The sequence below is a fragment of the Bacillus rossius genome, chromosome 1, assembly GCF_032445375.1.
Source record: "Bacillus rossius redtenbacheri isolate Brsri chromosome 1, Brsri_v3, whole genome shotgun sequence".
Taxonomy (NCBI): Eukaryota; Metazoa; Arthropoda; class Insecta; order Phasmatodea; family Bacillidae; genus Bacillus; species Bacillus rossius.
The window spans coordinates 103508117-103569064 of NC_086330.1; the positions used below are offsets into that span (position 1 = coordinate 103508117).

The 60948-nt window shown below is 38.7% G+C and overlaps 1 protein-coding gene across 3 annotated transcripts; it reads left to right on the forward strand.

Annotated features, from left to right (window-relative positions):
- The first annotated feature begins 6641 nt into the window (after positions 1-6641).
- On the forward strand, positions 6642-60370 carry LOC134541178 (cyclic nucleotide-gated cation channel beta-1-like). 3 transcript variants are annotated; one of them, XM_063384413.1, is made up of 15 exons: positions 6642-6710; positions 13320-13397; positions 16608-16692; positions 35330-35481; positions 35768-35842; positions 42675-42928; positions 44234-44323; positions 46426-46655; positions 50866-51007; positions 53432-53591; positions 54846-55027; positions 55622-55776; positions 56535-56636; positions 57370-57436; positions 58263-60370. In XM_063384413.1, the coding sequence occupies exons 1-15, from the start codon at positions 6659-6661 to the stop codon at positions 58353-58355; spliced, it is 1917 nt and encodes a 638-aa protein (XP_063240483.1). In that variant the 5' UTR covers positions 6642-6658; the 3' UTR covers positions 58356-60370. The 3 variants fall into 3 exon arrangements, with proteins under 3 accessions (XP_063240483.1, XP_063240491.1, XP_063240500.1); XM_063384421.1 differs by having other exon boundaries at positions 46426-46613; XM_063384430.1 differs by having other exon boundaries at positions 46426-46613; positions 55670-55776.
- Positions 60371-60948: the final 578 nt, after the last annotated feature.

The window sequence follows — 60948 nt, forward strand, 5'->3', positions numbered from 1 at the left end:
ATTCGGACTTGTAATTTTTTTAAAATTTGAAGTTCGAGACAGAGCCACCAATTTGTATTAACACGTACCTGTTGCAATTATCGTTACGGTCGCCATCTTGAAAATCTGTAATTTTTATGCTATAAATTCCGAAAAAATTCCTAAAATTTAAAAAAATTAAAAATGACCTACTTCAAATGTTTAGTTATTTAAACAATTTCGGTCCTCGGTTCAATTTCCGGCGAGAGTAAACCAGTAATTTATTAATATATTAAAAAATTCTCAATAAAAAGTAATAAAAACGTCTTACACCAGACCCAACATTTTGAATTATGTCACCACTGTATCAATTATCGTTACGAACGCAATCTTGGAAATCTTTATTTGTTATACGATTTTAATGAAAAAAGTTAATAATTAATCAAAAAAATAACTTATTAGAATACTAATTGATTAGATCGATTCCCGTTCTTGGTTCGAAACCGGTAAGAGCAAAAGATAAAAAACAACATATCCTTCCTCCAAGGAAGCTACCTAGACTGACCTCACACCACCAATACCAAGGTATATATATCGTCAACTGGTATGACGTCATGTCCGCCACCTTATCTTCGTCTGCTGGAGGCCGCCATCTTGTTTTCTTCTGCTAGTGTGCTAGCACAATGTTAGTATAATTTTCTGTTCACCATACCTATGTCCTCAACTGTTGGCATTGAACTTTGACCTTGACTTTGAACATTGACCTTGACCTTGAAATTTGACCTTGATCTTAAAATTTGACCATGACATTGAAGTTTGATCATGACCTTGAAATTTGACCTTGACCTTGAAATTTGACTTTGACCTTGACGACCATCATGGATCCGACTTTTTGTGATCAGTACATGCTACCAGGAGCTACCACCTGCTAGAGTACATTGCCACCAATTTGTTTTCGTCTGCTGGAGGACACCATCTTGTGTGTGTACTCGTATTATAGAGTACATTACCATCATGCTAGTTATTTTCTATTCTAACCTGCTTGAGTGCAGTAAACATTTATTATTACTGTGACACCCGCCATCTTATCATTTGGGCACCATATTGGAATCGTGTAATTATTAAGCTAGAAATTCGGGAAAAATTACAAAATTCATTAAATAAATTTACAATCAATATACTGATTGATTAGATCGATTCCTGTCCATAATTCGATCCCTGGTCGATGCAAAACGTTTTATAAAAAAATAATAAATTCAATAAATCATTATCAAAATCCTAAAACAGGCTTACAATCAACTACTACCATCATTCTATAAGCCATTACGACTGCCATTTGGATATTTGTATTTATTGACTTATAAATTCGGGAAAAATTCCAAAATTCACCAAAAAAATAACTCATTAATTAACATATTGAATCGATGGATTCCTGTCGTCGGTTCGATACATGAACAGTGACAAGTGTAACTAAATATTAAATAAATTTGATATTTTTTTTCCATTACCTTTCATGGAGTTTATAAATCATTCTCTCTTCAAAAATAATATTCAAGACAATGTACGACAATGTTCGACGAATTAAATACGTTGCCGATAAACCTAACATGAAAGTCTAGCTTTTCGATACTTAGAATAGCCTCTAAACCGTTCATGTACAAAGCCATACATACATATAGACCAAACGTCTTCGGACCGCGAGACCGGGTCCTAAACAATGTCAGATGTATAGACCAGTTATTTCCGAACCTCGCGACCTTCTTCATCGACAGCTAATTATATTCAATTAAACCAACGTAACATATTTTTATGCTTACAAGAGGACAAAGAATCCCATCAAAAAGGCAGCACATTTTGGAAGCACCATCAACAAAAAGGAAGCACCATCAACCAAAAGATAGCACATTTGGAAGCACAATCAAAAAGGCAGCGCGTTTTGGAAGCACAATAAAAAAGGAAGCACATTTTGGAAGCACAATCAAAAAGGCTGCACATTTTGGAAGCACCATCATCAAAAAGGTAGCACATTTTGGAAGCACAATCAAAAAAGGAAGCACATTTTGGAAGCACCATCAAATAGGCAGCATATTTTGGAAGAACCATCATACAAAATGCAGCACATTTGGAAGCATAATAAAAAAGCCAGCACATTTTGGAAGCACAATCAACAAAAAGGAAGCACATTATGGACGCACCGTCAATCATAAGGAAGTACATTCTACTAAACGAAAGCTCATTTAACGAAAAGGAGGTACATTCTCACGTACATACAACTCGGTAGGATGCGATCGTCAATGTTAAGTTAGCATATAATGCCTCCATCAGTCTATGAATCCATCAGTTTTTAGTTCCATAAGTCATTGGCTCCTCCATCAGTCATTGACTCCAACAGTCTTTTGGCTCGAAAAGTCATTGGCTCCAACAGTCATTGGCTCCAACTGCCTTTTGCTTCAACAGCTCCAATTATATTTGACTAGAATGCTACCAGTCTAAGAGACTATGAGGCTACAAGGCTACGAGTCTACAAGGATCTAGCTGGTTACGAGTTATACATGGCTGCGAGACTGCATGGCTAAAAGGCTGCGTGGCTACGAATCTACATGTCTTTGAAGCTACAAGGATACAAGTCTACTCGGCTCCAAATGACTGCAAGGCTACATGGCTACAACACCACTTGGATACAAAGCTTCAATCCTACGAGTCTACAAGCCCTCTCCAACTGCCTACGAGTCTACAAAGCTCCATCTACTCCAGCAGCATTATGTTATAAGATTACAAGACTACTTGTTTAAGTAGTTACATCTCTACGAGGCTACTTGGCTACATAGTTACAAGTCTACGAGGCTCCAAGAAATCATAACTACGCGACTACGAGCCATGAGGTTACGAGACTACGTGACTACGAGTCTTTAAGTTTACGAGACTGCAAGGCTACAGAGCTACGAAGCTTCTAGAACACAAGTTAACAGACTGCGAGGATACAGGACTACAAGTCTACATGAGTACTTGACTACGAAGCTACAAGTTTACAAGGCTCCAATTGCTGCATCTGTCTTCGGCTGAATTTTCTCTTTGGCTTCAACTGCTCCAGCTGCATTATTTTATAATATTACAAGGCTACATGGTTACGTAGCTACAAGTCTACAAGGCTCCAATTGCCGCATCTGTCTTTGACAGAATTTTCTCTTTTGCTCCAACTGCTCCAACAGCATTATGTTATAAGATTTTGCCGGAAATTAGGAATTTCAACACGTTTTTTTTTTAATTTGTTATTATAATTTTAAATTATTTTTAGAAATTTAATTTTTATTATAATCTGGTTACTAAAGGGGTGATTTACACTTTGTAAGGCTGGTGTACTCTACATAGTTAAACTTTGTACCAGTGGGCCGAGGCACCTTTTCTCAAGGATCTATCTGAGTTTTTGCTAGTCTAATGTAGTCGTTAGCAGCCCGATTGAAATTTCTCCCGCCTGCAGTCACGTCTTGGGTTTGTAACATTACTTCCCTTCATGACTAAAATCGCATAGAGCAGCTTCTGGCCTGCAAGCTGCTACTTCTCAGAGACCTGCTGAGAGTAGCGAGTCTCGGCACGAACGAGTATCCCGTGGACGCTCGTTCCCAGCATCGTTGTGTTTTTATCCACCCCCCCCCCCCCTCCCTCAGTTCTGAGAAATTATCCCGGACCATTGACCTGACGTGATCTCCGCCAGGCAGTGATCGACTCCAAGGACGACTTGCATAAAAAACATGTGTGCAAGGATGGACCACCCACGACATCTAGCAGCAGTAACAGTAACTTCTTCTCTGGTAGCCAGCGCGTGGAGCTGACCCTCGTGACACCTGGTGGCGATTCAGCTCACCGCTTTAGTTAGTTCCCCTTTACGCTGCTAGAAAGCAGCGCCGCGGCGCCATATGCCCCTATACTTTCAAATCGCGACCTGTAGAAGTCGATTGTTTGTTGTCTTCTGTGCCCGCCGGTAGAGAGAGTGGCAGTCGCTCTTCGGCGCAAACAACTGAAGTCGTGGTTACGACCACTCGGGCACCTTCTCATGTTTTCGGCCCTGAGCCGAACCTTCCCCTTCTTTTTCCCTAGGGCCGACCGCCCGATTTAATTAGGAGTGTGGTCCTCCGTCAAAGGACTTTGACATTGGCTACTAACCGCGCTGCAGGCCGGGCAGAACTTCTCTCCGTCTCTTGTCGCGGCTACGACGGAAAGCCTTTTCTTGAGGATGTAGTCAGCTGCCTTAAGGATGTGATCCCAGTTGAACAGTAGCCAGTCAGAAGTAGTGATTAGAAAAAAGTCATGTTTTAGTTAAATTTTATTAATTTTTTATTTTACTAAAATTCGATTTCTTCCGCGTCATCCGCGCATTTCTCGGTCCGCGCCATTCTGATGTCGGCGCGAGACATCTCCTGAGCCCTGGAGCTACACCCTGTTTGGTGAGTAATCCGGTCTTTTTCCTCCCCGAATCCCCGTTTTTTGGCCTTTTAGCGCCGACTGTGTTTGACTGTCTGGAAGCAGGTATAATTCGTTTGGAATTTGATTTGCGTTTCAGACAGGGTCCAAGTGTTGGGGGACGTTTTTGCTCCCAGCATGTCATTCGGGATCTCGAGCTCCGAGTCCCCTTAAGAAGAGAAATTTTCCCAGCCCGACATCATACTTTGAAGAGCCGGGTGATATGAGAAATATATTTTCCCCTTACATATAATGAACTAAATTAATTAAATGCATACCAGCAAACAGTGCCTTAAGAAATTAATCTACGAGAATATGTAAAATCAATGAGACTGTATTTATGTAATCATCGAAAGAATCTAATAAGGTGGAATATTTCTATCTTTGTTCTGTGACGATGTTTAATTAATATAATATAATTTTTTTTTTAATAATTTCGGGCCGGCCCTCCTTTTTGTTACTTTCTAAGACCTTTTATTGTGAAATAGAAACAATGCCAAAACAAAACCTATTCAAATAAACCAGGGAAATCTATAGACCAAGCTACTTATGTAGTGTTTATATATTTATCATATACCTTAATCTATTTTAACGATCCACTAGCTCCCAAGTTGCTTGTGTGCAGGGAGTATGAAATTGTCTTGTTCACCGCCTCGTGCCCCCTCTGGTAAATAACATTAATTTTCTTAATATTTTTGATCCCAGCAGTTTCCAAGGTTTTTTTAATTAAGTTAAAATGATCTAATATTGAGGCACGAGGGGCGAATCAAGATTACAAGGCTACTTGCTTACGTAGCTACAAGTCTACGAGGCTCCAAGGCATCATGACTACGTGACTGCGAGTCATGTGGTTACGAGACTATGCGATTGCAAGTCTACATGGTTACGTGATCGCGAGGCTACAAGATTATGAAGCTTCCAGAACACAAGGTTACGTGATTACGAGGCTACAGGCCTACAAAGCTTCCCGAACACAAGGTTACGTGATTTCAAGGCTACTTGGTTACGTAGCTACAAGTCTACGAGGCTCCAAGGCATCATGACTACGAAGCTTACAGAACACAAGGTTACGAGACTGCGAGGCTATAGGACTACGAAGCATCCAGGACACGAGGCTACGTGGCTACGAGACTACATGACTCTAACTGACTACAATAGCATCATTCAGTGGTGAGAGTTAATTTATCTCATGCAAAATAACCTGTTTAAAGTAGTGTCGATTTTTTTTTCAACAGATGACACCGCATGTTGCTTACAGGTAAATATTTTTTAGTTCTTTTATGTAGGATACCGGATGCTCACTAACGATCGCAAAAGAAGGATGGCTTCGCTAGACACCAAGGAGAAGGAAGTTCGTCTTGCATGTTAGTGCTTCACAGATGTCTCATGGTATATTATTTGACTGAGTAATGGTTGTTTATTTTTTGAAATCCACCTGGTTAAAAAAAATTACATGTGCAGATTTAGTAGCAGTAATTCTCGAATTAAATGTAACTCCAAACAAGATGTCAGGACTCATTAGGTAAAAAAATCCTTCATGCAGAGAGCAGTTTCTCAGAATAGACAGAAGCACTTAAAGAAACCACAGGAATAATCAGGAGCACACGGAGAAAACCATCATATTGACAAGAATAATCAGGAGCAAACGTATTGACAAGAATAATCAGGAGCACTCGGAAAAAACCATCTCACTTTTCTTTGATATCATGAAATAACTGAAATAATATTTAATAAATAAAATAAAAATAAATTTTAAAAATTTAAAATTAAAAAAAAAATTACAAAAAAAAATTACATAAACAGATTCTGCTATCTTGTGATCTTCTCATTGTTGAGCCAAGATAGAGTTCTAGTACAAGCCAGAGATCTTTATAGTATATACATAATGTTTATAATTTTGAAAAAATTATTGATATTTTACTTTGTTTTGATGGTAAATTATAATTATCAAAGAGATTTTTTTTTTTATTGTTTTAGGTTAGAAATTTAAGTTACATGGTTGGTAACGTCTCGCGACTTGCGTGCTTTCTTGCGCTGTTGCGTCGTCGCATCCGTTGCGCAGTTTATAACTGGCTAATTGTTAGTATAGCCCGCCTCGGCCTGGAAGGCTCGGGGGGGAGGGGGAGGGACGCGAGGACAATGGGCGGGTTGCCCGAGCGCGGAGACGCGGGGCCGTGACCGGACTGCCTGCTGGCTGCTCTCCTCCACACTCGGCCGGCGGCCGGCCTCACGTCCCGCGGTGATGTCCTCGCGTCAGCCGCCAGTGCGCAGGCGCAGCTCCGGCGGCGCGCCAGGTGAGTCTTCTCCGCTCGGGAACTTCACCACCTCGTTCCTTTACTTCTCTTGCATTTGTTGCTCTGGCACAAATGATTTCACGTGAGAATGCGTGATTATTATCATTGGCGCGAATTTTATTTACATCTATTATATTACACGTTGGAAATATCTGTTGAAAATATTTATAACAGAAAAACAAACTCAAAAAAAGGTATTTTGTTACAATTACATTAAACGTCCTCAAATATTATAAAGAGAAAAAAAACAGCGTGTGAGACCGAACCTGTCCTTTATTATTTCGCTTCCATAATTTCGTTTTGTTGCTCATTATTTTTAGTAAATCCGTAGTATCACTATAGTTAAATGTTTTTGAAGTCTTTTGTACATTTAATACGGATTAAATGTAATGGATTGGGAAAATTAAATGCCACATTTATGTCTACCTTATTATGAACTAATAGAAGGTAATTTTGTTGTATACAGTTTCAAATTAATCGTTTGTGTGTAGCCTTTGACGTATATGATTAATTTTTTTATTTATCATTCATAAATCAATAAAAATTTGAATTTCCAAGCTCACTTTAAAAATCAGGTTTGTATAATATGTAACATTAAATTTTAATTATATACAAAATATTAAGTAATAAACGTAAGGGCTACACACAAACGATTAATGAAAACTGTATACAACACGGTTACAAGCTCTTAGTTTATGCTAGGGTCGAATAAAACTTGGCATCTAATATTCTAAAGACCATTAAATAAATGATTATTAAATTAATCGAACATTTTTAAAACACTTAACAATAGTTATATTATGGATGCATTAAAAATAATTAACAAAAAACACAAAATTATAAAAGCAAAATAATGTAGGATATCACCCCGTTAAAGGCTTGGTCTTTCGGGGGAAGTCGATAACTTCATTATAAGGCATTACTTTGCTCTAAGAGATATTTATGTTAACTTTTACACGATACGTCTCTGTCTTAAATATGTTCAACAGATGTACACTAAGTTTAATTTAAGGGATGTATAAATTCGCGCGTGTTTGTAATTATTATCAATTGCGCGACTTTTTACAACAATTAGATTACACTTTTAAAATATATGTAGAAAATATTGAAAATATTTGTAACTAAACAACAAAAGCAAGTTAAAACGCGGGTAAAATCTATTTGAAAATCTCTCAAATAGTAGTCCCACCGAGAAAATGAAAAGAAAAAAAGAAACGTGACGTGTACGACGGAGTCTTGACTTTAAAAATGTTTTATAAGCTCTAGGGTCTAGGCCTTTTGAACGCGGAATGTACAATTGAATGATTCCTGGGATGGATGAACTATCGCGTGAAACTCGCCAGTAGTTTTCTGCAACTTGGACAAAGACAATGCTGTGACCGCACCCGTTTTTAATATAATTTTGTTTGGAACACTATCGCCTAGTTCGTAATTATTATTTTGTTTGCAGCTAAGCCTAGATATTATATACCGTTAACTGACAATTATGTGTGAAGATGGGTGTTTACATATATATATAAATCATCATTGTAATACTTAAAATAATAATTTTATCCGTACAAAAGTCATTCGTAACCATAACTCATAGGCGTAGTTCTTGGGGAAAGGCGAAGGGTCCCGCTGTAAATAATGTCCCTCAATTAGGTGGCTCGATTTCGCTTGCAAAATCGTGATTAATGTGAACGCCAAAACTGTGTTTTGTGGAAATTTTCTGTATTTGTACAATTTCCTGCTTATTGCATGCATATAGGCAAAAATATGGGCAGTAGGTATACAACCATCCTATCCAGAAATGACGTAGCGGTTAAACCTACGCTGAAAACTCTCTTTCCCCTCCCCCCTCCCAAAGAGACTTTTCGCTGGGCCTATTGCAAATCTTACAGATTTGCACCCCTGTCTAAAATAGAGTTGAAAGTGTTACAATACAATTTGTAGAACACCCTTAACGTCTCGTCGAAATAGTAAGAAACTGGTATTAGAATGACACTGTTGGGATTTAACTAGGTTCTTCGGTATACGAGTTAAGTGTCTTCCGCGACACCACTTCGCTCCGTAAGACGATGGATGTATCCTTTGCGCAACGCAAAGGACCTCGGATCCTGGGTGCCCTTGATCGCTTGGGCGTCTCTCTCAGGCAGATAAGCTCCGTGGTCCAATCCTATACTTCGGCATGACTTAACTTAAAATAATCAAGTAGCTACACAAGCACCTGTATGTAACCATGTTTCGTAGAATCCCCTTTTTTGGCTTCGACTTTGAATGCTGTGCTTGGTGAATCCTTAGCGAAACGTGAAGAATATGATGTTTTATTTCCATATGATACCGTGATTATTTTCCGTTGCCTCCCAAAGTTATGGTGGAGAAAAAGCAACACAGTGGCAAGTCATGTACACTAGAAAGGAAATTTTAAAATTTAAAATAGGTACACAAATCACATAGTAATATAACAAGGAAGTTTGGTTTACTACATCTGCTCTGAGTATTATACCAAGCCGTTGAACCGTAAAAAAGTGTATAAGGCAATATTTAGTTTGAAAATTATTCCATCAGCGAATATATGATTGTCATCCGTTCGAATAGCGTAGAAGTAGACTACTGTGTTTCAGTATGATAAAAAAAAACTATGATATTGGTGGTGGCGGAGGCTATGTAGTCCTTAGTGCAAGACACGGTGGCGATGGACTTACAACCCACGATTCGGTAACATAATAAGAAACTTGAACGATCATATCACAGTAGCCTCTCGTTACAGTGTGGTGGAGGTGCTGGTGTTTGTGGTACTGGATGCGGTACACTGCGTGAAGTTGGCTGCAGTTGCACCCTGTAGCATAACACTCACACTCGGGAGATCTGAATGTAGAGCAACACCTTAACCTCGTATTGCGGAGACTTGTGTGGAAGGTTCTGAAGGCCGTGCATATGGTGCAGTCCTGTAAGCTGGGTTCAGTATTGGGTGGCACTTATTGCATCAGTGTATTATTTCCCAAACGCTTGGAGACTTGAATGAGAGTAGTTCAGTAGTCCTTTGTTGCGCATGGCGGAGTCGATGGAGCTGATGTACGTGGTGATGTTGAAGGCAGTTCAGATGTTGTGCTAGAAACAGAGCTCATCTTGCACTGTTTATATCGTGCAAATTGTCGTACAGAGCGAAAAACAGTCATATGCTCAGAGACTTGAACGGTTCTAAAACAGTAACCATGTATTTAACCATGTCCGAAATGATGTAGGTATGTGTGGCGGTGGAAGCAGTGAATAAAGTGGCTATCTTACGATCCAGGTAGAGTGGATAGATGTTGTACTATGCCAGTAGTGGCAGAGTACGCCAAGACATAATTTTCTCCGAAGAGAACAAAAAACCCGCCCAAGGCACAGTATAATCAAAGAGTCTTGAGTGGGTGCTGGATGGTGGTCGAGGCAATTGAGATTATATTTCACTAAGAGCCGGGTTCAGTGGACAGTGAAAAGTTGTAACAGTGCGCGTCATCGCACGCTTGGAGACTTGAATGGTTGGTAGCACAGTAGCCCCGTGTTGCAGCATGGCGGAGTCAATGGAGCTGGTGTGGGTGGTGGTGGAGGCGGTGCAGATGATGCAGTCCTACGAGCCGTGTGCGATGGGTGTCGGCTGCACCGTGCAGCAGGTGCTGCAGTACGCCAAGCACCACCCAGTGGGCGCGCTCATGCGAAACCTGCCGGAGAGGGTGAACGCCGCCCTGGAGTACGCCGTGCGTGTCGGTCTGCTCGGGGTCTCCAACGGCCAGTACTACGTCTGCGCCCAGACAGAGCCCGCGATGCCCCGCTCCGAGCTCAGCTGAGAACCCTGCCTCGCGAACCTGCTCCGAGTCTTTGTACCTAAGAAACACAATACATTCATTTCGTCTCCTGATTAATGATTTAACCGTGACTCAAGCTTGAACTGGTAACCGGAGTTTCTAGGACGGAATAAACTACAAATACGTCTTATGGAAAGTGGATCTAGGGAGAGGGAGAGGGAATTAAGGGTCTACTCTCTCCTCTTTTTTTAAATCCTAAACCAACTTCAATGAAATATTGTTTAATTTAAAAATAATAAACTGAGAAAAACAATAAATTGCTTCTGAATCCTGCTCTGAATGGAGATAAACTTTTATGTATTCATTTAAATATAAGTATTGTGAACATTTTACAGTAGTAAAGGCCAATTTTTTTTTAATCCGTGTTATTTTTAGCTTTATAAAGATGGAGACATAGATAGTTATTGACTCACGTTTATTCAAACTCTTTTGGAAGCACCGCCTAAATAAACCCTCAGGTATTTTTTCTCCGGAACATATTCTGTCAGTGCATAAATCAATTTTTTTTTAATTTTTTTTTTTTTTTTTTTGCAATTTATTGTTCTCTTTTCTTTTTTTTATTTCTTTTTTATACAATCATGAATTTTCTCTGAGGTTGATAAATGTAATGCTGAAATAAAAGCGATTGCACTTCATCCAAGTTTATGAAACACAATAAAGTAACACAAATCCTATCAATAAAATCGCGATATCAAATTCTGCGTAAGAAGAATCCAAAGTGGTTCTAACCATAAAATACTGACTGAAGGAACTCTATTTATTTTTAGTCAAGCAAGTAAATTACAAAATGAATCACCCGATGCCTCAGATCCAAATTAGATTCCGTTTTTCGTGTGTTCCGTGCTTATGAAGTAGTGGTTCTTATGTATGACTATCCAAAAGCTTTCTTAAAATCGTCCTTTGGACTCGCCGCTATATATGCATTAATGATATAACATAGCCTAAGCCAACAATTAAGTTTTGAATCCCACTAATATTATAAATGTTAAAGTTTGTATGGATGGATGTTAGTTACTCAATCACGCCAGAACGGCTGAACGGATCTGGATGAAATTTGGCCTACAGCGAGCTCATATCCTGGATTAACACATAGACCACATATTAACATGAAATCCCATCCCTAAGGGAGTGAAAAAGTGATAATTTCATTTTATAACAGAAAAAAAGCATAGGTCATAGACATACAAATAGTGAGTGAGTGTCATTTCTCTAAGTCTGCCACATGATCATACACATAGTAAGGTCTGGCAAATTCATATTTTTCTCCTTGGTGAGACCAGCCCACTTAGTGGAGCTCGCAGTGGCTAGCAAAATAATGGCGCTAATAACAGTTTTGTTCTTAACTTCGTCAATAGATAGAGTTGCCTTGAATTTTAAACGCACCATCGTTTGATGCGTTTGTCATGTCTTTAATTTTCGTTTGTTTGTGCCGTATGCGTTCCTATACCATTCATCCGATTGCGATGAAATTTTGGTGAGCTGTTATGCGCATGCCCGTGAAGGTTTCTGAGACAGTATAACTATTTTGCAATAGTTGGAGCACGAATCGTTTCAAAAAATGTTTTTTATTTCATATTATATAGCGGTACTTCGTCTGTTTTTGTTGTATAACAGCGCACGCATGACACAATATATTTAAATATAAAAGAGAGACAGAGATAGAGTGATATATATAAATATAGAGTGAGATAGAGATAGAAAGATAATTTGAGATAGAGCGAGGTATAGAGAATGAAATGGGTTATATAAAGAGATATATAGATGTATAGAGCTATAAAGAGGTTTATATAGAGAAGAGATAGTGGGAGGTATATATGTATAGATGTAGATATAAAGAGATAAATAGAGTTAGAGAGATATATGGATATATATAGATGTAGATAGAGATAAATATATATTTAGAGAGATGAATAGATGATTTGTATATGTGTAACTACTTCAAACATATTACAAAACAAAACTGAATGAGGCATTGCAATGCACGCCGAGCATTAGCTAGATAATGGAATCTTTTCAATATTAGTAATCTCTTAAGTGATATAAATTATTTTGCACACTTGACATTCAAATTAAGAAGACAATTACTAATTACATCTGATTTTGAAAAAGGTCCCCTTCACCCTGTGTTAAGCCCGGGCAACGCCGGGTACTGCAGCTAGTAACTCATAAAGTCATTAGATAGGAGTAACTTGAAAGATTAGTAATTGTTTGAGGGAAAACAATCGTGAATTAATAATTAACGTACTCATTGCATCAATATAGGGTTTCTTCGTAAAGTCCTGAAGTTTCACGCATTATGGAGAAAGTACAAAGCGCCATAATAATAATAATAATAATAATAATAATAATTGTTATTATTTTGCCTTGCGTGTAAGGACGACGTGAAATGATAACGCGTAATGACGAAGTGTAAGGATACCGACTAACGATGTCTTTGATAAACGTGCTGGCCTTTTTCATATCGCTTTCGTAACTTTATGCCTAAAAGAAAGATCTGGGAAAGCGGACGCCTTAAAATAATTTTAATACTGACTTTGAATTTTTCTTCATAAGATAAACACTTGCACGAATCGACGACCAAAATTGTATCTCTCCTCCAGCAAAAGAACGTCTTGCATTGTGTCCACTGCTGTAGTACTTGATTCGGTGGGAACTGAACTGAAGGCAGAATTATACGAATTAAAAACAACATGAGCAATTTGCGATATTTATTTCGTGGTATTTTTTTTTATCTTCGTATAAGCGTACCTACGTGAACACCAGTTGTTTCTCATTCCAGATAAATGCCTGATAGCATTGAACCGCAATAACTTCAATATGAGGCTAATGTTGAAGCCTCTTGGAAACAGGCACTCAGGTAAGTCGCTTCAAATAATTGTCTTAACAAGTTTTAACCTATGAAAGTATTTCTGTCAAATATATAATGAAGGCATATATATTATTTTATAGTCTTAATATGCCATAACGTCACAGTTTGGACATTACAAAATGATTTATTCACTAAAATTAAATATTTCTTAAAATATTGTGACTATTTTTAACTAAATATAATATGCCACGATGGGATTTTAACTACTCGGTCCTTATCTGTACCGTTGGACCTAGTAGTTATTTTCTAATTCTAAACTAACCAGTCTGAAAGCATGCTAGGAATCTTACGTGCAGTAGCAGGAAATCGAGTCATTTTCTTCCCTTATGCACTGGGCGGGTTCTAAATAGTTTGTAATCATGATCATATTATTTTGTATTTGTACTGTAAAATTGATTACCGTACGTTGCCCGAAACTTCCACATACTGTACACGTTGAAACAGTGCAGTGGGCAACCGTTCCAAGATTTCTTCAGCTGGAACATCAACGATGTCCGTGATATGACTTAAACAACTACTAAAACTGCAGTTGCAGTCATGGTTTATCCATGGCGTAATTCCAGAGACAGTGCGACATGTATGACGGTTGTCGACCACATAAACTAGAGCCCAGCGGACTGCTTCGATATTCATCGCACTGTTGCTACGTTATTTTCCGCGAGTGTATTAGTGAATAAAATGTTAGCGAAGTACTTAAACTATAGTAAGTATTAAAATAAGCAATTTTAGTGACAAGATTTTTTTTAACATAGCTGAGTGTTTTGTAAAGTAAAACATACCAAAACTGAAATTTGACTTAATAATGAGTTTTGTCTGATAGTATTCCATGCACACAGGACAGACGCGGCACGACGCCACAAAACTGTCGCGATCAGACGCGAGGCGACGACATCGAATGACTGCGCCAACTTCGTCGCGAGCAGACTATCTGCAGTGTTCTGCGCGTGCCGTAGTGTGCTTATGGCTGACTAGAGATTGTTTTTCATTGTTACTTTAATTTGAGTTAATATATACTTGTAAAGTATTTTAAATGATTTCCTCTCAGTATGGAGCTGGATGCTGATCGATTAGTATGTTTAGTACGGAAAAAACCTATTTTATTTAATCCATCTTCTAAGGAGTATCACAAAATAGAAAGAAATAACTTGGAGCCGTATTGCTCCTTGTCGCGTCATGTCGCGTCATGTCGCGCCGTGTCCGCCGTGTCGTGCCGTGTCGCGTCACGTCTTGTCTAATTTTGTGTGTGCCCAGCCTTACAACTGTTGTTTCATTTTGTTAATCCGTTGTTTCATGTTCGCTAATGCACTGCAAACGATTGCCAATAATGACGACACAAAAGTTTGTATTTAATTTTTAATTTTAATAATCACGAAACAAATCAGCAGAAGATTGAAATGTTTGAGAAATAAAATGAATGTTTGAAAACTTTAATATTTCAGCTACGAGTGAAATTAAATAGTTTGTTTTACCGACAGAATAGTTTTTTCAGCAAACACATTAACTATCCAGTGGGTGGCGGTTTTGTGGCGTCATTGATTTATACCGTGGCTCACAAGTCTCTCGGATTATAACGAAACACACACCACCCAGCATGTTAGTCCGTTATCATGGGATGCTTGGAGAATACCGCAGGGATGCTGATTTCTTGCTGAAGTTTCGTGCACAGTTACTGAGAAGTCTTGAACGTTCACTATCCCCCCGCTTGATCCAGAACAATGATGTTTCGTAAATTCACAACCTGCGATTTCGTCACCGATATCGAGCAATCGCATGACTAGCACTCCAGTCGATATGGAAACTGCGATTGCTCCTACACCATCAATGTCAAGGCCGCATTCACTGAACTGTCAATGCTCCCAAACCACCAATAGCAACGTATCTTCTATTCCCGTGAAACTGCGTTTGTTCCCAAAAAAAAATAGTTGCACGCCTTATTTTCTTTTACCCTCTAAACTACATATATGTACCTATATAACTTCGTAAATACATTGAAGCTCGTTATATAACTAAACTCCAATAGTTCTATACTGATCGATAAAGCGCAGCTCCTGTCCCCACCGCAACAAACACAAAACCTTTGGTCTCTAATCAGAAAGTTATTTTATTTGTAAATTACAATTGTAATAATATTTTTGGGCAATAATTTAGCATTATATAGCTATCACAACTGTTGTCGAAGAGAAGGAAAAGGAGATTTAATTCCGACATCTTATGTTATTAACGTTTTGTCAAAATAATGATTTTTTCTGGGCACAATTTGAATTTATTTTTAATGTTAACTTTACTAGTGACACATATTAAAACTTTCTTGATAGTGATTTTTGAACCAGATATAACATATTTACTTCAATATTTACTAACATTTGTTTTATTATTGTTTTTGTAACAAACTTTAATTTTATCAATTACTATCAATTCATTAAATTGTGTCTTTGTGTGTACAAGCTTTGAAACGACTCGCAATAAATTGTAAAGTTACTCATTAGCACTTGCCGCTTACTCAATTGTTACTTTCACCCTTAAAGCACACAATAATAATTTGAGCTGCATCCAAATACCAGCCTACTAGATCTCTTAGCTAAAGGACGCGGACATTTTTGCGTTGCTTCCGAATTCTCACAAGAGATGCTGATGCATCTCTTCATGCGTCCACTAAATCAAGATTTCGAGGGATGCGTCCCTTCTTCCATTAGATTCGTAATCGTGTTTTATTTTGTTTATATATAAAATTACTTCCATTTTCGGCGTTATAAGCGTAAGTGATAACTCAAATTGATACAAATAAAGACGTTAGTAAAAATATACTTATAGCAGTAACTAATAATTATTTGAGAGTCATACCAATATTTTTATTTTGATCACTAACATTTATAACATCCACGCTGAATAAAATTTTTTAAAATGGTAGTTGTTATTTACGTTTTTCTGAATATTCGAAGATATCACGACTCGAAATGACTAGGTACGTTCACATTAGTACGACCAACTGTCAACAGGTTGTGCTGGCAGTAAAATAATTCGGATACACTCCAACCATTATAAATGCTTCGTTTACATTGTGGGGTGCACTTGCTAAGGAATGTGAGGATGTGTTCGAATACAGCCCGGGACTGCGATCGGATCACAGATATTGAAAAGGAGCAATTACCGTTTGGACGATGCTCGGAAAAACATCGGTTGTTGCCATGTGTATTGCAGAACTGCCCGACCTGCTGGCGCCTGGAAGCCCACGGCTCATCTCCGCCAACTCGCTCAGCGACCTCGAGCGAGGCAAGCCGCCAGGGTGAGTCGCACGGCGCTCCCTCGCCTCGCCTCGCCTCGCCATCTTGCAACTGCAAACATCTTGGGGCCGATTAAATACAGTTTCTTGGACATACGCCATTGCAGTTTCGCACTGCTTGTCATGAAAAAAAACCCTTCAAGAACGCAAATTAAGAAATAAAAAAAAACATAAAACAACAGAGAACCCTAAATCAGCTATGTCAAACAAATAAACCCAACGATGTACCTAAACATTTTTAATAACAGTAAATGCAGGCAGACCACAAAACCTGGACAACGCAGCAAATATGCGAACACAACGATGAAGATAAACATATATTATGGACATCACAACGACGACAACACCGACGAACGCTGTAGGTTTCCTATCACAAAACAACAGTTGCTACGTTTCGGGAACTGGCATTGTTGAAACTGTCTCGTCGTTGCTAGCCCAGTTTGTTCGTCTGTGCTGTTATTATTTTTTCATGACTAAATTTCTTCCACGGGATTATTGTGCTGTCTGATATTTAAGTTTAAATGTGTTCGTCTGTGCTGTTGTCGTTGTGTTGTCCATAATACCTGTTCAGGTACATCGTTGGGTTTATCTGTTCTTTGTAGGTTTGAGTTTATATCTATTTTTTTATTTCTTAATTTGCGTTGTACTATGATAGGTGACAGAATCAGGGTGTGTTGGGCTCCACTCTTCTGTGGTGTGATTGGCCACACGTAGTGGAACCACTTTTCTGTAGGGGTACTACTGCTGCTATGCTAAATACACAGATAGCGGGTAGTATTGTTAAGTAACAACAATATATACTTGTCATTTACTTACTGAAGTTTAAATAATAAATAATTTATCCATGGATGGTTATGGCTCTGGCGAAACTAAATATATTCTTTAATTAATTTTAAAAAAATTCAAATATGGGCGCCACCCTTATGCACTACGTAAATTACTTAATAGTTTAGAGATCATGTAGTATTACACACAAGGGAAATATTAAATATTCTCTCACTATAAATAAAAAACCTTCACAAGATATGGAAATAAACAACAAACCAATTAGAATTATAAAGGACACACACACATGCACTGTAAAATAACGACATATAAACTTACGATTAATATAAATATTCTTTAATCAAATAAAAGTATGTTTTGTCTCTAATCAATCCAGTGGTATGTTGTTTTATATTTGATAAAATTACAGGAGTTAGTTTGCACACATGGTAACATGAAACAAAAGTTCATATGTTCCAAAATAAAAAATGTTTGTTGCAAATCTCGATTTATAATAAATTATTTACGTGAGAAAATAATATTTATTTAAAATGTTCGTTATTAAAATTAGTTTTTATTTTATTTTCCGCGGCTGAACTCATTGAATATTTGCGGTAGAGCATCTCGAGACATCTGTCTCAGTTCACCTCTGGGTGATTGAACAAAAGTCAAGTATGTAAAACAGGATGCGTGATTGTTTTAATAAAAATGTTTATCTCCATATGATTTTATAATAGCTCAACAATGAAACGTAATATTTGAAAGTCCGTCGGCAAAAATCACGATGTATGTATGTAGTGAACATTCAAATTAGCATGGCATCATGAGTCGCTGGTTACTCACGGTAAAACACACCTCAGTACACGTCATTTATGACGTGCCCTAATTAAATAACATATACTTAAGATGTAAACGACGTTTCAAAACATCCTGATCGTCGGATGACCTATCCAGCTATTCTTCTTCATTAGTTTTTAAGGGAATTTCAACCCGGCCTATGCAGCCATCATCGCCGTTAATTTTAGACTCTTTTCGTTAATTCTATAGTGACGCTTATCTTAAGTAACCACGTCGCTGATTGGCTAAATCACTAAGATTGTTGACTTAATTACACGTTCAAAATCACTCACAGACAATTAACAAAACAAATTAATACATCACAATTACTTAAATTTAAAATAGAATTTTACAACAATGGAAAATCTCTTATGTAATTATTAAATAAAAAGTTCAATTTGCCGTTTTTAGGTCCAATGTTCCCTAGAGGGGTCTTGTTAATTGAGCTTCGGCGTCACTTATATTACACCATAGAGAATGGTAGTTGCAGATACGTCCAAAGACGTGAACACAGAACAAAAACATAAAATGTCAATAAATAATAATAATAATTAAAAAGTGTTATTTAAATAAAAGAAAACACTTTCTGTGCGTATGACAGTCATGTTTCAGCACAGAATTGCCGCCCTTGATAAGCATAATGTGTTGCAGTTTTCAAATTTTTAAACAAGACACGGTGTGCTTTTCAGTTGAAAACTCGCTGCTCGAGTTAAATAAAAAAAGTTAGTTGCCAGGCAACGACTCGCGCGACACCACAAAACGACGAAAGAAAGAGGGGAAATAAAAAAACTTTGGCGCGAGAAAGGACACCTGTCCCGCACCCCTCTCCTGATTCGTGGACTAGCACCTCAGTACGCGGCACTCAGTCACAGAGTTCAGACCTGCGTTGGTCTTCGGTGTACTTTCGCGGGAAAACTTGCAATCTTGTTGAAGTTCCCAGCATCGTCAGTCCTGGAACTAAGTTGGATGCAGTGGCACTCGGAGGATAATACTTACAGTAAGTATTCGTCGCAATCACAAGGGAAATGTGTAAGAAAAATGTACATGTGGCATAACAATGGGACTTTATCCAGGTCATCACTGTAGCAGTGGATCGGCCTCCATCCGTGGTGCTGGCAGCATCCTGTGGAAGGCGAACCTGGGACCATACATCACCGGGTGGTGATTCGGCTGCCCTTGGACATCCCTGCCGACCAAATCAGCGCGAGACGTCGGCTGACGTCACAGGCGCGCGGCGGCGACGAAACAGCAGGCGGGATCACCGCCACCTGCTCCTGCTGGGGTAGTGTCTCGGCGCGACAACTGCCGCCCTGGTACTGGCCCAGTGCGTGACGCGGCGGAGCACCGCGGCGCCAGCACATCGTTTGCAGCACACGTCATTGTTAGGTACACTTCCGAAGGAATTCGCGTCTCTGTTCGCTCCTATTGTTGAGTGTAATCACTGCACTCACTTAACTTAAACCTCTCATTCGTAAATCAAAGTTTATCAATTATAACATGTGTGATCGTGCACTTGCAAGCACGAGTGTCTGCAGGCCTATCAACTTCTTATCTTGCTGCTATCATACCACTGGATTAATAAAGATACTAAAATATTAACGCTTAAAGGTAATAATAATAAATAAAATCATTTAGATAGCTCTCGATTCGTAATCTAATAACAGAAATAATATATTAGCTTAATCAACAATAACTCATTAAACATGAATAACATATTTCTTGAAAGTTTTAAATTCAAGTTATCATAACTTTGCAGTAATTAACTAGAAAAATTAATACATTTCTCATATTGTACAAATGTGATTTTCACAATGTTCATTTGCATGCAGCCTAAGCCTAGTGCTGCCTGTATGTTTCACAATACCATTACACATATCAACTTCATGTAATCTTACATCTACATTTCATTAACAATTCATAAAAAAAAATTACAATTCCTAATATCATAACATAACATTTACATTACATTTATATACAGTGTTATAGGCTGTTATTATAATAGCCTGATTTTAATAACATTTTAAAAGAGTTTTTTTTTTTTTTAAATTCTTTAAACAAAATTTGTTTTTAGCTAAACAAAGTAATTTTTAGCAAGGTAACAAGGCTGTGTGAAAAAAAATCACACCATATGTTCTTTTTCTTGCTTAAAGTTCATTCGCCTCTTTTTCTTACAGGAACAGACGAATTCTCTTGTATTTTCTTTTTTTTTTCTTTTCTTATCTTATAACAGTCGTCTCGGCGAGTGAGTAACTTGAACATTTTTTATCTGACTGGTGGTTTCCAATTGCACTCTGGCGACTATCGGAGCAGATCAGCTGTTCGGTGCTCTTTCATTATATTTTCATTTTCATGGTGTTTGATCGACCCGCAGCGGGCTTCGCTGGGTCGGAAATTCACGTTCATTTTTCACAATTATATTCCTTACAGGAATTGAGCATCGTAATGTATCTGAGGCTACTAGCCTCAATGTAGATAGCAACATGCTATATTATCAATTGTAAACAAAACATGTGTTCTTCAGGATAGCTTGCAACAGCTCCTGTTGAGTAGTACATTTTTCATTTTCTATTTCCTCAGAGCTGAATTTATATTTTGAAAATAATTTATATTTTCTTGAATTTTCTAATTTTTGCTTGGAGGAATGTTTATCTTGAAGTTGATTTATCTTGAGGCTTGTGGACACTCACTGCAAGAGCGTGTTATCTCGCGACATAGGATTCTACACAGTGTTTTTCAGGTCAGCCTATACCAAGATTTTTTTTTTTTTTTTCAAAGAAACTAAAATACATAAACAAACTTCGAAAAATCGAGTGATTCATATGATGAAAATTTATAAATTTTCTGTATAGGGTCCTTTTCACAATAAAACTTCATATAGATGTTTTCTGCAAATTTTCTTGTTATCATTTCATAGCAGATCAGCATACCCCTTTCTTTTTTTTTTTCTTTTAACCTCAAACATAGGAATAAAACATAATTAAATTCAACACTACTAACAGATTGGTATTGTATGCGAAATGGATGCATATTTTTCTAATCAGTATCCTCAAGTGATACCAACCTAAAACATCAGAACAAAAAAAAATACTAATTCCAATTTCATTAGTATTCTCATATCAAACCAAAAATAATATATCTATTTTCATCTTAAATTGTGGTGATCTCTGCAAGAAAAGTGTTACAGTGCAACGAAATATCAACTGGAATAACCTATAACAAGGTAACCTAGAATAATTTTGCTTGTAGTTGCAAAGTGTTTTGTGCTTGTAGAACTGCTTTGCATGCCAGTGTTTACACATGTGTACACAGTTAGGTGAAATAACATCTCACATGTATTTTGTCGAGCACAATTACACTCATGTCTACTTGCTAGATAATTACATAGCTCTTCACAGTAAATAGGGCGAGTCTAGTGCTTCCCAATATGTGTTAGTGTTAGTGGGTCAGTACCCAAATCGAAGAATACATTAGCCGTAAAATACTCAAATAATTTATACCCATAATAGCTTCACTGGCTACTCAAAATCCCAGTGCGGGTGGCATGTCACTTCACCTCGTCACAGGACACTGGCGGGATTTACACTTCCGCTCTTACGCAAGGGTATACTCAACGGCTATATTACGCCTCTCCTGGCGTACCATATACATAACAACATAACACATCATAAACACGGGGATTACATGGCTCTTGTGCTAGCCATCACATACAGACTGCTCTCAGCTGTTACTCCAGCTTACTCGCTCACATGACAATGAGGTAAACATTAATTAGTGCTTCGACCAACATTTAATTTGCAGTGGTAGGGTTCTTATATTCCCTCAGCTGTGCAATGTTGTAACGGCCTATCGACTGGCCTGTTGATGGCTCGGCTAAAGCATAGCAATTCTCATGAGTGGATCCAGTAATAACATATGGACCATCAAATAATAAAAACAATTTCTTAGTTACATTTTCCCAAGCTCTGCTCACTGGATTAGTTTTCTTGAGCACTAGGTCACCAATTTTGAAGGTTGCTAATTTAGATGCGAGGTGCCTCCTCTTGCGGACTGCAGCTTCTGCTGTAAGCTTCTTTCTTATAAATTGCTCCACCTCTTCACCAGTGGGTAACACTTCCTCCTCTTGCTCTTGACTCAGTCGGGGCAGGTAGATAGGGTTGATCGCCTCAGACCTATCCAATTAGTACGATGTGCCTGCTGATACTCGCGCATCCTGCGAGTCTGGCACATTTCTGTTATTACTGTACCATGTACTGGTACCAGCTGCTTCCTGTACTGCGGACTTAAACTCTGCTGCAACAGGGTTTTCCAGCAGATAGCGTGGACGTGCTCCATGCTGATTAGTCACTTCAGGTTGTTGGCTCTGGCGAAACGTCCTGTTGGGCGACGCCGGTTGCTCAGACGGGTGGCTGTAGTGGGGCTTGCCTCCACCGCTGTCTGTCGTCTTGGGACTTCGGTAGTATGGCAGGCGGGAATCTTCACGCTGGTCGGGGTACTGTCTCTCCTTCATCCTACGGTGTTGGTTGTAATAATTCTCCCTCTCGTCATCGGATGAGGCACGACGACCGTAGTTGCGGGACTCCCTGGGTGGCCGTTGGTCCGGCGAGTAGGACCGCCTTCTCTCTTCATAACGAGCACTCTTCCTGGCTCGTTCTGCCCCTTCTTCCCCACTGTGGTATCCCTTGTTGCTGGGCCACCAGGTACGCTTCCTGTTGTAGTGTGCCCCTTTGTATCTATTGTGGTAGGGCCCACCGTTACCACGAGGTGCTTCCCCCCTGGCTTGCCAGCTCATGTAGTTTACTGCGGCCTGGCGTTCTGGTTTCTGTTTACCCTCGCGTCCTTGCCAGTAAGGGTTGACCTGGTGCTGCTTCTGGTGAGGTAGTGCTCGTTCTGCCTCCTCTGTCCTGGGTGCTACTCGATCCAGTTTCTCGAGCTTATCGTAGTTTAGCAGTCGATCACGAAACTCAGTGACATCACGATAGTGTAGGCCAGACAACTGCTTCTGGTATTTCAGCGGCAGCTGTGTCAACATGGCAGCCACAAACTCCTCATCGGTCATAGGGAGATCCAAATACCTTGTTTTGTCATACATGTTAGACAAATGTGCCTCCAGAGATGTGCCCTTCCTTGGGTCGTATTTCTCTGTATGGAGTTGTGCCCTCAGATTACTCTGGATCCTGATGTTCCAGAATTGCAGCTTGAACAGTTCCTTAAATTGAATGAAACTATGTGTATTGGTGCTGGTCAGCTCCCACCAATAGAATGCCTGACCTTTCAATGCGTTGTTCAAACATTTCAGAACCTCTCCATCGGTGAGGTTAAACATTGTCACATATTCCTCGAACTTTCTGAGGAATCTCATGGGACTCTCATTTGCCCTGCCTGCGAAAGTAGGCATGGCCTCTGCCCACAACTTTGCTGGATGGTGCATCAGAGCTACCGGGTCCAGATGGCGCTCTGTTGATGTGGTAGTTGCCCTAGGTCCAACTGCTGCCCTAGTCTCTACAATCTGCCTGGGTAGTGATTCTGTAGGATATGTGCTGTAACTGCACCCAGGTGTGGTGTCCAGTGGTCTACATGTACTAGTAGGAGGTACTTCAGGTGCCTCTCGCTGTGTCCTACCAGTTGCGTCAGGTGTAGGGCTCTGACTTACAGTCAGATTTTGCAGGCAATCTCGTAAGCTAGAGGTCGCCACCTCTATGTCCTCCAACCTGACTTCGAGTCGTCGAGTCTGTCCATGCAGCTCGTCCCTCATGCTGACTTGACTGCGTTGGCAAAATTCCCTCAAACCATGTTGTTCTAGGGTCACATTTTCACGGATGGCTAGTAGTTGTGTTTCCAATTCACCTACCCGTTCAACTGTCTGAGTCACCTTCTCCACGACCTGGTTAATTTCCCTCTGTTGCTGCACTAACTTCTCCTCTATGCTCCGTTCCAGACTTTGTACACTGGAACAAGTGAGGTCTAGTTTTGTCTCCACCTGCTCTGCCTGCTTGGTGTGTATTGCTAGTTGAGACATTATCCTATTTTCAGACTGCTCAGTTTGTGTTGTGAATTGGGACATTATCCTATTCTCCGATCGTTCGGCTTGTTTGGTGAGCTGTTGTAGTACCTGCTGTAGCATCTGTGTCATGTCAGGGCTTGACGTGGACATGCCTGGTGTAGTCGTTGTTTTGTCCTGTTCTAGTGTTATACTTCCTGTGGGAAGAGGTGACACTGGCCGCCCTAACCTCTCACTATGTTGCGTGTGTGAGTGTGTGGGTACATCCGTTATTCTTGTCTCTGGCGAACTACATTCCTCCATGGCCGATGATGTGTCGCTGTCAGAGCTGTGATTCTTAGGACACTCTTCACATATGCTATTGGCCCTACTCCTTAAATTATATGACTGCTGAGCCATTGTGTTTGACCTCCAACAAATTGAAATTTTCAATCACAACAAATACCCTGCTTACTTGACAGTTCAATGAAATACTTGTTTGTATGTAAACAAGCCTATTAACTTTGATGTAAACAAATCGGGCCCCACTAGTTGGGTTGCCACTCTTCTGTACTATGATAGGTGACAGAATCAGGGTGTGTTGGGCTCCACTCTTCTGTGGTGTGATTGGCCACACGTAGTGGAACCACTTTTCTGTAGGGGTACTACTGCTGCTATGCTAAATACACAGATAGCGGGTAGTATTGTTAAGTAACAACAATATATACTTGTCATTTACTTACTGAAGTTTAAATAATAAATAATTTATCCATGGATGGTTATGGCTCTGGCGAAACTAAATATATTCTTTAATTAATTTTAAAAAAATTCAAATATGGGCGCCACCCTTATGCACTACGTAAATTACTTAATAGTTTAGAGATCATGTAGTATTACACACAAGGGAAATATTAAATATTCTCTCACTATAAATAAAAAACCTTCACAAGATATGGAAATAAACAACAAACCAATTAGAATTATAAAGGACACACACACATGCACTGTAAAATAACGACATATAAACTTACGATTAATATAAATATTCTTTAATCAAATAAAAGTATGTTTTGTCTCTAATCAATCCAGTGGTATGTTGTTTTATATTTGATAAAATTACAGGAGTTAGTTTGCACACATGGTAACATGAAACAAAAGTTCATATGTTCCAAAATAAAAAAATGTTTGTTGCAAATCTCGATTTATAATAAATTATTTACGTGAGAAAATAATATTTATTTAAAATGTTCGTTATTAAAATTAGTTTTTATTTTATTTTCCGCGGCTGAACTCATTGAATATTTGCGGTAGAGCATCTCGAGACATCTGTCTCAGTTCACCTCTGGGTGATTGAACAAAAGTCAAGTATGTAAAACAGGATGCGTGATTGTTTTAATAAAAATGTTTATCTCCATATGATTTTATAATAGCTCAACAATGAAACGTAATATTTGAAAGTCCGTCGGCAAAAATCACGATGTATGTATGTAGTGAACATTCAAATTAGCATGGCATCATGAGTCGCTGGTTACTCACGGTAAAACACACCTCAGTACACGTCATTTATGACGTGCCCTAATTAAATAACATATACTTAAGATGTAAACGACGTTTCAAAACATCCTGATCGTCGGATGACCTATCCAGCTATTCTTCTTCATTAGTTTTTAAGGGAATTTCAACCCGGCCTATGCAGCCATCATCGCCGTTAATTTTAGACTCTTTTCGTTAATTCTATAGTGACGCTTATCTTAAGTAACCACGTCGCTGATTGGCTAAATCACTAAGATTGTTGACTTAATTACACGTTCAAAATCACTCACAGACAATTAACAAAACAAATTAATACATCACAATTACTTAAATTTAAAATAGAATTTTACAACAATGGAAAATCTCTTATGTAATTATTAAATAAAAAGTTCAATTTGCCGTTTTTAGGTCCAATGTTCCCTAGAGGGGTCTTGTTAATTGAGCTTCGGCGTCACTTATATTACACCATAGAGAATGGTAGTTGCAGATACGTCCAAAGACGTGAACACAGAACAAAAACATAAAATGTCAATAAATAATAATAATAATTAAAAAGTGTTATTTAAATAAAAGAAAACACTTTCTGTGCGTATGACAGTCATGTTTCAGCACAGAATTGCCGCCCTTGATAAGCATAATGTGTTGCAGTTTTCAAATTTTTAAACAAGACACGGTGTGCTTTTCAGTTGAAAACTCGCTGCTCGAGTTAAATAAAAAAAGTTAGTTGCCAGGCAACGACTCGCGCGACACCACAAAACGACGAAAGAAAGAGGGGAAATAAAAAAACTTTGGCGCGAGAAAGGACACCTGTCCCGCACCCCTCTCCTGATTCGTGGACTAGCACCTCAGTACGCGGCACTCAGTCACAGAGTTCAGACCTGCGTTGGTCTTCGGTGTACTTTCGCGGGAAAACTTGCAATCTTGTTGAAGTTCCCAGCATCGTCAGTCCTGGAACTAAGTTGGATGCAGTGGCACTCGGAGGATAATACTTACAGTAAGTATTCGTCGCAATCACAAGGGAAATGTGTAAGAAAAATGTACATGTGGCATAACAATGGGACTTTATCCAGGTCATCACTGTAGCAGTGGATCGGCCTCCATCCGTGGTGCTGGCAGCATCCTGTGGAAGGCGAACCTGGGACCATACATCACCGGGTGGTGATTCGGCTGCCCTTGGACATCCCTGCCGACCAAATCAGCGCGAGACGTCGGCTGACGTCACAGGCGCGCGGCGGCGACGAAACAGCAGGCGGGATCACCGCCACCTGCTCCTGCTGGGGTAGTGTCTCGGCGCGACAACTGCCGCCCTGGTACTGGCCCAGTGCGTGACGCGGCGGAGCACCGCGGCGCCAGCACATCGTTTGCAGCACACGTCATTGTTAGGTACACTTCCGAAGGAATTCGCGTCTCTGTTCGCTCCTATTGTTGAGTGTAATCACTGCACTCACTTAACTTAAACCTCTCATTCGTAAATCAAAGTTTATCAATTATAACATGTGTGATCGTGCACTTGCAAGCACGAGTGTCAGCAGGCCTATCAACTTCTTATCTTGCTGCTATCATACCACTGGATTAATAAAGATACTAAAATATTAACGCTTAAAGGTAATAATAATAAATAAAATCATTTAGATAGCTCTCGATTCGTAATCTAATAACAGAAATAATATATTAGCTTAATCAACAATAACTCATTAAACATGAATAACATATTTCTTGAAAGTTTTAAATTCAAGTTATCATAACTTTGCAGTAATTAACTAGAAAAATTAATACATTTCTCATATTGTACAAATGTGATTTTCACAATGTTCATTTGCATGCAGCCTAAGCCTAGTGCTGCCTGTATGTTTCACAATACCATTACACATATCAACTTCATGTAATCTTACATCTACATTTCATTAACAATTCATAAAAAAAAATTACAATTCCTAATATCATAACATAACATTTACATTACATTTATATACAGTGTTATAGGCTGTTATTATAATAGCCTGATTTTAATAACATTTTAAAAGAGTTTTTTTTTTTTTTAATTCTTTAAACAAAATTTGTTTTTAGCTAAACAAAGTAATTTTTAGCAAGGTAACAAGGCTGTGTGAAAAAAAATCACACCATATGTTCTTTTTCTTGCTTAAAGTTCATTCGCCTCTTTTTCTTACAGGAACAGACGAATTCTCTTGTATTTTCTTTTTTTTTTTCTTTTCTTATCTTATAACAGTCGTCTCGGCGAGTGAGTAACTTGAACATTTTTTATCTGACTGGTGGTTTCCAATTGCACTCTGGCGACTATCGGAGCAGATCAGCTGTTCGGTGCTCTTTCATTATATTTTCATTTTCATGGTGTTTGATCGACCCGCAGCGGGCTTCGCTGGGTCGGAAATTCACGTTCATTTTTCACAATTATATTCCTTACAGGAATTGAGCATCGTAATGTATCTGAGGCTACTAGCCTCAATGTAGATAGCAACATGCTATATTATCAATTGTAAACAAAACATGTGTTCTTCAGGATAGCTTGCAACAGCTCCTGTTGAGTAGTACATTTTTCATTTTCTATTTCCTCAGAGATGAATTTATATTTTGAAAATAATTTATATTTTCTTGAATTTTCTAATTTTTGCTTGGAGGAATGTTTATCTTGAAGTTGATTTATCTTGAGGCTTGTGGACACTCACTGCAAGAGCGTGTTATCTCGCGACATAGGATTCTACACAGTGTTTTTCAGGTCAGCCTATACCAAGATTTTTTTTTTTTTTTTCAAAGAAACTAAAATACATAAACAAACTTCGAAAAATCGAGTGATTCATATGATGAAAATTTATAAATTTTCTGTATAGGGTCCTTTTCACAACAAAACTTCATATAGATGTTTTCTGCAAATTTTCTTGTTATCATTTCATAGCAGATCAGCATACCCCTTTCTTTTTTTTTTCTTTTAACCTCAAACATAGGAATAAAACATAATTAAATTCAACACTACTAACAGATTGGTATTGTATGCGAAATGGATGCATATTTTTCTAATCAGTATCCTCAAGTGATACCAACCTAAAACATCAGAACAAAAAAAAATACTAATTCCAATTTCATTAGTATTCTCATATCAAACCAAAAATAATATATCTATTTTCATCTTAAATTGTGGTGATCTCTGCAAGAAAAGTGTTACAGTGCAACGAAATATCAACTGGAATAACCTATAACAAGGTAACCTAGAATAATTTTGCTTGTAGTTGCAAAGTGTTTTGTGCTTGTAGAACTGCTTTGCATGCCAGTGTTTACACATGTGTACACAGTTAGGTGAAATAACATCTCACATGTATTTTGTCGAGCACAATTACACTCATGTCTACTTGCTAGATAATTACATAGCTCTTCACAGTAAATAGGGCGAGTCTAGTGCTTCCCAATATGTGTTAGTGTTAGTGGGTCAGTACCCAAATCGAAGAATACATTAGCCGTAAAATACTCAAATAATTTATACCCATAATAGCTTCACTGGCTACTCAAAATCCCAGTGCGGGTGGCATGTCACTTCACCTCGTCACAGGACACTGGCGGGATTTACACTTCCGCTCTTACGCAAGGGTATACTCAACTGCTATATTACGCCTCTCCTGGCGTACCATATACATAACAACATAACACATCATAAACACGGGGATTACATGGCTCTTGTGCTAGCCATCACATACAGACTGCTCTCAGCTGTTACTCCAGCTTACTCGCTCACATGACAATGAGGTAAACATTAATTAGTGCTTCGACCAACATTTAATTTGCAGTGGTAGGGTTCTTATATTCCCTCAGCTGTGCAATGTTGTAACGGCCTATCGACTGGCCTGTTGATGGCTCGGCTAAAGCATAGCAATTCTCATGAGTGGATCCAGTAATAACATATGGACCATCAAATAATAAAAACAATTTCTTAGTTACATTTTCCCAAGCTCTGCTCACTGGATTAGTTTTCTTGAGCACTAGGTCACCAATTTTGAAGGTTGCTAATTTAGATGCGAGGTGCCTCCTCTTGCGGACTGCAGCTTCTGCTGTAAGCTTCTTTCTTATAAATTGCTCCACCTCTTCACCAGTGGGTAACACTTCCTCCTCTTGCTCTTGACTCAGTCGGGGCAGGTAGATAGGGTTGATCGCCTCAGACCTATCCAATTAGTACGATGTGCCTGCTGATACTCGCGCATCCTGCGAGTCTGGCACATTTCTGTTATTACTGTACCATGTACTGGTACCAGCTGCTTCCTGTACTGCGGACTTAAACTCTGCTGCAACAGGGTTTTCCAGCAGATAGCGTGGACGTGCTCCATGCTGATTAGTCACTTCAGGTTGTTGGCTCTGGCGAAACGTCCTGTTGGGCGACGCCGGTTGCTCAGACGGGTGGCTGTAGTGGGGCTTGCCTCCACCGCTGTCTGTCGTCTTGGGACTTCGGTAGTATGGCAGGCGGGAATCTTCACGCTGGTCGGGGTACTGTCTCTCCTTCATCCTACGGTGTTGGTTGTAATAATTCTCCCTCTCGTCATCGGATGAGGCACGACGACCGTAGTTGCGGGACTCCCTGGGTGGCCGTTGGTCCGGCGAGTAGGACCGCCTTCTCTCTTCATAACGAGCACTCTTCCTGGCTCGTTCTGCCCCTTCTTCCCCACTGTGGTATCCCTTGTTGCTGGGCCACCAGGTACGCTTCCTGTTGTAGTGTGCCCCTTTGTATCTATTGTGGTAGGGCCCACCGTTACCACGAGGTGCTTCCCCCCTGGCTTGCCAGCTCATGTAGTTTACTGCGGCCTGGCGTTCTGGTTTCTGTTTACCCTCGCGTCCTTGCCAGTAAGGGTTGACCTGGTGCTGCTTCTGGTGAGGTAGTGCTCGTTCTGCCTCCTCTGTCCTGGGTGCTACTCGATCCAGTTTCTCGAGCTTATCGTAGTTTAGCAGTCGATCACGAAACTCAGTGACATCACGATAGTGTAGGCCAGACAACTGCTTCTGGTATTTCAGCGGCAGCTGTGTCAACATGGCAGCCACAAACTCCTCATCGGTCATAGGGAGATCCAAATACCTTGTTTTGTCATACATGTTAGACAAATGTGCCTCCAGAGATGTGCCCTTCCTTGGGTCGTATTTCTCTGTATGGAGTTGTGCCCTCAGATTACTCTGGATCCTGATGTTCCAGAATTGCAGCTTGAACAGTTCCTTAAATTGAATGAAACTATGTGTATTGGTGCTGGTCAGCTCCCACCAATAGAATGCCTGACCTTTCAATGCGTTGTTCAAACATTTCAGAACCTCTCCATCGGTGAGGTTAAACATTGTCACATATTCCTCGAACTTTCTGAGGAATCTCATGGGACTCTCATTTGCCCTGCCTGCGAAAGTAGGCATGGCCTCTGCCCACAACTTTGCTGGATGGTGCATCAGAGCTACCGGGTCCAGATGGCGCTCTGTTGATGTGGTAGTTGCCCTAGGTCCAACTGCTGCCCTAGTCTCTACAATCTGCCTGGGTAGTGATTCTGTAGGATATGTGCTGTAACTGCACCCAGGTGTGGTGTCCAGTGGTCTACATGTACTAGTAGGAGGTACTTCAGGTGCCTCTCGCTGTGTCCTACCAGTTGCGTCAGGTGTAGGGCTCTGACTTACAGTCAGATTTTGCAGGCAATCTCGTAAGCTAGAGGTCGCCACCTCTATGTCCTCCAACCTGACTTCGAGTCGTCGAGTCTGTCCATGCAGCTCGTCCCTCATGCTGACTTGACTGCGTTGGCAAAATTCCCTCAAACCATGTTGTTCTAGGGTCACATTTTCACGGATGGCTAGTAGTTGTGTTTCCAATTCACCTACCCGTTCAACTGTCTGAGTCACCTTCTCCACGACCTGGTTAATTTCCCTCTGTTGCTGCACTAACTTCTCCTCTATGCTCCGTTCCAGACTTTGTACACTGGAACAAGTGAGGTCTAGTTTTGTCTCCACCTGCTCTGCCTGCTTGGTGTGTATTGCTAGTTGAGACATTATCCTATTTTCAGACTGCTCAGTTTGTGTTGTGAATTGGGACATTATCCTATTCTCCGATCGTTCGGCTTGTTTGGTGAGCTGTTGTAGTACCTGCTGTAGCATCTGTGTCATGTCAGGGCTTGACGTGGACATGCCTGGTGTAGTCGTTGTTTTGTCCTGTTCTAGTGTTATACTTCCTGTGGGAAGAGGTGACACTGGCCGCCCTAACCTCTCACTATGTTGCGTGTGTGAGTGTGTGGGTACATCCGTTATTCTTGTCTCTGGCGAACTACATTCCTCCATGGCCGATGATGTGTCGCTGTCAGAGCTGTGATTCTTAGGACACTCTTCACATATGCTATTGGCCCTACTCCTTAAATTATATGACTGCTGAGCCATTGTGTTTGACCTCCAACAAATTGAAATTTTCAATCACAACAAATACCCTGCTTACTTGACAGTTCAATGAAATACTTGTTTGTATGTAAACAAGCCTATTAACTTTGATGTAAACAAATCGGGCCCCACTAGTTGGGTTGCCACTCTTCTGTACTATGATAGGTGACAGAATCAGGGTGTGTTGGGCTCCACTCTTCTGTGGTGTGATTGGCCACACGTAGTGGAACCACTTTTCTGTAGGGGTACTACTGCTGCTATGCTAAATACACAGATAGCGGGTAGTATTGTTAAGTAACAACAATATATACTTGTCATTTACTTACTGAAGTTTAAATAATAAATAATTTATCCATGGATGGTTATGGCTCTGGCGAAACTAAATATATTCTTTAATTAATTTTAAAAAAATTCAAATATGGGCGCCACCCTTATGCACTACGTAAATTACTTAATAGTTTAGAGATCATGTAGTATTACACACAAGGGAAATATTAAATATTCTCTCACTATAAATAAAAAACCTTCACAAGATATGGAAATAAACAACAAACCAATTAGAATTATAAAGGACACACACACATGCACTGTAAAATAACGACATATAAACTTACGATTAATATAAATATTCTTTAATCAAATAAAAGTATGTTTTGTCTCTAATCAATCCAGTGGTATGTTGTTTTATATTTGATAAAATTACAGGAGTTAGTTTGCACACATGGTAACATGAAACAAAAGTTCATATGTTCCAAAATAAAAAAATGTTTGTTGCAAATCTCGATTTATAATAAATTATTTACGTGAGAAAATAATATTTATTTAAAATGTTCGTTATTAAAATTAGTTTTTATTTTATTTTCCGCGGCTGAACTCATTGAATATTTGCGGTAGAGCATCTCGAGACATCTGTCTCAGTTCACCTCTGGGTGATTGAACAAAAGTCAAGTATGTAAAACAGGATGCGTGATTGTTTTAATAAAAATGTTTATCTCCATATGATTTTATAATAGCTCAACAATGAAACGTAATATTTGAAAGTCCGTCGGCAAAAATCACGATGTATGTATGTAGTGAACATTCAAATTAGCATGGCATCATGAGTCGCTGGTTACTCACGGTAAAACACACCTCAGTACACGTCATTTATGACGTGCCCTAATTAAATAACATATACTTAAGATGTAAACGACGTTTCAAAACATCCTGATCGTCGGATGACCTATCCAGCTATTCTTCTTCATTAGTTTTTAAGGGAATTTCAACCCGGCCTATGCAGCCATCATCGCCGTTAATTTTAGACTCTTTTCGTTAATTCTATAGTGACGCTTATCTTAAGTAACCACGTCGCTGATTGGCTAAATCACTAAGATTGTTGACTTAATTACACGTTCAAAATCACTCACAGACAATTAACAAAACAAATTAATACATCACAATTACTTAAATTTAAAATAGAATTTTACAACAATGGAAAATCTCTTATGTAATTATTAAATAAAAAGTTCAATTTGCCGTTTTTAGGTCCAATGTTCCCTAGAGGGGTCTTGTTAATTGAGCTTCGGCGTCACTTATATTACACCATAGAGAATGGTAGTTGCAGATACGTCCAAAGACGTGAACACAGAACAAAAACATAAAATGTCAATAAATAATAATAATTAAAAAGTGTTATTTAAATAAAAGAAAACACTTTCTGTGCGTATGACAGTCATGTTTCAGCACAGCGTTCTTGAATTCTTGAATTTTTTCCATGAAAATCAGTGCAAAAATGCAATGGCATATGTCCAAAAATTTATATTAAATAAAAATTCACCATTGCATGAATAGGTAATATAAAGAACGTATTTTGGTACTGCTTGCAATAAAGCTTTAGTACTATTTTTTTTTATTTGAAATGACTTAGGACTTAGCTTTAGCTACTTGTCGAAGTCTACACTTGTGAACTGGTGTGGTTATCACGATAGTTGTTATTGCCTGCCTGAAATAATGAATTATTCCCTCGCGGGCTTACATACTGGATCCTGTTGGAAAATATGTGGTTGCAACAATGTGAAAAGGTCTGGGAGAATTGATTTATACCTTGGCATGTCAAAAATTATGATTAATAGTTAAAAATTAGAATTATAGCAAAATATGGAAAAATGCAAGATGGCGAGGCCTAATTCCCCTTAAGACGAGGTGTCGTTGAAGGGTATGGTTTCGGTTGCGTCACACGGCTTTGTATCGCACTCGGTCACGTAAAGCGATATTGCAGTAACTATATGGCTAAGGAAAATTTCTAATACCCAAATAATAAGGACCTAGATAGATCACCTGTGTGAAAAATAAAGAATATATATATATATATATATATTAATGTTTAATGTGTAAACGTAGTATCGTTGTTTTCCCTATGCAAGTATATACAAATATGACCTTATTGGCCAATTAGGCCGCCATTTTGGATCCCTTTTTCGTATGCTAGTGTGTTCCAGTGTCGATCGCCATATTTTTTCACTTATCAGATAGAGTGCACTAGTAACAATCACCATAGTTTCAGCTATCAAAACGTCCGCCATCTTGTCGGCCATATTTAAATTTCGTAATTTCCACTTAAAAAATTCGGAAAATTTCTAAAAAAAATTATACATTTTTTTTTTTTAATAATTCCCTATTTTTAATATACTGATTAGATTTATTGCAGTCCTCGGTTGGATCACTGATAAATGTATAAAATACTTAATAAATTTTGGCTTTTAGAGTTAAAGTCCCAGGTTCTCGAGGCGATTACAATGCCATCTCGTGTCGGGCAAACTGCTAGAATTCTATTTGTAATGAAGAATCCTTATTGCTTGGCGACTTCTATGATACTTACGACCTCGCGGGTTACGAGTCACGGCACATGTTGCGTTGGAACTACTGGTCCGACCTCCTCGTCACACGAGCACTGCGCTTAGCGCCTTAGACCCCGAGGGCCTTCTCTGCTTGGTTGTGCCTCAACGGCGGTTTGCCCTTCGCGTGAGCTAGGAACTGTTGCAAGAACCCCGAATCAGCAAACATCCAACCCGTTTAACCGGCTAAGAATGTTTCGCATGAGGGTCTTCCATTTCCTGTGACAGCAGAGGATTTTAATGTAATTTCGTACTCTTTCCCCAGGTTTCCTCAGGACGGGCTGTACCAACAGTTGATCAAGTCTTTCGCTAAGCACGCGACCAAACTGCAAGAGAATCTCATAGATCAACAAACTAATAGCGGCGGAATCCTTAGAGATTCTCGACATGAGCTCATCGCTAACGAAGATACAAAAGGTGTAGTATGGAAATATTTTACAATTTTTTTTTAAGTTCTAAGAGATAACTTAATAGATAACCTAATTTTGCACATGTTAAATAATTCATTGATTCCACAAATAATGGCATGACAAATCCTTATGTTGCATTAAAAAATTTGTTTAATTTTTAATTAGTACCTACTTCGAATGAACTTAAAGCAATTTTGTCCATTTGGCTTGAATAAAAACACTCCTATCAGGCTCTTAACACTCCTGACAGGCTCTTAAGACTGCTGTGAGAAAAATGTTCCGGTTTGTTTCAGGAGGCGACGACAATGAGGAAGAAACCTCCTTGCCGAAAAGCAAAATCTGGTGGTGTGAAAGCATCAACCCTGAAGGTTCTGTCTTCACACGAGTTTAACGAGCTTGAATACTTAAGACCCTGTTACATTGTCAAATATTTGTCTCCAACTATATTTGACACTAGAGTTGGAGGGGTAGTAATCGACAGATACAGTGCTTACAGTTTTCTAAATCAAATATTATAATTTTACTACCAAACGTTCAGGAGGGTCTTACTTATTTGTCTACATAATCGCCAAAACGATCGAGGCATTTTTCATATCGTGAACCAAGCTTCTCGATGCCTTCTTGGAGGAAGTTAGCCGCCAGTGAATAGAGATACAGGGCCAGCGCCTGGATCTCCCTCTCCCTCAGGACGCTGCTGTGAGGCGGGTGGACTAATAGCGCGGCGCATTCTGCCCCACTATTCACATCTCTTGCAACACGTCTTGACGCGGGAGCCAGTACGCCGCAGTATTAGTCCACCCGCCTCACAGCGGCGTCCTGAGGAAGGGGGAGATCCAGGCGCTGGCCCTGTATCTCTATTAACTGGCGGCTAACTTCTTCCAGGAAGGCATTGAGAAGCTTGTGTTACGATATGACAAATGCCTTGATAGTTTTGGCGATTATGTAGAAAAATAAGTAAGACCTTGCTGTACTTTTGGTGATAAACTTATTATGTTATGTAAATTTGTCGCTTTTTATAGCCCATCGGAGGTTGAATAAAAAGTCCCCGTATAATCGTTCGTAACAATAGCAAGCGAGAACAATGAAAAGACAGTGCTATACTGCTCTTATGGTCCGTGAGGAGTTATTGGCAGGAAATGACATTAAGACAAGAAGCATTAAAGACCGGAAATGACCGCTATAAAATGTTATAAAAGGATTCTTTGCTTATAGGGAGCTTATAAGCTTGCCCATGTACGCATACATTCACCTCGCATTGTCTTATATGCACTGTTAGAAATTACAGTAAATTGAAGGATATCTCAACAAAGTATTCACTTCAAATAAAGGAAGAGTTCTTCGTAATTTTATATGAATGGATCTTCGTTGAAACTACGGCGTATTTCAACTTCCGAATACCGTGTTTTTTCCCGTATAAACAAGGTAAATAGATATGTGACAGAAATAAGTGCGTTTTTGCGTGGATCAATACTAAGATTAATCTTGTAATTACATGTTCAAACGAAGTTAACTTTGTACCCGTAAATTTACTAAGTTAACAACACATTTATGTAGATCCTTGGATAATTTGTAACTAGCGTTCTTCGTAAATTTAAGGTTAACATTTTTAACCATGTGTACACCTTGTAGTAAGTGATGAGAATCAAAATATCACACTTTTCGCTAAAAACTTAGATGAAAGTTTGTTGGGATGTATATACCCACCCAGTGGAGATAATGCTCACGGGTGGTTCGCACCAATGCATAGTACAGTTTTTGTAACCAAATGTACGACATCTCAAATTACAACATTAAAAATATATTACAACTTGCGATACAATACAACTGTCGACGGTTCATCATATAGGGATGTCTATGAACCAAGCTGTATTAAGAACATCGACTAATGTATTATTACAAAGCACATTATTTATTAATTACATTAGGACCATTAGAAAATTTGGGATGGTCTGAGAACTATAGGTATAATCAAAAATTTCTGATCATAATAGTTATAATCTCACAGCCAATCAAATAAATTCATATTTTGCCAATTCAGATACTTTGAAAATATGTGTATCCGAATCGGCTGACACATTTGTACTTAACAACTCACACCTTTCTGACGATAAGTTTTTTTTTTTCCCCAGTACCATACTTAGATTTTGCGAAGGCCCTGCGACGCATAAAAAGTAGTGCGGTTGGTAATGACAAAATAACCATTAAAATTATGTAAATCACTTCACCATTTGTCGTCTGTGTGTTGGAGCAAATTTTTAATGCATCACTTACTACAGGTCAATATCCGACAATATGTAAGTACTCCTAAATTAAACCAATTCCAAAAGTTTAATCTCCAGATTCAACAAACGATTTTAACCCTATAACTATCCTGCCTGCTGTTTCCAAAGCTCTTGAATACCTGGTGCATCAGCAAACATATACATACCTATCGAAAAAAAAAAATTAGTTTCTTTCAAATCTGGCTTCAGACTTGGTAACATTAATACTACTGTCTTAATAAATGTTAGATAGCATCCGTCATGCTATAGATAGGCTGGAAATAACCATTTTAATGCTGCTTGACCTTAGTAAAGCTTTCGATTCGGTAGACCACGCTCTTTTACTAAGAAAAATTTCAATTATCTTCAACTTCTCTCATAGTGTTTGTATTTGGTTCGAATCCTATCTGGACGGTCTTTACCAACGTGTCGTTCTTGATTCTTGATAACTAAGTGTTCACGTGCCTCCCAATAACCGCGGGTGTCCCTCGGGGTTCGATTCTTGGTCCACTTTTATTTGCTATATTTATTAATTACTTACCTAATTGCCTTAAAAATTGCCAATACCACTTGAATTCTGACGATGTACAGATATATCTTCATACCAAAGCAACATATATTAATCAGTCAATTAATTTATGTTAATATTATGATCTCTATTCCATTTTGAGATGGACAAGTGTTAATAAACTCATGTCAAATATTAATAAAACACAGGCCATTATATTTGGTTCTGCTCTTATGATATATTTAGCAATTTCTTACAAACTTAATAACTTATCGCTTGGAGGAGTTCATATTCAGTTCTCAAACGTAGTAAGAAACTTGGGAGTTCTGATAAACTCACTCTTAACTTGGAATAAGCAGGTAATGAAAATAAGCAAGAAAGTCCAGTTCTCCATGCATTGCTTACGACAATTTTTACAATTTAAAACTTTTTATTGGTCACAATATTTGCACTTTACATCGTTTGGTACATGGTGTAGAAGACACTCTAGCACAATGTGCTCTTTTGTCTAGTTATAAAATTATTGAAAGGCTTACATGTTATTTACATTATGCATATGTTTGAATTTATTTACAGAAGGAAAAAAATTAAAAACCTACAGTCTTGGTTATGTGAGTCTTAGCTCTTAGTCTTTGTTGTATATTACACACTTTCACTGGTTGTTACACGAAAATATTTAATTAAATAACAATGTATTTACATTATGTACAAACACTACACTACGTCACTTTGGTGTGCGTCCGTAGTGAGACACTTCATTGGCACTGTGGTCGGTGTCCATTTGCGTGAATGTGTGCTCTGCCCAGTCAGGGTGGCCTGCCTGGGTGATAGTCTGTTATGAGTTTGTGTGGGTGAGGTCTCGTGATGTTGTGTTGTCCAATGTTCTGAATGAGTGGTGCCGGGTGTTGTGCAGTTTTGTGGAAAAATTTGTCTGTGTACTGTGTGATAAGTGCTCTTGGAGGTTGGGTGTTTGCGAGTGCGTGAAGCTGTATGTTAGTTACATGTCTGTATTTTCCGAGTGTTGACCTGAGTAATTTGTTAAAGCATGTAGTTATTGGGTGGAGCCGGATGTCAGGTACATGTGCAAAGATTACGGATACATACAGACGAATTGGGACAATGTATGCCTTGAAGAGGCGTACACGGTCCTGGTCTGGCAGGGGGCTATGTGGGCGGAGAATTGTGGACAACGAGTTAAATGCACGGTAGGCCCGGGCAGTGGCAGATGAGAATTACGGTGAGAAGCGCAGTGAGCGATCCAGTGTCACACCGAGGTATTTCACTGAATCGCTCCACTTGATTACTGTGCCTCCCACAAACAGTGCTGGGGGCAGACGTGGGCGTCGTCTGGTAAATAAAATGGCTTCTGTTTTGGAGGGGTTTGGGAGGATGCCCCAGGACGTAAAATATGCTGTAACTGATCGGATGGCCGAGGTCAGCCTGGCTTTAATTAAAACGGGGTCATGATGGATAACCATCAGCGCGGTATCGTCCGCGTACATGACAATCGTGCATTCTGGGGGGTTTAGGAATGTTTTGAATATACAAGGAGAATAAAAGGGGTGAGAACGTAGACCCTTGTGAGACTCCTGCGGTTGCGATTGTTTTTCTCTCCCAGTATTAAAATCATTCTTGTTCAGACCTTAATTATGCCTCACTTTGATTACTGCGATGTTTTGTTTCCTGCTATAACATATTATAAACTGGCAAAGCGACTTCAGAAGCTCCAAAACTGCTGTGTAAGATTTATTTTCAAACTTAAATTACGAGAGCATCTAACACAGTACTGAAAGCAGTTGAAATGGTTAAAACTCACTCAAAGACGAAATGTGCACACACTGATTTTTACTTACAATGCACTGCAACCGGGATCCCCTCGCTAGTATCTGTCGGCCAATTTAAATTATCTACACAGCCAACTTAGCCATTAGACACGATCCACAAACAGTTCTATGCTGGCAATCACCGTATATTCATCCAAAAGCTTATCAGGATCTTTTTAAAATACGAGTAGCAGGCTTCAGAACGAACTGGACCAGAAGACAAGGCAATCTATTAACCTAGCAACCTGCAAACATAGGCTGAAGAAACATCTCTGGAATACCGACTCAGCATGATCACTTCGCTGCCTACCTACCGTGAGAATGTGTGTGTGTGAATGTGTGGGAGAATGGTATTAATGTTATACTATATCTTATTGGCAACAGATGACTCTTAACCTTTAATTACATTTCTGCAGGTGTGTATGCCAATCTATAGTTTAATATAAATCAGTTTTCTGTTTATCTTTTATCTTTGTATGTTTAGTTTACATTCAAGTTTGTTTTATATCAAGCATTATTTTGCAATGATTTATTATTTTATTTTTTAACGCGCCATGTTAATCTGTATTCTGTGTGTGTGGCCTTAAAAAATTTTTCACCTGATCATAAACGTGCGTAATGGCTAAACGTTGGACACGCACTCACGAGGGCACAGGTTTGAACCTGCTCCATCCATCCTGATTGCGGCATGTTCTCATGGTTCCATGGCAAATTCCTTCCCAATATTCCTTTCTTGTGATATTTAATGTTTCCGCAAATCGGTTGACAATGTAAGAACTAAATTTTACATGATGTTTATGATATTTTCATGTGGAAGGACAATCATTTCCTGAACTATTTGTCACACTAGGGGCAGCACTGTTGCGTCTAGCAGGCAGAGGGAGTGGTTCTAATAGGGTTTCAGTCGTGAATAAACATATTGGTATCACTTATCAGATTTCACTCTTGTTATATTCACATAGTTATAACTTTCGGAGGATATTGTTCCCCATTCCTCTGAAAATCCGCCCCTGCTATTGGTGTCGTCGACAAGACGTATTACCCAACTAAATATTTAAAATAAACCTCTTTCGCCATGTGGGAAACATACGATTCAAAAGATACTTTTATATACTCCCGAATACTTGAATTCCTGTAACTTCGTGAATATTTTATCTCCGCGTGTAATTAACCGTTTTAACGCCATGTTTGATTCCCAACTGTGCTTGCAAATAGCTTGCCTAAAAATTACAGGGACCTCGTTGCGTAGCAACTTGTATCAATTGACGTAACAAGGAGGATATCCTTCAGTTCACAGAAATGAAAGCCACAACAAAAATCCACAGAAATTAACCGAAGTCAAAGTTTAGGTTATGTTAAGTCAGTGTAATAAATAATAGTTCTGTGTTATCGGGAAGGTTTTTTATGTTAGGTTAGGTTATCGTAACTAAAATTAATGGTTAATTATATTAGCATTAGCGTTATTTAAAATACTCTATGGCCATTAATATTTAAAACCTGTCAATACGTTTTTTTACAGAGAACTTCTGAACTTTTCGAGTTTGGTTCTCATCCCTGTGAACTGTAGTTTTCCTTAACAAGGATATTTGCAGGAATTTCCATGTATTATTTTTCTCGTTTGTAATGGCTATTAATGTATATTACGTAACTTGATAATTTTATGTTACTCTTTTAACCCTCGGGTATTTTTTTCAACTAAAAAAATCCGAAGTTACACGAAGGCCTGGTCAAGGGGCATCTACGAAAGTATTTGTGGAACGTAGGCTACTTTTCCGCCTGTATTTACTGTATTGCATACCTATGTGCCAGGGACTAAATATGGATATAGACAGTATGTGCAAGTAGCGCAGTGGAATATTATTTTGTCCTACATGTAACGGCTTGTTTGCCAATAGAACTGTAAAATCGTCTGTCATGGCGGACAGAGCTGTTACGTTGCTGAGCTTATACAATCTCACAACATTATGCTTGCACCAGTTTCAATGCAGCTAGTAATAAAAGTTTCATTACTGGTAAAATTTAATATCTCCTTACAGCCAATAATTTTACAACAGTTTGAAGAATAAATTTTACGAAACGTGTCAATGTTTAAGGTTTGGCTTCACACGTCATGTTGTTTATTTTATTTTATTATCATTAATGGCTGCTCCTGTAAACTTGTTACGACCATTTTTTTTAGCTATTTATTTTTTGCTGCATATCAGATATTAAACCAGATTATTGTAACCAGATATTTATTTTTTTATTACTGTAACAATTTGACATTTATTGTTTTGTTAATAACTATCAGTAAAGATCTGAACGAAAAAAATGTGCTACCTACCAAACAAGGTATGCAGAAGAGCTCTAGTTATAAATATACAGTAATAGCTTTTAAAAAATATATAAATGCTAAGAAATCAAAATAGATAACATAGTTTGTGAGATTGGGCCTTAAAAAAAATTATTTTTGACCATTCTGGTTGGAATGGTAAGCGGCGTATGGCATTTGAGTCGCTCTGGGGACAGGACCGACGTGAAGGTAGAGGACCGAGGTCGCCGGAGTCCTGTCCCCGGAGCGGCTGTCACGCACTACTCGCGTGCTGAGCGAGTGGCGTGCTACGCGCAGGCCGCGGCTACATGGCGTGGCTGATGGCGGTGTCGGCCGCCTTCGTGTACAACTGCTGGGTGATCCCGCTGCGCAGCACGTTCTGCCGCCACTCGGGCGGCGGCGCGTGGCTGGCCGCCGACTGCCTCGCCGACGCCGTCTACCTGCTGGACGCGGCGCTCGTGCAGCCGCGCCTCATGTACATGCGGGACGGCTTCTGGGTGGGCGACCCGGAGCTCACGGCGCGCCGGTGCGTCGCGCGCCTCCAGTTCAAGGTGCGGCGCGCAGATACTCTTATACCGCCTGCAATCAAGCTTCCGTGCCAGTGGCGGGTTTGGGAGGGGCTTGACCCATATGAGGCTAGGCTTTATCAAGGCAAACACTAAAACAATAGTGGACCCAGATGCTTTTCGAGGGGGCTTGAGCCCCTTAGCCCCCCCTCTGGATCCGCTACTGTTCCGTGCCAAAGGTTTTTTTTTTATCGGCATGGCACAGGGACTCAGCTTTGGCTACTTGTTGAAGTAAGCACTTGGGAACTGGTGTATAGTTAGTCACCCGCGTGAAATAATAAGTTATTTCCTCGCGGCGCTTACGTACTAGAGCCTGTTGGTAAATATGCGGTTGCGACAAGATTTGTAAGTTAAGTGAAACATAATTTATTCCTTAACCTACCAAAAAAAATTAGGAAAAAATACATCAAAATTATAAATATAGCCTGAATATGCGAAAATCCAAGTGGGCGGGACCTTTAATACCCATTAAACTCACGAAGTACACGCGAGCGAGCAAGGTGGAGAATATCGGAGTGCGTCGTCTCCCGAAATTTCCGCGAAACAGTGATCCTGTTATGTAGAATGCAGTCGTTGCCATGATGCGACTTCCAGAAACATTCAACCTAGATTTTATTTCATGTTCTCTAGACCCTAAAGCCATTGTATAATCAAAAGTGTATATACAGCATATCTCAAAACTTTACGTCAAGCCAATGAATTACGAAATCCTGAATCAAAAAACCACAATTGATAAAGTATTGTAGTCTTCTGAGTTCTATAGAATTTTCCTCCAAAATAATTAAAATGACCATAAATCATTAAATTATTATATATTGTGACAACAAATTTTTGTTATTCCAACCTGAATAACCATACTGTTGATAATAATTCAAAAATAAAAAATACATACTCTACTTTGTGGAGGGGGGGAATTCTTTGCACTACTAATGCGGCAATTTTTTTTAAGTGGTTAAGTATGACTATTCATGCTGTAAAAACAATTGATATGCTAACTTAGCAAGTTTTTTGCTTAAAAGAACTATATTTTCGCTTAGAGGTCATGCAAGCAAAGTAACTAAAACCATTTTTTAAATTTTTATTTTGCAAATAATATTGGCCGTAGTACATAAAATATTAAAGTCGAAGACGAATAAACCTAAGCTTGAATCTCTGATACAAGAAATATTTATATCAACTGATGTGGATAATGATTATTTTCACTCATATTTATGGCTGTATAGTTTATAGTAGCTTAGTTACAAGAAGTGTGCATGCTACTTTCTGCCACCGTAAATTACTGATTTGCAGATGGACGTTTTGTCTCTACTGCCAACCGACCTGCTGTACCTGAAGTACGGAGCAGACATGGTGGTGTTTAGGCTACCTAGGATGCTAAAGGTAAGTGTGCCTACACATGTAATTCATTGTTCATAATTTATCGGATATACATTTTAGTGTTGTGTTCTATTTTAATTTCTTCGATACCGGTTTGTTAATCCTTCATATTATTGTATTTGTAATACTATTTTTATGTAGTCTCTTATTCATTGGATGTGTTTCCTCCTTTAGGCTTTGTTCAATCGTGTTTTTAATTTGAAAATGAAACTTTGAACCGCATGTATGCCATATGCTCAGAAATGTATTTTCGTTTCTTAGTTATAATTTATGGCAAAGTGATGAGTATAATTTTATGAAAAATTGAACTTCAAATACCTCTGGAATAGCCTTCTGTTTCTCTCTTTATCTCTCTATTTTTCTCTCTCTTCACATTCTAATTTAATTTTATGTAAAAATAGTGTTGTCAATGACTAAGCATACCTTTATTTTTAAATATAATCGAACAGTTACAAACATCACACTGGATGGGATTCATAAACTATGACATTTTACTTAAAATGTTGCTAGTAATATTGATAGGTCGTCTAGTTTCCCATACTGAAAAAACATTTTATCTTATTTGTTATCTCAGTGGTTGGAGCTTCTGTAAGGCAAGACATAGGTTCCGATTCTATTCCCGGTTCGGGGATTTTTCGTATGTCGGGTCCAAGATTGGGTGTTGTCCTTTCATCTCCATGCTGCGGGAGGCTGTGTTAAACCACTGCAGAATCATCTTTACCATAAAACCGTAATGATGCTGTAGCTTTCAACACCTCGGCATTACTTGGGTGTCACCGTGCTCGAACACGAGTATCAAGGCATCACCATCATCATCATCCATATTCCCGCTGCGCCCTCCCACCTCACCCACCATTTTGATGCTGGAGTTTCCCGCTGAGGTTTCCTTTACCGGCCCAGGTCGCATGGCGAGGACCGCACGGGTGGTTGGTAGCTCTGGCTGCTTAGAGCACATCCAGAGGAGTCCCCACTCCGCTGAGGCGCACTCGGTGAGTGGCGACACAGCTCCGGCACTAGCCTGCACAGCTGTTTATTTATTCATTCGGCTTTTGTGTGGCGCAGCTAAGGCATGCACGCCTTTTCTTGCACTGAACCATGAGACATAAACTACGCGTAAAAAGATATATCTAGGCATCAACATAAAATTAAACACTAACAAATTACAAAGTACAGCAATTACTGACGAATCATCTACCAATTTAACATTAAAGTTTAGTACTAACATATACCATATAATATATTGTATTAAATATAAAAAATAAAATTTAAAATAAAATGCGTAACCAAAGGAATACGGAATGAATGTGTGTTGGATTGTGTGCAAGAATGACAGTATCATAATAAGAATTTAATTATATATTAATATTTTTGCATTTAATACAATATATTATATATTCTATGTTAGTACTAAACTTTAATGTTAAATTGGTAGATGATTCGTTAGTAATTGCTGTACTTTGTAATTTGTTAGTGTTTAATTTTATGTTTGATTCCTAGATATAACTTTTTACACGTAGTTTATGTCTCATGGTTCAGTGCAAGAAAAGGCGTGCATGCCTTAGCTGCGCCACACAAAAGCCGAATGAATAAATAAACAGCTGTGCAGGCTAGTGCCGGAGCTGTGTCGCCGCTCACCGAGTGCGCCTCAGCGGAGTGGGGACTCCTCTGGATGTGCTCTAAGCAGCCAGAGCTACCAACCACCCGTGCGGTCCTCGCCATGCGACCTGGGCCGGTAAAGGAAACCTCAGCGGGAAATTCCAGCATCAAAATGTTAGTAAAAGTTAGAAAAACCAAATACATGTTTGATAACTTTAGTTCATTGATACCTTAACTAACTAACCTAACCTAATTTAACCTAACCTAACTATACCTAACAACGTGCTCAAAAATTCCGCAAAACCTAACATTACTCAGCCAGCTTTGGGTAGACCTAGGTGTACACGGTTAATCACCGAATTCAGATTCATTTGAGTGATTATCCGGACTTCACCCAACGCCCTTGGATAATGCTAAGTAGATCCATGGGTGAACCTAGGTTTACTTCTCCTAGCAATACGGGAAGCACAGGTGCTGGTCCCACGTGGGCTTGTGTCCGCCGTGTGCAGGTCCACGCCTTCTGGGAGATGTTCGACCGCATGGCGGCGGCGCTGCGCCAGAGCAGCGTGGTGCGCCTGTCGCGCAGCGTCAGCTACGTCATATACGTCATCCACCTGAACGCGTGCGGCTACTACCTGTTCTCCGTCTGGCGCGAGGACGGCACCAGCAACTGGGTCTTCTCCGGCAAGGGCACGCCGTCAGTCGCCTCCGCAGCCACTGTTCTTCATTGTGTGGTCGTGTTAGGACTTGATTGTGCTTCGCTCGTTGACACACGCAAGCAACACACGGTCCTGATGTTGTCCACTCCCCGCTCCCCTACCCACAACCCTTCCTATACAACCTACCCACAGTTTCCCTTCCATGCCCTCGCTAACCCCTCCCCTCCAGAGTGTATCGAAGGTCAGTCCCGAGGCCAGATTGCGCTTGTTTGCGTTTTGCACAAAGCACGATGCTATGACAGAGTGATCAGGCCGGATGATGGTGTGTTGGTATTTAACCATGTCTACAATTTTCGTCTCTTTTATTTAGTGAATGTTAAAACTAAAAGATTGCATGAAACATCTGGAATATTTCTTCTCTTCGTGCTTTGAGCAAGTCATTTGCAACATTACTTTTTTAACTCGAAAAAAAAAACACCAACAATATTCACCACTTCAACAAGAGTGGTTTACATTCTACGTAAAAGCGAACTCATCGAAACTATATTTCCTAGAGTAGGTTAGTAGGTTGGTCTATTTAATCTAAATATTTAAATATACTTAAATAAAAATTAAATTATATTATAAATAATTATAAATCTTGGTAATTATGTTCTATATTCACCAAACAAAAGCATGTATGTATTTCATTAAATGTTTTCGTTTTATAAAACGGACCAAACGTTTTAGACAAGTGTTAGAATAATAATAAAAATAATATAATAAAGATGTATTCCCATCACCTTCATCAGCAATCGATTATTTCAAAAAATAATAACATTGAGGAAGGTTCATTTTTAACACTGACTTTTATTGTGCAATTTTTTTCTTAAAATAATGTTTTTAATGTTCCAAAATGCCTAGTACCTACTCATGAAAATGTGTCGGCATTTGGCACATCATTTGTTTTAAACCTTTGCATTGAAATTTCTCATTGTAAAACTAAACACTTCATTCACATTTAATCTGCATATGTACCTATATATAGTGATTCATACAAGATCGAACGGATTAATTTGCAACAATGGCTATCTGCGTGTTTTAAAAACAGTGGACGATTTCAACACTTGCTTTAATCCCAATGACCATAATAAATCCAATGTACATCTTACCGTGGAACAATAATTTGTTGCTATCCTTTGACCGGTTTTATAATAACTCAGCTTTATTTGTTCTCTAAAACCAATTTAAATATTTAGATTAAAATAAAATACCATTTTGAGTTGGTTACGTAATATATCACCCAGTACTTAACTCTAGAAAAAAAATGGTTTTGTTGTTGTTGTTTTTTTTTTTGTTTTTTTAAGAATGTGAACTTTTGATGTTGTAGTGGGGGTTGTTGTTTTCTCAGAGTTATAAAAATAATGTTTTAGATGTCTTCCTCAAAACCCGAAGAGAAGCAATATTACATATATTCGATACAATCTTTTTATTTCAACATTCACTAAATAAAGAAGATAAAAATGTCGACATTCTGAAAAATCAATACTGCAACAAAGTAAGCAAATTGATAACACCGGCGGAAAGGGTTGATATTAACTAATTAAGCATTGGAAAAAGTTTTTGTACGTAAGGTCCCATACACTTAGAAGGTATTGCAGATAAATACATTGGGGATTGAATAATGTTTTCTTCTTCTATATTTCTTACATAGGTCAAATGATATTATTCTAAATAATTTATTTTATACTAACTAAAGTACCCAACGTAGGGTGAAGATGATTTTTTTTAATCGGATGTAATAATAATTGTCTTATTAATTTAAACGTCAAGTTTGCGAGTTTCATAAACGTTGCCCTAATTCTGATTGAAGGGGTAGAAAAGGCGATGTGTTAGGTTAGGGGTAGGAGTGGGAGGAAAGTAGTGTTTCAATTATTAGATGTAGATAGTAGCGTTCTTATTTTTAACGTCAAGTGTGCCAAATTTCATCTAGGAGGATCAAAATGCGGATTTAAGAAGGTAAAAAGGGAAATGCAGTTTTTTTTGTAATCTTGTATTTTCAGTGAACTTATTTTTCTCTAACTGGACGTTAACGATAAATTCTCGTTGTACTGTACGTGAACTGATCAAAATTTCACCAAGGAGAGCCAAAAATCTGCTTTAAGGGGTAGTTACTTTTAAACTTCATGTAGCCATAAAAAATGTAGGTTCAAAAGTAATTTTCATTTTTAACATCAAGTGTGAAAAATTCCATTAATGAGTGAAAATTTCTCCTTAAAAGGGAAAGAAAGGGGGATGGGGTAGTTTTTAGAAGTATCGTGAAATCAATAAACCTTTTTTAAGTAAATGCAGATGTAGACCGTAAATTCCTCCTCTTATAAACTTCAATTATGCATGATTTTATAAATGTGTACCAGTACTATACTTTTAAATATAAGGGAAAGGTATATGGGGATTTTTTTTTAATCTTCTACAGATAATTTTTGGGGGTAAACGTTAATTAAATTTAAATAGTTAATTTTCTCTTAACTTGAATGTCGAGTTTGCACAATTTCATTAAGTACCATAATACTGTTTAAGGGGTAGAAATGGAAATTAGCGGTGGTATTTAGAAATCTCGTTTGAACTGGGGATGGATAATTTTATATTTTTTAATCGGACAGACGGTTATCTTCATCTTAATTTTAACGCCAAGTGTGAACAATTTCATTTAAAAAATACCTATATCCTGTTTTAAGGGATAGAAAAGGGGGAAGGTGTTTTCTTTCTGAATCCTCATGTCAACAGAAAGAGGAGGGTGGCTATTCTGAAATAAGATAAAGCAGTAAATTTTATCTTGTTTTTAACATATATTTGCTTAATTTTATTTACATGTTAAAACACTAGGTTTCAATGGATGAAAAAAGGGGACGGGGTGGTTTTCCAAAATCGCATGTAGGCAGTCACCGTACATATTTTTGCTAAATTATATGGTGAATTGTAATTTTCTTCTTACATTGAATGTAATGTGTGAAAATTTTCACCAAGAATCAGATTTCTGTCTTAAAGTGTGGGAAATGGGGATAGGGGTGGTTTTCCGACATTACATTTTTTTCTAAATCAGTTGAAGACAGTAATTTCCCCTTTAATTTAAACACAAAGTGTGCTAAATTTCAACAGCAACTACAAATATTATGTTTTAGGAGGTGAGAACAGGTGATGGGTGTGTTTTTTATTTGATGTAGAAAGTGTTCTGCCTCTTTTTTATAAATAAATTATATACAATAGCTTTACGCTTATATTGAATGCAAAGTAAACAAAATTTCATCACGTAGTGTTGAAGTTCTGTTTTAAGTGGTTGAAATGGGGGATGCAAGTGATTTTTCGAATTATTATTTAGACAGTGACTTTCCTTGTGTTTCGAAGGTCATGTGTGCAAATTTTCAACTCAATCGGATGAACAATGCGCGAACGCATAGAAAATGAACAAAATGTAAGATGGCCACAAATTCATTTTTATGTTTAAGAATAAAAAATAAATTATATTAAAATGGGCTAGAAGGCTTACCCCTGACAGAGCTAGGCATCAGTTAGCCTCATCACCAAACTTGTTTGTAAAGTCCCCGAATTAATTTTTTTGCAGGCGCGCCAACTCACGCTTAGGATATTATCTATTTTTAAAAAATTCTTATTAAAAGAAGGTATAAAACACTTACAAACTGCTTTGTTAGGTCCCGGAATTCTCTGGTTTGCAGGCGCACTAACTCACACCTGAGATTTTATCTCGTATTACAGAATTACGTTCCAGATGTATCCCACAGGAGCTTTGCATTTTTCCATAGTAAAAATTAGCCTATGTCACAATCCAGCCCATGAGCTATCTGTATGACAAAAATCATGCCGATCCGATCCTCTGTTGCCGTGTGAAAGAAGGACAAACCAACAAACACACTTTTGCATGTATAATATTAGTAAGGGTATTAAACTGTATCACATTCTTGATTCAGTAACTTAAGTGTGTGTGTAGTAGTTATTAATTATTAGTCACAATTTGCTGTTTCGCCTTACAATGGGTATATTTTTTTTATAATACAAAACGAGATATTTTTGCTTCTGATTTTCTCTTCTTGTTTAGTAAATAAAGGAATCATTAATTTGTCATTTCTAGATGAATTTGTGTGTCCAATTGCATATAATATTTCATCTTTACAAACTGCTGTGCTTTTTGGGACCAGGTTATTACAGCTGAAGTATTCTATGGTGTGAATGCGAATGTAGCGTTGCCTGTGAAGAGAGAGACGTGTGCCGAACTGACGGGTGCGGGCTGCGCAGGTACTTGCAGTGCTTCTACTTCGCGATCAAGACGACCACGGCCATGGGCAGGAACCCGAAGCCCGACACCTTGCTGGAGACCATCTTCATGAACATCAGCTGGCTGGTGGGCGTGTTCATGTTCGCCATTCTCATCGGGCAGGTGCGGTCAGCCTGCTGGCTCCCCGTCCCACAAGTCATGGGCGTGACTTTCTAACGAGGTCACGACGTAACCATTTTTCACAGGCCGCAACGTAGTGTCTATTGACAGTATTATTGCAGCCGTGGTCATCCCCAGAAATTAATTCGCTATTAAACACCAATGCCTTCACAGTGGAAAAATATTAACGTCAGACATTCCATTAAATTATATACTATGCTTTAACATTGCCAAAATTTGAAGATAAAAACGATTAAATTGTTATTACCACAAAGCTGCACTCTCGGAAATTACAGTAAATATTCAGACTTTTCAACGAATAATTCACCTCAAATAAATGAAAAGTTCTTCGTAATTATATATAACTGAATATTAATAGAAAAAAAAAGCCGTATTTCGTCTCTAATTCTGTTTTTTTTTTTAAGTAACACACTTGTAGAAGAAATACGAGTTTTATTTTCAGGAGTCTTAAGAATTTTTAGAATGTTTTGCTAGTATACCAATATAGTTTTCGTGGATTCATGTTCTAACGATAAATTAGGAAGATCCCTGGATAATTTGTAACCAGCATTCTTCGTAATTTAAATGTGAAAATTTTTAACAGTGTATGGCGACTTTGTTTCCTATCGCTCCCTCAGAAGGATAAGTAGGCCATGCATGATTGTAGGCCGAGCATAATTCAGTAACATTACTACGCTAAAATTAAAATTAATTAATAACAAAATCAGGCGTGAGTGTAACCTGGTATGATTGTAGATTATTTACAAATGAGGAGTGTGCTATGAGCTGTAGAAATTAATGTATAGTAGAGACCCGAATATTTCACTGTGTAGTCGTGTATTCACTGGCGCATTAGTCATTTCTACATCATCTGGTCACTCTCGTGAGCAGCCATTTTTATTTGTGTTGACAGGGTTGGGGGTAGCTCCACCCTTCAATTTTTATTTGTTTTGTAATTTGCTTAAAGAACTACGGGCCGTGTAAAAAAAAAAAACCTGTGACACGATTGTATGGTTTGAAGTTTTGTCATCGTAGTTAAGTGAATTCACGAACTTAACCGCCGGGTCTCTAAAGGCCTCCCCACGAACGTTCCGTAAATCCTCAGAGGGAAAACTGCGCAAGCCGGACCTTCGGGATTCACGGGGCGTGTGAGCCACGCAACTGCGCAGTTCTGGTGCACTGTACAGGCCGCCGGAGACTGTGGGAAGACACTCGCTGGACAGCGCAGGCCGACCTGAGCGTGTGTGGCCTTGCGACACAGTCCAGGTCAGTTCATGCTGGCGAACCGTGTCTCGCGACGTACTGCAATAGTTTATACAAATGTAGGATTCAGAGCCATGCCTTTGGCTGGTGAAAAGTGACTAAACGTGATCGAAGGGAAAACAAGTGAGCGAGTCTTTCAGTACTCACCAGTGATGAGTCAGATCTAACCTCGGTAAAGAGAATTTTTTTTTTTTTTAAATATTTAATTAACACGGCAAGAAAAGGAAAGGAATCAATTTTTAAAACGACATAACATCAATTACAAAACTTATTAACACTCACTTTAAAAATATATGAATGGATTCTTATGACAAACTATGTGTTAATACAACACGTATTTTAATACAACAATTGTAAAATTATTGAAATTATATATAATATATTATTATTTCAAAACTTATTAATGACGAATTTTAAAAGCCACATATTTATGTCTTCTTTTTCTTTTTCCTTTCTCTCTCTCTCTCTCTCTCTCTCTCTCCAGGCGCCATGGAAGAGTTGGCGCTCTGACTCGCCGCAGCACAGCGCCGACTGCTGGCCGCTTCTCCCTGCTTCCTGTCACACATTTCCCTCGCCTTCACGAAGTTACTCCCATCAAATGCTGTATACCGAGAGCTAACTTCTTGCATATCAAAGAAAATACCTGCACGCGTTTTGTTTCGTCGAAACATTAAAAACCATATATATTTTGTCAGTGTTTTTTTTAATGACGTGAGTCGCTACTAAACATCCAACAACAGCCAACTCGTCGTCTGATGATGCCATTTTCACCTCCTAACATGTTCTGAGTCAGGCATGCACAGTCGTTCCTCACAGGATTTCGGGTAAGTGTGTGGAGCCCTTTAATGATGAGTGAAAGTGCGAATGCAGATATCCTTCAGTTCACATGGATGAAAGCCACAAACGCGACCCGAACAGTTCCGAAGTTTACCGAAGTTAAAGGTTAGGTTAGGTTATGTCCGGTCAGTGTTAAAAAAAAAATAATAGTTCTTCTTGGTAGGGTAGGTAAGTTTTGATTAGCTTATCGTAACTAAAATGAAATGTTGGTTAGGTCAGCGTTATTTAAAATACCTCTGCGACCGTAAATCATATAAAGCGACGAGCAAACTTGGGAGAAGGTCGGAACTGCTGGGGAACGGTGTAACGCTGGTTGGTGGCGCGCAGGTGCGCGAGCAGGTGTTGGAGAGCGCGCGGCTGCGCACCGAGTACCGCAAGGTGGTGGACGGAACCCTGGAGTACATGCGGCGCCTGAGCGTGGCCAGCAAGCTGCAGGACCGCGTCAAGCTGTGGCTCAACTTCACCATGGAGCAGCAGCACTCCCTGGGTGAGGCGCCCGCCCCACTGGCCGTCGCAGTCGCCTCGAGTCACGGACCGCTCATGGCCAGGGGCGCACGTGCAGTGGTGGGGGCATATATCCCCCGATCACGAGATCTTAAATAAATCTATCATTCCCACCATAAAAGGAAAAATAAATATATTAGACAGCAAACAGCAGGCAAAGAGGTTATCTACCCCCTTCTATCCCCCCTCCCTAGGATGAAATGAAAATATGCGTACGCTTTTGCAGATAGCTGCTGAAAGAGTAGTTGGTTGCTTTAACTGAAACGTTTTATAGAACCATTCTGAAGTCATTTTCATGCTCGTTTAATTTTAAGGACTTTCCACAGAGTAGACAAGTAAATATAAATTTAATAGCGTGGCCGTCACTATTATTTAAGTACACGTGGCCACTTATAAGCTACGGAAGTCAACCAGATACAAAAATTTTGCCTGGATAGCAACTGCTTGTCAACAATTTGTTTTGGATTCCCCAAGCACTGGTTCATGAACGCTTCCAAGCCAAGGCCTATTGCTGATGCGTTCTGATTTCGCGGAAGTATTGGTCCAGTTAGCTGGACAGCGTCGCCCTGGAGTTTCGGGGGGCGTGACGCAAACAAGAATGGAGACTTTTTGTATTTATTTAACAATGTTATTTTCCCAGCAGCTGCGACGAAGAGAAACTTAAAAATAATAATAATTTAGAAAATATATTCTGCTTTCAGCCGGTTAGGATCGAAACTCTGACCGTCCGACCCGATACCATACGACCCCGGAATTCATGACCTGATTCTATACGAGCCGATACAAACATAGGTTTTCTGGCCAAGGTGCTTGCATTTTATATCTAATTTATATACATATAGTTAGAGACATGCAGAATTAAAGTTCATGTTTGGAGAGAGGCTGGCATACTTATCATTATATCCTTGAGTTTCTTTCTCATTAAACCACAAGAATTTTTGAAATTTCCAGGACAAGAAGTCAATAACAACATTGCGTAATTCAAAATGACCCAATCACATCAAATTGGGCTGAAAGGTAAAATGTGGCGGCAGCCCTTGGAAAATAGACACCCAAAAATTTTCTGTAAAAGTGTGTGGAATTGATGCTGGTACCAGAAAATCACATGGGTTTTTCAGGTCTCTAGTAGTAAATTGCGTCGATAAGTAGTGGGTGACTTGTAACTGTGGTGTCTTACATATTGCTTGCCACTGCAGCTGCGGAACTGTTACCTACAGAAATAATGTTGTTCTAACAGATGAGAGCGCGATCCTGAACATGATCTCCAGCAAGCTGCAGATGGACATCGCGATAAACGTGCACATAAACACGCTGACCAAGATGCAGATCTTCAAGGACTGCGACGCCGCGCTGCTGAGAGACCTGGTGCCTCAGCTGAAGAGGGTGCTCTTCCTGCCGGGAGACTACGTCTGCAGGAAGGTGAGTTGAAATTTGGTGAAGCGACAACCAAATTAACGCAAAAGTAAATGTGGCTATTTCTGAACACCTCATTGAAAATTGCTTCTTACGTCATTCATGCCATTTTTGTCGACTTTCCGTAGTTTCTAGGATCCTTACATAATCTCCGATGCAGACTTCCTCTTTTGCGTCCTTTCATGCATCCTTGTAGTCTTTGAGAGGTTTCTGGTGCTGTTTTTATTGCCAAATTTTTGGGCAGACTGTTGCTTAGCCAGCCAATTGCCGTTTTCACACTTTCTTATATCTATCATTATCACTGCATAAATTATGCTTGATCAAACCTGATGATAAATTACTATGAATTAGAATTTCCGTCATTAAACACAGACACATCCATGAAACACAGTACTTTGAAACTGTTTCCATGGTGCAAATACTACACTGCGCCTAATTTTTGGGTGTTCCACAAACATTGCGCAGACCACCAGCTGGACAAACAGTATGTTTCTCGGGGTGTCTGTGTAGTAATACACTCATGGCCACCCCCTACTTGCTCAACGTCACAACATGGCATCTTCCGGCAGTAAGTTATAGCCAACTCCGTGTGTGTTGCAGGGAGAGGTGGGCAAGGAAATGTACATCGTGAAGACGGGCGTGCTGCAGGTGATGGAGGGCGAGGAGGTGATCGCCACGCTCAGCGAGGGCTCCGTGTTCGGCGAGATCAGCCTGCTGGCGCTAGGATGCGGCAATCGCCGCACGGCGGATGTCAGGTAAAGCGAGTGCTGCGATATCTTACCATAGACTAACATTCATACAGAACGTCCCCATAGACTAACAATCATGCAGAACATTCCCATAGATAAAAAATTATTTAGAACGTTCCCATATACTAAAAATCATGTAGATATTTCCCTAGACTAACAATCATGCAGAACATTCTCATAAATTAACAATTATTCAGAACTTTCCCAAATACTAAAAATCATGTAGAACGTTTCCATAGACTAACAATCATACAGAACATTCTCATAGATTACCAGTTAGGCAGTAAGTGTTCTAACCCCTGGAGAGAATGACGAAACTATTGATTTGTAAATAATCAGTAGCATTTTTCTCTTTTCTCTTTAAGCTACAGTTAATAATTATGGAGGAATTAGTCTTAAATGTGGGTTTCTGTTCTAAATTTTAACTTACTCTGTTTATCAATTGGTTATCAAAACAAATGCCAAACCAAAGGCTAATGCTAGAAGCTTTTGAAAGCCTTAAAGAAATTCGCTAGGAAGAATCGTATAATTGCTATCGTGAAGTGAGTATTATTAAATAAAGATGTTAAGAACATGTCAGCAATAAAAAAGCATTAAAATTCATCATAACCTAAAAAAATTTCCTATGCATATGGGAAGTGGTTTGGGGTCGTTCTCATTTTGGCTTCAATAATTAACATGGCAAATATCGTACCTACCCACTCCCAAACGTCTTACCTTCACGTTAATAATAGCGTTCTAATTGTTTTCAATTATTTTTGCAGGTCTCTTGGTTTTTCCAATTTGTTCATACTCAACAAGCATGACTTCAACGAAACAATTGCCAACTACCCAGATGCCCAAGAACTGCTTCAGAAAAGAGCTGAGTACGTATATACTTCAATGTACTGCATTGAAAACTTTTCATATTCTCTTTGTTTCACTCCATCTTAGTTCAGTGTCACTAATAAAATCTTTTTGTTGTGTACCTGGCAATTTGACATAGTTTGGTCAATTTTTTTAGTTTAGTGTTTTCATTTTTTTAATTATATTGAAAACAATTATCAAAATTTAATATATATTTTTTAATTCATGCCCTGACTTCAGTTTTAATAATTGTATGGTGATCTGAAGGAAAAAAAAATAATGTGAGGACAGTTTACTATAAATCATTTATATGATTAGGCTTTATGGAAAGCAAAAATTTAAATGACTCCATTCGTGTGGCATTTTGAAGAGTAATACAATATAAACTGCTTTTTAAAATAAACTAAAAGAACCTTAACTAAATAAAAAAGGGAAAATCTTGTTACTTAATTTTATAGTTCTAACAAAATATTCAAGAGCGGATTCTACAAAAATATTAGCCATATTAATATTGTTCAATTTTATAATTTATTTTGTAGGTACCAACCTTAAAATATGATTAGATCTCTTCGAACTCTGCATGTTTTACAACTTTGAAAAGTCGAGTAACTATATTATTGTTCTCCTTTTATTTTAGCAATTAGACTACACTTTCCGTCATATTTTTCACTCTTTCACTAACAAAGAAATATATTTTTGTTTATTTTTTTCGTTTCTTTTAATTTCATAAGTAATATTTATCCTATATTCCAGAGCTCTTGTTCGCGAAAATGCAGAAAGGGAACGAAACCACAAATCAGCGTCTACAGAACCACTGAAAGTAAGTAAACTATAAAATAACTTAGATGTGTAAATAAATATAAAAAAACACAAGATAAAAACATTTCAGTCTGTTTGTGCGTGACGAAGGGAGCAGATTTCAGTTCCCGAAACGTTGCATCTGTTTTTGGCTTAGGAAGCCTACTGTGTTCCTCTGTGCTTTCGTCGTTGTTGTCTTGTGCAGAACATGTGACTCAACACTGGGTTTGCCTGAGCGTCGCTGTGTTGTTCACATCATCTGTTAAACATCATTATCGGGTTCATATGTTTGTCGCTGTGTTGTCGAAGATTGTTGTTGTCTGTTTTTTTACTGTTCTTGTTGCAAATTTCTCGTCGTCAGCGCAATATGTGTATTTTTTCTAACTAATTCCTTCCACGTAATTCTCTGTGCTGTCTATGTCTTTTGCATTTGACATCAGTTTTTTGGCTGGTTTTCTGTGTGTTTTTGTATACGTGTATTTTGTCCGTTCTTGATGTTTCTGTATGACATATATTTTAAATCAGCAATGGCGCATAACCACAAAAATGTTAAAATAAAGCTTCCGATCGCAAGAAACATGCAAAAAACGTAAACTACTTCTTGCCTTCTGGGTTGAAGCCACGTACATGGTGGCAGGTCCGACGTTTTGTAATACCTTGCTGCAGCCATGGAGAGCCTTGGATAAATTGCAGCAAGTCAAGCTGTAAATTTTGGGCACACCACATTTCCTCGGAAGTTATTTCAAACCAGGAGGTCAAGCTGTAGCGAGTGACTCTAGATTAATGATTGAGCTTTTGTCAATAAAAATAGCAGTTATTAACAGCGGTTCATTGATTCTGGTTTGCAGGCTGAGTCCTTGGTGAGGCGCAAGGAGCGAGCAGAGCTGAATCACAGGCCGAGCTTCCAGTGTCCCGTCACCGTCCACAGGGCCATGAGCTGACTCCTAAGCCGAGCTTCCAGTGTCCCGTCACGGTCCACAGAGCTGTGAGCTGACTCACAGGCCGAGCTTCCAGTGTCCCGTCACGGTCCACAGGGCTGTGAGCTGACTCACAGGCCGAGCTTCCAGTGTCCCAGTACGGTCCACAGGGCCATGAGCTGAATCGCAGGCCGAGCTTCCAGTGTCCCGTCACGGTCCACAGGGCCATGAGCTGACTCGCAGGCCGAGCTTCCAGTGTCCCGTCACGGTCCACAGGGCCATGAGCTGACTCGCAGGCCGAGCTTCCAGTGTCCCGTCACGGTCCACGGGGCAATAAGCAGTATTTTAAAAAAATTTCTTGTCGAAAATTAGGTCGAATCCGGAGTTTAATATTTTTTCAGGTCTTTTCTTGACGTGACAACGTCTAACAAATCGATGAATGCCGGCTGCACGCACGAAAAAGTGTCCCGTTACGCACAATGTTCCGTTATGCTCATTTCTCCGTTACGCTGTGTCCCGTTACGCTCATTGTTACGGTACGCTGTGTTCCGTTACGTTGTTGGCGAGTGCAGTAATAATAGGTTATGTTACAATTGACTAAAAAATTATGGTGATTCATATAATTGATGATAGATATTTGATTACAGTTTATTTATATGAAAACGTGTTCATAATTATATTTAAACTTTATAGCTAAACGCCAGTTTTTAAAATTAATTACAAGTCATCTACACGTGAACTGTTTCGTCGACTGTTTATAAAGTGAAGTGAAAAGTTGATGTGGTTTTCATTGCTTATTACAACAACAATTTCGGCAATAGATAAAGGTTAATTATTGTTGCATTTTAAAAATCTGATTACTAGTATAATTTCAAGTATTTATTCTTTTATTATTAAAATAAAAATGATTCAATTTTATTCATAAAAGTATGCAATCATTTCATAAATGTTTTGTTATGACGTTGTCATGTTAAACTGTCGTCCAATTTTTTTATCGGACCGTTACATTGTAAAGTTGAGAATTGCAGTTTGCTAATAAAACGATTCAATACTTGGCGTAGCTGCTTCAGCAGCATATTCTAGCGACGGGTGCGAAAACTACGTGTTTTTCGCGTCCAGAAATGTAGTTGAAAACGCAATTGCGTAAATCTATCACGCTCGGTATTATTTTTAATAATTCTACGTTAAATTTCGTGACCAAGTTTCGTATTATAAGTGTATTTGCAACATGAGAACACATGTATTTTCTCGTTACCAAGGTTAGATGTACATACCTGTATCTGGCGAGTACGGCTGACTCACTCTCATTTTATTTTTGCTATCCAGATTAGAAATGGGGGTAAAGTATTGCCCACACGCACTCCCGGGCTCTTTACCTCCATTGATTTGTTCCACTGAAGCTGCTGGACGTGAACTTTCAGGGTTAGACAAGTCTGGCTTCATGAAAAACTTACGTGTTAGAATAAGTATGTATTATGAGTGTCAACGAAAGGTATACTCGCTTCAAAACCTTTCTCGGTATACAAATATAATTGTGTAGGTTTATGATGGAATTAACGAATAATATTATGTCTGTGTTGTAATTCAATTTTTTTAAAGTTTTTAAATTTATTCTTTTATATTTGAGACGGATACATTACAGTGCCAAAACATCTCAAATAAATTTTTATCTTCCCTACCTTCACTCTATCGTGCGTTATAGGCTGGTGTCACAGGTGAGTTTCTGTCACTGCGCACAATGCAGGTCTTTCAAGAATGCACCAAGTAAAGTTATCAAAATGTAACATGTAAACACTTATGTGACATAATGTACCACAATTTTGTTGATAGGTGTACTAAGTATAAATATAATATAATGTTTTGCTTTGTTTCAATTTAGTAATGTAATATTTCTACTATCTTTTGTTATGTAAATTAGTTTTTTTCTAATATAATATCTGTGATACTTGACCAAAATATGTTATTTACAATTAAATACTGTAGTAGTGTAATTGTTATAACATAGACAATAGAAATATAATCATATTTGAATAGTGCTATATTGGCTCTAAAATTCAATTATACACAATTACTGAAGCATAAAAGATTAATCATACATATACAAAAATACCGCAGGTATTAATTATGTCAATCTTACTTAGATAAATGAAATAAGTTGTTTTAAATTAACGAACGTTTACCAACCAGAAATAGTTAAAATTCCTATTTTCTGAAACTGTTATATAAAATGGTTTTTAAAATGTGTTTTAGCACACGAAATAAAATTACACCTATTCTTTTGATATAGTATATTTCAGTTAATTTGATAAAATAGCCTCGGCAAGTATTGGGCAAATAAGCAAAAATCTCTGTATCTCCCACTGGCATGTACAAATCTACCAATAAGTTTATGAAAATTCAGTATTTCAGTTATCCTTTTACATTCTGTCAGTTAAGTTAATAGTTGAAAGCTTCACAGGATCTTCTATAATGGAAAACACAGTCTATCAATTAATTTCACTATTGAAAAGGTTACACTCACCAGAGAATTATCCCCTAAATGGATTAAAATTTCCAGGTAACATTTCTTGCCGTTACATGCCGTAAATTTAAGTTTCTACAAATAATAACACACAAC

What these genes read in the sequence shown, in the direction of transcription:
- LOC134541178 (XM_063384413.1), top strand. Translation starts at nt 6,659, where the DNA reads ATGTCCTCGCGTCAGCCGCCAGTGCGCAGGCGCAGCTCCGGCGGCGCG. An exon ending in TCTTGGAAACAGGCACTCAG is followed by an intron (nt 13,398 to 16,607) that starts GTAAGTCGCTTC and finishes TGTGTATTGCAG; the next exon opens with AACTGCCCGACCTGCTGGCG. An exon ending in GGCTACCTAGGATGCTAAAG is followed by an intron (nt 44,324 to 46,425) that starts GTAAGTGTGCCT and finishes CGCCGTGTGCAG; the next exon opens with GTCCACGCCTTCTGGGAGAT.